At 37.0% G+C, this 72,089-nt stretch overlaps 1 protein-coding gene across 1 annotated transcript; it reads right to left on the bottom strand.

Annotated features, from left to right (window-relative positions):
- Positions 1-33,516: 33,516 nt before the first annotated feature.
- Positions 33,517-35,903, bottom strand: LOC145102403 (lysine histidine transporter-like 7). Its single transcript, XM_079039791.1, has 5 exons — positions 35,506-35,903; positions 35,079-35,212; positions 34,541-34,974; positions 34,239-34,370; positions 33,517-34,151 (listed from the first exon to the last, which is right to left on the bottom strand). The coding sequence occupies exons 1-5, from the start codon at positions 35,805-35,807 to the stop codon at positions 33,660-33,662; spliced, it is 1,494 nt and encodes a 497-aa protein (XP_078895917.1). The 5' UTR covers positions 35,808-35,903; the 3' UTR covers positions 33,517-33,659.
- Between the last annotated feature and the right edge of the window lie 36,186 nt (positions 35,904-72,089).

The following is a 72,089-nucleotide window of genomic DNA, read 5'->3' as shown; positions in this document are numbered from 1 at the left end:
TTAAATAGGGTGCAAACCCCTGAAACTTAGGGTTTCATCCAACAATGGTGACTCGCCGAGTCCGGAATATGGACTCGCCGAGTCACCAACTTAAACGTGTCCCGGGTCCCGTCTCTACTCGACGAGTCGGACCTATGACTCGCCGAGTCCAAGGCTAGAAATGGAAAATACTCAAATAAGATTTACGTACCAGGAACCAGGTGCTACACTAAAACCCTAAAGGGACAAGCCCATTGGCCCATAAATGGTGACAACTAATTATATTCCACCATGCACTATCTTCTAGAGCATTCTTCTATGTGATACAACCCATAAGCATCAGCAACATACATGATGGACCACCTTGTACCATAGTGGAGCATCATGATGTGCACGTGGCACATCATGAACACTAGTGGACCAACATCCATCATGGTGGCACAACATGGTGTAATCCTTGAGCAATACTAACTTTTGAGCATCCTTGAACGATCTTGAGCATCATAGAGGACTTCATAGAATACTTGGGTCATCAGGGATACTATGGAGGAACCAATCCGAGCCCATCTTGAACTATGATGGTGCAACATGTGCAAGGATAGTGCAACATGTTCCAAGTGTGGCGTAAGAATTTCTAGGTTGTAGCAACATCATCACCTTAGTGCAACAAGGACCATCTTGGCGCAAAAAGGACATGTTTGGCGCAACAAGGACATGCATGGCGCAACAAGGCTTCTTCATGGCGCAAAAGGGAGTCTTCATGGCGCAAGAAGGAATGCCTTGGCGCAATAACATACTTCCTGGACCAACACTTCATCAGATGGCGCAACAAGGTCCCCATGTTGGTCCATATCACTCCCAAGTACTCGAAACCGCTTCCAGGTGCTCCAAACCCCCTTTTGTATGATTCGTTCTTTTGACACTTGATCTGTTCCTTTTCTAGATGATCTGTTCCTTTGTCACATGCTCCATGAGCCCCAAGTTATCCATCGAGTTCCAAGTAATCCAAATGATCCATCAACGTGATCCAAATGCTCGAGTCACATTTAACAAATAATGTTATGTAGGTTTAGATTGGCTTTCCAGGAATGCAACTTTCATCTGAATTTCTAAGTTGTACTTGTTTTTTTATTCAATCATTTTAAATCCTTGGATGATGTTAGTTAATTATTTGCATAATTACGTAATTGTTTATTAAAATAAGTAGTAAGAAATTGTTTTGATGGATATTTCCATCTCATGTTTAAATCATAAAGTTTTTTTCTTCAAAATAGAAGTGTAAGCCTTTAACCCCCTTTGAATTTGGCAATTCTTAAATCATAATGATAATCAACTTTCATGAACAAGATGCTTATTTTACTCACTACTTTGACAAAGATTCTATATTAAGAGCTTCTCTAACCATCATATTATTTATGAAAAATCTAGGTGGCATAAGTTTTTGAGTTGCTATAGTCAAATTGGAATCAATTAAACCTATTGTACCATAAAATTATAATGATTAGTAAAAATCTAATGTGATATTGGAACTTTATGCTTTATAGATTTTATATTTTTGTATTTTAGTCATTTATTTTAAATTATTTTTTGTCGCACTTTAGCATTTTAACAAAAACTTTAACCTTTTATATTTTGTTTTTGTATAAATTGAATGCATAAGTTTATTTATTTGTTGGCATCGACAACAAATCAAAGTACCAAACTATCAATATATCAACATAAAGCAAAATTTCAAACAAACAATTATCAAGCTACTTAATGCAGTAATATCTAACTATTATCTATTATATATTATCTATTATAAAAATGTTGTTTTCCTATCATTATATTCATTTGAAACTCTCAACTTTTTAAAGTTTTTTTAATTAATACATTAAATCCATTATTTTTCGAATTTTAATATTAGGTTTATTTTATTATTCAATATAATACACTTTTTTGTTTATTTAGATATAATGTTAAATTTAAAACATAATTTTAATATAATTCATTTGTTAATTTGAAACCCCTGCTTTAGAATTTTTAATGAGATGCATCTAATTTGTTAATTCAAATATAGTGTTAGCTCAAGCCACAAATCAACATTCCTAATAAACTAAGAAAGGTATTGAAAACCTATTTTTTCTATGTAACTATGCACTCACTTGATAAGGTGGTGACTCGGTACTCAGACAGCGCTTCGTTTACTTTAAAATAATTTCCTTCGACGAAACCTAGTATTATTACCATTAGATTTTAGTCTAATATTTACCGTGACTAATTATTAGTCTTGCTATTATTATTATTATTATTATTATTATTATTATTATTATTATTATTATTATTATTATTATTATTATTATTATATAAGCGTTTAAACAATACTTTCCAACCACTATGTACGGACAGAGGCCAGACATAAAACACCAGAGGGCAGGACCATTTTGGCGTATAGCACTTCTGAAATCCAACAACCCTATGCGGCCCTTTAAACCAGATTCCCCCTACCGCGAGTAGTTAAAAAAATATTACAACGACACTTATATAAATCATAATAATAGCTCAAATATTTATTATAAATTTATAATAACAATACTAATTTAAATATAAACTATATTTAAAATAGGGTAAACATAACTTACTTACAAGGGGATTTTAGTTAGGAGTCGGGCTCTACAGGGGCAGAACTTCGTCGCTGAATCTTTCTAAGAAAGATTCATGCAGCGCTTCAGCGCTCACCTTACTATACTAAAACTACAGAAAGAGAAGTCGAATCACGAGGGACCGAAATGCTCGGGGGATAAGAAGAGAAAGACTCTTGAATCAAGAGAATTGTGCAAGAAATATGAGAGCCCAAGCCTCTTATTTATAGTAATTGAATTTACAAAACTACCATCCATAATTACTTAATGACCTTATAGTTATATAAACAACTAAACACCCCTTTTATAATGCTATTTTAAATAAATTTAATGATATTTGTACCAAACTAATGTCGAAAGAACTCAACATTAGTCTTATAATGACCGCATCGTCGATACCTTTCTAATGATATATACATATGTATATATATGTGTACGTATATATGATTTATACTTTATTTTAATACTTAAATATGCTATTATATTTTATAACTCGTTCATACGAACTCCGTTTTTGACGTTCTTTATATCCACGCATAGGCGGGAACGTACCCTACAACATTCGTCTGTTAAAATCTCATAACTTCTTCTAATAATATATTAACAATAGTTTAATTATCTATTCCCCGTACCAAGAAACCTTTTGGGTTGATTTGAAGGTTGATGAACACAATGGGATCATCGTTTTGAAAATCAAAACTTGAAAACATTGTTTAATTATTCAATTGGTTTTAGACATCATGTTTAACAATACTTCTATGATTGTTTTATGTTTTTCAGTAGAGATTATGGACTTATACCCTTTGTTTCTGCGTAGATATAAATGAAACCTAAATACTATGATTTTATTTATTAGTTGGATGTATAAGGTTTGATTATTTATTATATTAGATTAATCAATTTACGTTATGTATTAAAGTTTCGATTTTTATTGTCTACAATTAATTTTATTGTTGTTTAGAGGATCAATCTGACTATATGAACTTGCATCTTAATTAGTTTATGACGATAAACTATAGTCTAAATCCTACGGTTACGTGATATAATAGTTAAAGTAAATATGTAAGTGTATTACATAACCATACTATGTTTCAATTAATTGTCATCATCATTGATAATAAATCACAAAATCAATTCACTACGTATATATAATTAATTGATTATTTAGTTAGCTAATTGCATAATCATTATGTTAGTTCCATTATAATTATTAGTATTAGTTATCCGGACCCGTATTTGATGAAAATAACTAACGAGAATAGAGAAATTAAATAGTCTCCTATTTTTTGTTCCTACTATCCTCCTACCTATTTTTCGATGGTGACAAGTGTCATTAAATTTAATTGAGATTTTAAATTTATACAATTGTCATCATCTTAAATAGGTAGGAAAAAAGTAGGAATAAAAGGTAGGAGGATATTTAATTTCTCTGGAATAAAATATGTATGATATAAAATATGTATGGATTACATGTCCACTATAAGATGTGTTCATAGTTTGTTTATATTTAGTATGGTTACTCGTTATTCATTTATTACCATGGAGTTGACATTGTTATCTTGTACCTTATGTTGATGATATTATTCTCATGAGAAATTAAATATCCTCCAACCTTTTATTCCCACTTTTCTTCTTATCTATTTAAGATGATGACAATTGTATAAATTTAAAATTTCAATTAAATTTAATGACACTTGTCAGCATCTAAAACTAGGTAGGATGATAGTAGGAACAAAAAAATATGAGACTATTTAATTTCTCCTCTATATTCCAAGATATCATGACTTGTTTGACACCATACATAGACTTTTTTAGACAAACTTGGTCCAATGAAAGCTTTTCTCTTCGGAAGAAATATATAAACCAATTTGGACAATATTTCATTGGAAATAACTAACGAATTCCTAACCATTTTATTGTTTCACCAACTTTTTGAAAAAATGTTTCTAATTTAGGTTTTCCTAATGGTTGGTATTGTGTGACATCCCAATTTTCTTGGCAAAAAAGACCTATTTTGTTTATGCTTTATAAAAATCAGAGTACCTCTTTTAATAAAAATGTTGCGGAATTTATTCCCAGGAAAACACGATGAATACGTTATCAAAGCATTTCCAAAGAAACGTATTTTATTCATTTTAAAACATTTGGGATGTCATCGACAATACAGAAACATAAGCATAAACAGAACTTACATTTATTTACACTAGTGATTTATATCTCCTTAATCTCTCAGTGTAATGTCACTTCATATCGACACCTGTGATATAAATAAACTGAGTGGGTCAGGTTGGGAAACCTGGTGAGTACATAGGGTTTTCAACCCACAATAATATAATTATTATGTTTAAACAATCAAACAATCAACCCAGTTACCCATCCCCATTATCTTCTTTAGTCTTAAGGATCTACCCTAAGAATCAGCTATTCCTCGTTCACTCATTCCTAAGGATCATCCTAAGGAATCGGCACGAAGTCCATCGTTGCCACAGTTTACACAACAGGCACTAAGTCTGCATAGTCGCCAGGGGTTAGGCATAATGTCTGCATGATCGCCAAGGTTTACACAACGGGCACTAAGTCTACATAGTCGCTAGGGTTTAGGCATCAAGTCTACATGATCGCCAAGGTTTAGGCACCAAGTCTGCATGGTCGCCAAGGTTTAGAGTACACCGGGTGAACACATCATTCACAACACCTACAGGTTGCGAGCCTGCTAGTGTTCCACTAGACTGTCTAGAATAGTCTGTGGTTGTCATCCATACTTTGCTGAATGACATACCATCATTTGGGAAAAAGGCTTCTCACATCGTCCAGCTCTCATCCTCACCTCACGATCTATTTCACCTCTCAACTCATCATCCAACAAACACTCCATCTATTACATCTACCAATGTTTTACCCCAACATTATCGTAGATATAAAATACATATACAGTTTAAATTATTTAAAACATGTATAAAATCGTTCCTCCAGCATAGACATCAAATATTCAGATAATATGCACACATAGCACGTAATTTATATAAAATACTTCATATCTATATGTAAGATGAAAGTAACTGTGCACTCACTTGATAAGGTGGTGACTCGGTACTCAGACAGCGCTTCGTTTACTTTAAAATAATTTCCTTCGACGAAACCTAGTATTATTACCATTAGATTTTAGTCTAATATTTACCGTGACTAATTATTAGTCTTCTTGTTATTATTATTATTATTATTATTATTATTATTATTATTATTATTATTATTATTATTATTATTATTATTATTATTATTATTATTATTATTATATAAGCGTTTAAACAATATTTTCCAACCACTATGTACGGACAGGGGCCAAACATAAAACACCAGAGGGCATGACCATTTTGGCATATAGCACTTCTGAAATCCAACAACCCTATGCGGCCCTTTAAACCAGATTCCCCGTACCGCTAGTAGTTAAAAAGATATTATAACGACACTTATATAAATCATAATAATAGCTCAAATATTTTTATAAATTTATAATAACAATACTAATTTTAAATATAAACTATATTTAAAATAGGGTAAGCATAACTTACTTACAAGGGGATTTTAGTTAGGAGTCAGGCTCTGCAGGGGCAGAACTTCGTCGCTGAATCTTTCTAAGAAAGATTCATGCAGCAATTCAGCGCTCACCTTACTATACTAAAACTACAGAAAGAGAAGTCAAATCACGAGGGACCGAAATGCTCGGGGGATAAGAAGAGAAAGACTCTTGAATCAAGAGAATGGTACAAGAAATATGAGAGCCTAAGCCTCTTTTTTATAGTAATTGAATTTACAAAAACTACCCTCCATAATTACTTAATGACCTTATAGTTATATAAACAAATAAACACACATTTATAATGCTATTTTAAATAAATTTAATGATATTTGTACCAAACTAATGTCGAAAGAACTCAACATTAGTCTTATAATGACCACATCGTCGATACCTTTCTAATGATATATACATATGTATATATATATATATATGTGTACGTATATATGATTTATACTTTATTTTAATACCTAAATATGCTATTATATTTTATAACTCGTTCATACGAACTCCGTTTTTGACGTTCTTTATATCCACGCGTAGGCGGGAACGTACCCTACAACATTCGTTTAGACTCCGTCGGCTAATTTTGACTTTATTTTTAAAGTTATATTTTTAACAGGCCGGGACAAGATTGGTCCGTTAAAATCTCATAACTTCTTCATCCGATGTCCATTGTTGTTTGTCTTTTTATCGTTACGCTACTAATAACGAGATCTTCGATTCTCGTTTAGGTTGTGTCGGCTAAAAACCACTCGATCTAATACTTGAACTTCGGGCTGTACACCGCTAATCCGAAACTTCGAAAAATCATAACTTCGTCATACGAAGTTAGATTTGGGCGTTCTTTTTATGGACGCTCTCAGGTTAACATATTCTATGATTTTCATTTAGATTACTAAGGCTAAAAGTCGCTCTATCATAAATTCGCTATTTACATCTTCGCAGTGTCGTGTCGGTTCTGTCGCTAAACTTCGACGTGTCATAACTTCTTCGTTATAACTCGGATTTCGGTGCTCTGTATATGTACGGAACCCTTGAGACATATTCTACAACTTGGTAAAGATTATTTATTCTAAATAATCTTTTGTAAAAAGTCGTTTTCGACCCCTATTATCTCTAAATTTACACGCCCGGATCTACGGGCGTTACAATTATCTCCCCCTTAGGATGATTACGTCCCGGAATCATCAACGAAACAGGACTCACATGATAACTCCGTACGTTATCTCTTCATCCTAAGTAATAACGATAAGTTTGATGTTTCTTCGAATGAGTATCTAACTCTAAGACTTCCTGACTGCAGGCGGTGTCCGATCTTGGACCCACTCTCTATCTCATGTTAGACTTCCAATCATGATCTTTATATCACAATCTCGATCTTTATTGGAGACTCCTTTTTTAACAAACTTGAGATAAGTTTCTTCCTTCGATTATCATAATAGACTGATGGGTCATGTTCTAATGACCTCTCATCGTATGATGCATCGCTTGGAATCAGGTCTTTTAGAGTCAAATTCCAGAACATACTATACCTTCCTTCATGTTCTAATCATATCTTAAAAGGTAGCATTTCTAGCTACAAGCAACCATCGCGATACCTCTACCGATCACTTCAATTATCTTTTACTTCAATCCTATGGCTTAAGTCAGATGTTACATCGAACTTGGTTCTCTGAACCACGTAACATACTCATCGTAGTCGGACTCAATTTGATATGACCACTAGGGTCGGAATAACAACAATCTTCTTAGTCATTACCGAAACGATGGTAATGACATGCTTGAATAAAATGGAATCAATTATTGGCTTCTTGGTAACCTTGTGACTTTCCGCGATCCAAGTGTGAGTCCTATGCTTCCGGTAGTATATGCATCTACTACCTTTCACACCTACTCATACTCGTCCCAAGTATTGTCTCGTAGTCCCCAAGTGCTAAAATCACAAAACAATATAACACATACGAGTGTGTCCAAATAATCATAAAAATTTCTCTAGACTCTACTAGGACTTCTTCCATGCATATCTTCAATCATCAATTCTGCTTCAACTCGGTTGGTGATGGACATTCCAAATGATAGGAAAACATTAGGAATTACATCAATCGTTCTATCATCCTTCCAATCAAATGTACATTCAGATGTACCCTACTTCTATAGACGAACTGCTATTTTATCAGACGTATTCTAAACGCAAGATACCTCTCTTATGACATCTTCCGATAGGTATCATTCACTATCGTAAGCCATCTCATTTCCCCTATTTTCCCAGTCTATCATGGTTCGCATCAATTCCTGAACTTCTGCCATCGTGATAGGTTCGGGTGCAGGCGTAAGAACCGATGCATGACCTATTACATTCTTAGGCTCAGGTTGTCATCTTCCTATTGTTTTGTACACCCAAGCAGACGTTCGGTGTACCGAGACGAGAATTTAAGATAGGAAAGATCTTATTTACGATAGACGTATAAATCTCCTTATTACTCTGAAATGTTACATGCTAGTTCTAATATCGTAATCATACGCTTAGAATCCTGAACACATTAGGTTTCCAGATCCGGTCGGCAACAGACCATAAATCCGAACAAATAACAGCATATAATGCATTTTTACAGCTATAACATAAATCATTTAGCACATAAAACATTTTAGGCATTTTCCTAAAATAAACTAGTACTCGTGTCTAAATTATAGCAGACACTCATCTCACAATCATCACTTAGCATTCTAAGTTTAAGTCTAGAAATAAATCTTTATTTCTAGTTCGCTTAAACTAATGCTCTGATAACAACTGTGACATTGCCATTTTCTCGGCCAAAAAAGACCGATTTTGTTTATGCTTTATAAAAATTAGAGTACCTCTTTTAATAAAAATGTTGCGGAATTTATTCCCAGAAAAACACGATGAATACGTTCTCAAAGCATTTCCAAAGAAACGTATTTTATTCATTTTAAAACATTTGGGATGTCATCGTCAATACAGAAACATAAGCGTAAACAGAACTTACATTCATTTACACTAGTGATCTATATCTCCTTAATCTCTCAGTGTAATGTCACTTCATATCGACACCTGTGATATAAATAAACTGAGTGGGTCAGGTTGGGAAACCTGGTGAGTACATAGGGTTTTCAACCCACAATAATATAATTATTATGTTTAAACAATCAAACAATCAACCCAATTACCCATCCCCATTATCTTCTTTAGTCTTAAGGATCTACCCTAAGAATCATCTATTCCTCGTTCACTTATTCCTAAGGATCATCCTAAGGAATCGGCACGAAGTCCATCGTTGCCACAGTTTACACAAAAGGCACTAAGTCTGCATAGTCGCCAGGGGTTAGGCATCAAGTCTGCATGATCACCAAGGTTTACACAACGGGCACTAAGTCTACAAAGTCGCCAGGGTTTAGGCATCAAGTCTGCATGATCGCCAAGGTTTACACAACGGGCACTAAGTCTACATAGTCGCTAGGGTTTAGGCATCAAGTCTACATGATCGCCAAGGTTTAGGCACCAAGTCTGCATGGTCGCCAAGGTTTAGAGTACACCGGGTGAACACATCATTCACAACACCTACAGGTTGCGAGCTTGCTAGTGTTCCACTGGACTGTCTAGAATAGTCTGTGGTTGTCATCCATACTTTGTTGAATGACAGACCATCATTTGGGAAAAAGGCTTCTCACATCGTCCAGCTCTCATCCTCACCTCACGGTCTATTTCACCTCTCAACTCATCATCCAACTAACACTCCATCTATTACATCTACCAATGTTTTACCCCAACATTATCGTAGATATAAAATACATATACAGTTTAAATTATTTAAAACATGTATAAAATCGTTCCTCCAGCATAGACATCAAATATTCAGATAATATGCACACATAGCACGTAATTTATATAAAATACTTCATATCTATATGTAAGATGAAAGTAACTGTGCACTCACTTGATAAGGTGGTGACTCGGTACTCGGACAGCGCTTCGTTTACTTTAAAATAATTTCCTTCGACGAAACCTAGTATTATTACCATTAGATTTTAGTCTAATATTTACCGTGACTAATTATTAGTCTTGTTATTATTATTATTATTATTATTATTATTATTATTATTATATAAGCGTTTAAACAATACTTTCCAACCACTATGTACGGACAGAGGCCAGACATAAAACACCAGAGGGCAGGACCATTTTGGCGTATAACACTTCTGAAATCCAACAACCCTATGCGGCCCTTTAAACCAGATTCCCCCTACCGCGAGTAGTTAAAAAGATATTACAACGACACTTATATAAATCATAATAATAGCTCAAATATTTATTATAAATTTATAATAACAATACTAATTTAAATATAAACTATATTTAAAATAGGGTAAGCATAACTTACTTACAAGGGGATTTTAGTTAGGAGCCGGGCTCTGCAGGGGTAGAACTTCGTCGCTGAATCTTTCTAAGAAAGATTCATGCAGCGCTTCAGCGCTCACCTTACTATACTAAAACTACAGAAAGAGAAGTCGAATCACGAGGGACCGAAATGCTCGGGGGATAAAAAGAGAAAGACTCTTGAATCAAGAGAATTGTGCAAGAAATATGAGAGCCCAAGCCTCTTATTTATAGTAATTGAATTTACAAAACTACCATCCATAATTACTTAATGACTTTATAGTTATATAAACAACTAAACACCCCTTTATAATGCTATTTTAAATAAATTTAATGATATTTGTACCAAACTAATGTCGAAAGAACTCAACATTAGTCTTATAATGACCGCATCGTCAATACCTTTCTAATGATATATACATATGTATATATATGTGTACGTATATATGATTTATACTTTATTTTAATACCTAAATATGCTATTATATTTTATAACTCGTTCATACGAACTCCGTTTTTGACGTTCTTTATATCCACGCGTAGGCGGGAACGTACCCTACAACATTCGTCTGTTAAAATCTCATAACTTCTTCATCCGATGTCCATTTTTGTCTGTCTTTTTATCGTTACGCTACTAATAACAAGATCTTCGATTCTTGTTTAGGTTGTGTCGGCTAAAAACCGCTCGATCTAGTACTTGAACTTCGGGCTGTACACCGCTAAGCCGAAACATCAAAAAATCATAACTTCCTCATACGAAGTTAGATTTGGGCGTTCTTTTTATGGACGCTCTCAGGTTAACATATTCTATGACTTCCATTTATATTACTAAGGCTAAAAGTCGCTCTATCGTAAATTTGCTATTTACGTCTTCGCAGTGCCGTGCCGGTTCCGTCGCTAAACTTCGACGGGTCATAACTTCTTCGTTATAACTCGGATTCGGCGCTCTTTATATGTACGGAACCCTTGAGACATATCCTACAACTTGGTTAAGATTATTTATTCTAAATAATCTTTTGTAAAAAGTCGTTTTTGACTCCTATTATCTCTAAATTTACTAGCCCGGATCTACGGGCGTTACATATTGTGCCGGTAATCTGCTAGTTTTGCCAAAAATAAATTTGTCAGTCGGAAATAATTATTGTAAAGTTTTTGGCCTTTTGGTAGTGAGGATCCTAAAAAAAACACTAAATAAGTAATCGTTTTACTATAAGCTAGTTATGAAGTCACTTAACAATATATCAATATTTATTTATTCTTATATTTTTATTTAAATGGTAGGCTCATTTAAATATTGACTCTAAATAAGTAATTTTTTTATTGGGAGGGTTTGCTTATAATAAAATCCCGACTCATATGAACTTGGATATGACAGGTTTGGGTATTGGCTCTACGTTATCTCCTATTTCTAACAATGACATTGAGACCGTAAATCATCTTTTCTTTACTTGTGACATGGCTAGCTATTGATCTTTGGAGTCTTATGCTAGATGGTGGGACTTGGACATGTCGATTTTCCCTCTTTTTCTGGAATGGATTACTTGCTTATCATCTTTGAGTATGTCGGTTGTCGTTCGTAAGTTCTTTAATTGATGCGGTTGGTGCTGCTTTAATTTGGGTTTTTTGAAATTTTCGAAACAAGCTTCTTTTTGCACAAAAGAAGCCTAGGAAAACAAAATTTTAAGATTTCATTGTCTCTCATTCTTTCTTTTGGAATACAACTAGGAATCATAATTGGATTATCAATTGTGTAGGATAGTTTATAAAATATCAATATAGCTATTTCTTCCTTGTAAGTTCCTAGCTTTGTGTTAGTTTTTTGTTAAAACTATCACCGTTCTAAAAAAAGCGGTACACCCATTATACATATTGGTAAAGATGGCTTTAAAATGAAAAGGTCTGGGATTAAATTGACCAAAATATTAAAGTCCAAGAGTTATATTATAAATAAGTGAAAGAACCATTTTTTTCCATTAGCGAAAACTTCTAGTTTTGACCATGAGAATATAAAGTGTAGTGAGGTTTCACTGTTGAGCTTTTGTTTTCTTTATATCTCTCTCCATATATGCACACATAAAACATCAATGTTGTAAGTAATCGATATTTCTTTGGACATTCTTTTTAATTTTAGTAAAATTTCTATAACAATTATTTCTTAATTAATATTTTCTCTTATGAACAACAAAGTGGTATCAAAGCATCAGGGAAAGCAAATTTGTGATCAATATCATTACTTTTTGGGGGATTTTTTGGCTGTTGCTCAATGTGATTTATCATGGGTGAAAAAATAGTTTTTGTTAAAGAGTGTTTAAAATGATTTGATAAAAAAGCATAGTTTTAAGAATTCAAATTTCATAGTTGTGTGATTCTTTTCTTTGGAAGGTTTCTCTAGGAAATTTTGGTCAGACTTGGAGGATCCAACGTAGAATCTATCTCCGATTATCACACCTACGAATCAAACAGGTGACTGAAAAATACCCCAAGTAGCAGTAAACAAAAAATTAGCACAATCTGCATCTAGATCAACTCTGTGCGACACGTGGTTGGAGCTACGCGACACGTGGACGTCGATTCGGGTTTTTTTGGATCTCTGAGTGCACCTCCGAATTGTCTAGAGTTTCCAACTGATTCTGCCTCTCTTTAGTTTGTGTATTGGCCTCTCTTTTTATAGGGAAATGGCTTAAACCCTAACAGATAAATATCATCTCATATAACAATTATATTCCTCTTAGGTAATTAGATATTCAAGTCATTTATCTAGAACATTCCAGATTCACCATGTTTCATTTAGTTTAATAAACTATTAATTCGTTAACAAATGAGTCCCTATAATTTAATATCTTTCCAAAACTGGTATCTCTGTTCTTGCGTCTAACCCAAAAGCATACTATTATTTATAGTAATAATATTGACTCGTTATGGCTATTAGCACCATTCTCCTATAGATCCACGTACACTTGGAGACACCAATAGTTCAATTAAATACTTATTATCGATAAATATTGAGTGTGTAATCCAATCCTTAGGCTAGTGATTTCACATTCATTTGATCTTCATGATATCTATAGGAACATTAGACATGAATCATAAGTAAATCTCAGTTTTGAAGGTTATGTTGCTCGATAGAGACTTGTGATTACCTTATCGGACTTTCTATTGACCTGATCAACTTAGTCTTAACTCAACCAAAAATTTGATTGTCAACACCAATTAAATCATCGAGGGGCCTACAGATATCCACTTCTCATATTATAGCAGAATGAACAAATAAATTTTGACTACATATATTTATACTATTTTTCATTTAATAATTGAGAAGTCCCTTTATGGATGACAATTTTGAACAACATTAGGAAAAAACCAAGACATAACAGATTGTAGGACAAAACCTCATGCATCTCCATTTGAAGAATATGAAATACAACCATCTTAGAATTAATCATGATGGGATCCATGGAGTAATCTCTAAGTGTGGTTACTCCAATACTTAAAATGTCCATTTTCAAGTATTCATGAGTATTGGTCCCAAGCTATGATATATTCATCCCTACAGTCTATTGGGTTTTAATATAATTCATTTGTTAATATGAAACCCCTGCTTTAGCATTTTTAATGAGATGCATCTAATTTGTTAATTCAAATATAGTGTTAGCTCAAGCCACAAATCAACATTCCTAATAAACTAAGAAAGGTATTCAAAACCTATTTTTTCTATGTAGTTAGAATGCCTAAATATAATCAAAAATAACTTTTTTATAATAATAAGCTTTTTCAAATGAGATAGCTTTAAAATTATTGAAAAAATATTAAAAGTTAAAATTTAATGTTAAATTTAAAACTTACATCAAAAACTACTTTTAAAATTATCTAAAAATAATAAATGTTTATATATAATATTAAATATTAAACCTACATCAAAATGTCAAATTCATACAATCCTATAGATATGTTTACTGAAATGATATGATTATAAAAGATATGGATCTTAACAGATTAGTTATTAATAGTTAAAAATAATTTTAAATTAAGAAATAAATTTCTTTTTAATTTCATTCACAACCTTTATTTTCATTCACAACCTACAGGTAGTGGCTATTGAAATAATATGGTTCTAATATTTATATATGCTATCATTTATTTAAAATACTTAGGATGTTTTATAAAAAAATGTAAGGATTATTAATTCAAAGTTAGTAGCAAAATAATTATTCTAATAATATATTAACAATAGTTTAATTATCTATTTGCAACATGAATAAATTCATTTAGTTTATTCATATATTTTAGGTTATTATCTTAATATATTTAGATATAAATGTTATATTTAAAGATAAATGATACTTAATATGCTCGATATTGATAAATATAATTAAAATCGGAGATGAGAAGATAAAAAAAGAGATTGGAACAAGAATAAAGCTGATAAGGATCAAAAGAAAATTTTCCGTAAAATTTGGACTTAGCGACACATAGTATTAAAGTTGCAGTGCAACGAGGCATAAAAATTTGAGAAAAATTGGGAAACATCATAGTTAGCCATACAAAAATGCTAAAGTCATGACGAAACATTGCGGAAATCTATAAATACATAATTTTATGCCATAATTCGTTGTACAATCATATCCAATTCATATAAAAAAAAAACCTACAGATGGATATATTCATCCAAGAAACCTTTTGGGTTGATTTGAAGGTTGATGAACACAATGGGATCATCGTTTTGAAAATCAAAACTTGGAAACATTGTTTAGTTATTCAATTTGTTTTAGACATCATGTTTAATAATACTTCTATGATTGTTTTATGTTTTTCAGTAGAGATTATGGACTTATACCCTTTGTTTCTGCGTATATATAGATGAAACCTAAATACTATGATTTTATTTATTAGTTGGATGTATAAGGTTTGATTATTTATTATATTAGATTAATCAATTTACGTTATGTATTAAAGTTTCGATTTTTATTGTCTACAATTAATTTTAATGTTGTTTAGATGATCAATCTGACTATATGAACTTGCATCTTAATTAGTTTATGACGATAAACTATAGACCAAATCCTACAGTTACGTGATATAATAGTTAAAGTAAATATGTAAGTGTATTACATAACCATACTATGTTTCAATTAATTGTCATCATCATTGATAATAAATCACAAAATCAATTCACTACGCATATATAATTAATTGATTATTTAGTTAGCTAATTGCATAATCATTATGTTAGTTCCGTTATAATTATTAGTATTAGTTATCCGGACCCGTATTTGATGAAAATAACTAACGAGAATAGAGAAATTAAATAGTCTCCTACTTTTTGTTCCTACTATCCTCCTACCTATTTTTAGATGGTGACAAGTGTCATTAAATTTAATTGAGATTTTAAATTTATACAATTGTCATCATCTTAAATAGGTAGGAAAAAAAGTAGGAATAAAAGGTAGGAGGATATTTAATTTCTCTGGATTAAAATATGTATGATATAAAATATGTATGGATTACATGTCCACTATAAGATGCGTTCATACTTTGTTTATATTTAGTATGGTTACTCGTTATTCATTTATTACCATGGAGTTGACATTGTTATCTTATATCTTATGTTGATGATATTATTCTCATGAGAAATTAAATATCTTTCAACCTTTTATTCCTACTTTTCTTCCTACCTATTTAAGATGATGACAATTGTATAAATTTAAAATTTCAATTAAATTTAATGACACTTGTCACCATTTAAAACTAGGTAGGAGGATAGTAGGAACAAAAAAATTGGAGACTATTTAATTTCTCCTCTTTATTCCAAGATATCATGACTTGTTTGAGACCATAAATAGACTTTTGTAGACAAACATGGTCCAATGAAGGCTTTTCTCTTCGGAAGAAATATTTAAATCAATTTGGACAATATTTCATTGGAAATAACTAACGAATTCCTAACCATTTTATTGTTTCACCAACTTTTTGAAAAAATGTTTCTAATTTAGGTTTTTCTGATGGTTGGTATTGTGTCGGTAATCTGCTAGTTTTGCCAAAAATAAATTTGTCAGTCGGAAATAATTATTGTAAAGTTTTTGGCCTTTTGGTAGTGAGGATCCTAAAAAAACACTAAATAAGTAATCGTTTTACTATAAGCTAGTTATGAAGTCACTTAACAATATATCAATATTTATTTATTCTTATATTTTTATTTAAATGGTAGGCTCATTTAAATATTGACTCTAAATAAGTAATTTCTTTATTTGGATGGTTTGGTTATAATAAAATCCTGACTCATATGAACTTGGATATGAGAGGTTTGGATATTGGCTCTACTTTATCTCCTATTTGTAACAATGTCATTGAGACCGTAAATCATCTTTTCTTTACTTGTGACATTGCTAGCTATTCATCTTTGGAGTCTCATGCTAGATGGTTGGACTTGGACATGTCGATTTTCCCTCTTTTCTGGAATGGATGACTTGCTTATCATCTTTGAGTATGTCGGTTGCCGTTCGTAAGTTCTTTATTTGATGCGGTTGGTGCTGCTTTAATTTAGGTTTTTTGAAATTTTCGAAACAAGCTTCTTTTTACTCAAAAGAAGCCTTTGAAAACAAAATTTTAAGATTTCATTGTCTCTCATTCTTTCTTTTGGATTACAACTAGGAATCATAATTTGATTATTATTTGTGTAGGATAGTTTATAAAATATCAATATAGCTATTTCTTCCTTGTAACTTCCTAGCTTTGTGTTAGTTTTTTGTTAAAACTGTCACTGTTCTAAAAAAAGCGGTACACCCGTTATACATATTGGTAAAGGTGACTTAAAAATGAAAAGGTCTGGGGTTAAATTGACCAAAATATTAAAGTCCAAGGGTTATGTTATAAATAAGTGAAAGAACCATTTTTTCCATTAGCGAAAACTTCTAGTTTTGACCATGAGAATATAAAATGTAGTGAGGTTTCACTGTTTAGTTTTTGTTTTCTTTATATATATCTCTCTCTATATACACACATAAAACAACAATGCCATAAGTAATCGATATTTCTTTGGACATTCTTTTTAATTCTGGTCAAATTTCTATAACAATTATTTCTTAATTAATATTTTCACTTGTGAACAACAAAGTGGTATCAAAGCATCAGGGAAAGCGAATTTGTGATCGATATCATTACCTTTTGGGGGAGTTTTTGGCCGTTCTTCAATGTGATTTATCATGGGTGAAAAAATAGTTTTTGTTAAAGAGTGTTCAAAATGATTTGATAAAAAAGCATATTTTTAAGAATTCAAATTTCATAGTAGTGTGATTCTTTTCTTTGGAAGGGTTTTCAAGGAAGTTTTGGTCAGACTTGGAGGATCCAACGTAGAATCTATCTCCTATTATCACACCTAAGAATCAAACAGAAGACTGAAAAATACCCCAAGTAGCAGTAAACCAAAAATTAGCACGATCTGCTTTTGGATCGACTCTGTGCGACACGTGGGTGGAGCTACACGACGCGTGGACGTCGATTCGGGTTTTTTTTTGGATCTCTGAGTGCACCTCCGAATTCTCTAGAGTTTCCGACTGATTCTGCCTCTCTTTAGTTTGGGTATTGGCCTCCCTTTTTCTAGGGAAATGGTTACACCGTAACAGATAAATATTGTCTCATATAACAATTATATTCCTCTTAGGTAATTAGATATTCAAGTAATTTATGTAGAACATTCCAGATTCACCATGTTTCATTTAGTTAAACAAACTATTAATTAGTTAACAAATGAGTCCCTATAATTTAATATCTTTCCAAAACTGGTTATCTCTGTTCTTGCATCTAACCCAAAAGCATACTATTATTTATAGTAATATTATTGACTCGTTGTGGCTATTAGCACCATTCTCCTATAGATCCACGTACACTTGGAAACAATAATAGTTCGATTAAATACTTATTATCAATAAATGTTGAGTGTGTAATCGAATCCTTAGGCTAGTGATTTCACATTCATTTGATCTTCATGATATCTATAGGAACATTAGACATGAATCAAAAGTAAATCTCAGTTTTGAAGGTTATGTTGCTTGATAGAGACTTGTGATTACCTTATCGGACTTTCTAATGACCTGATCAACTTAGTCTCAACTCGACCAAACATTTGATTGTCAACACCAATTAAATCATCGAGGGGCCTACAGATATCTACTTCTCATATTATAGCAGAATGATCAAATAAATTTCGACTACATATATTTATAATATTTCTCCTTTAATAATTGAGAAGTCCCTTTATGGATGACAATTTTGAACAAAATTAGGAAAAAACCAAGACATAACAGATTGTAGGACAAAACCTCATGCACCTCCATTTGAAGAAGATGAGATACAACCATCTTAGAATTAATCATGATGGGATCCATGGAGTAATCATGATGGGATCCATGGAGTAATCTGTAAGTGTGGTTACTCCAATACTTAAAATCTCCATTTTCAAGTATTCATGAGTATTGGTCCCAAGCTATGATATGTTCATCCCTATAGTCTCTTGGGTTTTATTCAAAAATATGTTTCTAAAAACACTAGAAACAGTAACGAAAGCTTTAAATTTGTTAATAAACTTAAAATTAATTTAACTCACCATGGATCATTTTTTTTTTATCATGGAAATATTAAAAAACAAACATAGAAAGAAAAGAGTAAAACCTTTAAAAGTTTGGTTCCTCTTCGGAGGTTGGAAGTTGATGAAGAATGTAGAGTAGAACTCCGCCTTAGTTGAAACACCAACAATTTTCTAACTTGATATGATGTAGTCTTTAACTCTTGTAACGATAAGGGTCTCTTAAGCTTTAAGAAAAAAAACAAAGTTTTGACTTAACGAGAGTATGCAAGTATCACCGACTTTTATCTTTAACAATTTTAGAGAGAAAATGTAAAAAAGAAGAATGCTACTCATGTATTTTCTAATTAAAAAGTCACAAAGGCGAGCCTTTCAATCACTTTTCTTTTACCCATAAGTCCTTAACACTTTAAGCAACATGCCTCTAAATCCTATATCTTAATAGTACTTTCAAGACATGATTCTAAAGCATGTCCCCTTGAATATTATAATCAAAAGACAATATTCTCTTATATCATGACTAACTCATCATGTTTTTTTATAAAGAAAAAGAGAAGATTTTATAAAAAAATATCCAATTCTTTTAAAAGATATAAAGCCTTATCCTTTTAGCTAAAAGAAAAAACTCTTTCTAGTCAAAAAATATGTACATGTCTTAATAAATTATACCTTATGATATGTTATGATACTTAACATTAAAAATAATTATTTTCATAAAATAAATAATTTCCAATCAATTATAAGAGCTATAAATATTTATGAAGAATCAAATTCTTATAAATAATATATTTGTACTAAGTTGTTGTTACTGTGACCCTGCATGATCATATATTATTTAGCAAATATAGTTCTACAATGATTCTTAAGCATGTAGATCTTTCAGAATCTACGGATGCTCGATGAGTAGGACCGATTATGAAAATTTGAATAAATTAATATTTTGGAAGTGATTCTAAACATTCAAAAGGGAACACAAAATATATTAATGCAAATAATAGCAAAAAGTTATCAAGTCTCCACAAAACAATCAGCAAATTAGATAAAATACAATATGTTATTGATTACAGAACATCAAAATACAAACTAAGTTATCAAACCAATTAACTAGCAAATCTAATCCCTATAGATCTAGTATGAGCATCATGCTTAATCTGTGACAATGGCTTAGTCAGTGAAATAGCTGAGTTATCCTCTCATGCTACTCGACTCACAAATATATCTTTGTTCTCCATAAGCTTTCTGATATAATGGTATTGTCTAAGTATATGTCTCAAGCGCTTGTGATCTCGGGGTTCTTTACTAGGAGCGACTGCACCCTCGTTGTGGCAGAAGATTTCAATTGGGTCAGATATTCTAGGAACAACACTAAAATCATTGATAAACTTCTTCAACCACATTGCTTCTTTTACAGCTTCACTAGCTGCTATATACTCCAACTCTGTCATTGAGTTCACTACAGTCTTATCATTGAACTTCTACAAGTCACCGCTCCTCCATTGATTATGAATACAAAACCCGACTGAGTTCAAGAAACATCTCTATCAGTTTGGAAACTTGCATCTACATAACCCTTTACGTCCAGTTCTTCTTTACTATAGTAGATCAACAACATATCCTTAGCCCTCCTAAAATACTTCAGAATCTTCTTGACAAATTGGCTAAAAATCGACTCGTCATGATCAAGACGCAAGAGACGTCAAGTCTAATATATATCTTAGCATACATGATCGATCTTATAGGAGATGCATATTGGACTCAACTCTTTCTATCCAGTTCTTTATTAGTACTAGGACAACAAGTCTTACTCAATATCGTGTCATGCTGTAGAAATACAAATCCTTTCATAGATTCTTCCATCTTTGATGTCTTCTATATTTTATCTAAGTATGTACTTTGGCTAAGTGCAATTAATCTCCTAAATCTATCTTTATAGATCTTAATACCAAGTATGTGTGCAACATCTCCCATTTCCTTCATGGAGAAACACTTCCCAAGTCAATATTTTACACTTTGCAATGTTGGGATGTGATTTCCTATGAGTAACGAAGAGTGACATTTTAAAAGGTTGTTTAGTTACATTAATATTATTATACTTTTATGAAGTTAATGTCCTATCAGATCCGTTTTGCTAATGACCATCAACCAAACAAGGAAGCGGTGGGTGAGAGTGGGCACCCATTAAACTACCATTTTATAGGCAGTTTCCTTATACTTCCCATATAGTTCAGCTTCGTGAATAAGGCATACAAGAGATCCAACTGACTTCGTCTTATACATATAGTAATTAAGTTTTAGTATTATATATATATATATATATATATATATATATATATATATATATATATATATATAAGGTACAAGGTGTATTATATAAATTTTTCAAAAATACTAGGTTTAATTTTCAAAATTCGAAACTAATAAAATCATTTCAATTTAAATTAAACCAATATGGATTAAACAATTTATTTACCATTAACCAATTAATTAAATAAATTTTAATCCTCATCCAGTACCCTCTAATTTCGAAATTAGGGTTTAGGATTTACCAAATAATAATTATCCAATTTTAAGGCATTTAAAACTAATAATTATAAAAAACAATTAAATCCTACCAAAATCCTAGCAATTTCGAAAAATGAAGAAGGCGGCTAGGGTTTCTAAACCCTTTGCCCGAATCGAAAACCAATCAAATGGCTTTTTTATCTTATTCAACTTTGTGCAAGATCACAGAGAACAATTGTGCTGATACCACTGATAGGTTTTATAGATAACAAAAATCATATTTTTGGTGGAAAACATAAAGCTCTAAGTTCACATACACCCTAAAGGATCTATGTTCTCACTATGATTTGCAAACAACAATTTGAATTCAAGAACCCTAAAGTACAATGCTATTTTCGATTTAGGATAATGGCTATTAGAAAACATATCTTTTATTATTAGAGGCCTTTTGAAGAGAGAGAGAGAGAGAGAGAGAGAGAGAGAGAGAGGAAAGGAGGTAGAAGGTATGATTTTCAGCTCTTAGGATCTCTTGGAAGAAGTGAAATCCGAAAATCATAAGGCATATGTATTTATAGGGCTTAAGAAGGTGCATAAAAGATAGGTTTCCTTATTGATAACCCGAACCCTTTTCTTTCCCCCAAGCAACCCTAAGCTTCCTATAATCCCTAGAAAAACTCCATAAATCCCTTTAGAACCGCCCTTTCTCCTGGGTAGGTTCTAGAGTCAGTTAATGTTTAACTTTTGTACATTAACACTATTAGTCCTTCTACTTTTAATTAATCCAATTAATCCTAAAAATAATTCCATTTAATTTCTGATTATTTTATAATAAAACTATATAATTTCGAATTAATATATTTTCCTCAATAAATTTTAATTAATTATTTATTTTGATTTCTAATTAGATTATTAATCATATACTAAACTAACAAATTAGTCTCTCACTCCAAATAGCATTCCCGTCGCTTACTAGGTTTGAAGGCAGCCTAAAAGGAATTTGCTAACGATTCAAGCTTATAATAATTTAGTTAATGGTGTAGACACCTAATCCAACACTACCACCCTTCTCCCTATTCTCCTGCATGACCACTATATTCCTATCCTACCAAACTCACCGACAATCAAAGTGAGTTCCTATCAGTATCCACACTTCCAAAAACAGATCTTGACTGGATTCATATCCACCACACTCCAATAAGGCTTGATCTCTCTCAATAATAGTCCTTTCTCCTCATTGGTCTTACTAGTCAAAAAGAAAGATGGAACATGGAGATTATGTGTAGATTATCATGCCCTTATGTGACATCCCCATTTTCACGGCCAGAAAAGACCGATTTTGTTTATACTTTATAAAAATCATAGTGCCTCTTTTAATAAAAATGTTGCAGAATTTGTTCCCATAAAAATACGATAAATACATTATCAAAACATTTTCGAAGAAACGTATTTTATTCATTTTAAAACGTTTGGGATGTCATCGTCAATACAGGAACATAAGCATAAACGGAACTTACACTTATTTACACTAGTGATCTACATCTCTTTAATCTCTCAGTGTAATGTCACTTCATATCGACACCTATGATATAAATAAACTGAATGAGTCAGGTTGGGAAACCTGGTGAGTACATAGGGTTTTCAACCAACAATAATATAATTATTATGTTTAAACAATCAAACAATCAACCAAATTACCCATCCCCATTATCTTCCTTACTCCTAAGGATTTATCCTAAGAGTCATCTATCCTGGATTTGATAATTCCGAAGTCCCTTACTTACAGGGTTATAGGGCTGGCACTAAATCCATAGCTGCCAATGCTCGTCCGTAAAGCACTAATTCCATAGGTGCTATAGTTTATTCATCGGGTACTAAATCCACAGCTACCAGTGTTTATCTAATAGGTACTAAGTCCATAGCTACCAATTCCTAACAGGTACTAAGTCCATAGCTACCAGTGTTTAACTAATAGGTACTAAGTCCATAGCTACCAATTCCTAACAGGTACTAAATCCATAGCTACCAACGTCTAACAGGTATTAAGTCCATAGCTACCGGTGTTTGTCCCATAGGCACTAAGTCTATAGCCGCCAATGTATACTCACATCATCTTATATCTCTCATCATTCATCTACCCATGTCATACCTAACATATTCATAGATATAAAATACGTATACAGTTTAAAACATTTAAAACATGTATAAAAACGTTCATCCAGCATAGACAACAAGTATTCAGATAATATGCACACACAACACATAGTTTATATAAAATACTTCATATCTATGTGTAAAATGAAAGTAACTATGCACTCACTTGGAAAGGTGATGAGTCGGCACTCGGACAACACTTCGTTACTCTTAAAACAATTTTCCTTCAATGAAACCTAATGCCAATACCACTAGGGTTTAGTCTAACGATAACCGTGACAAATTAATAGTATAGATATTATTATTATTATATAAACGTTAAATAACACTCAATATAACTCATAATAATAGCCCAAATACTCATTATAAGTTCCTAATAACGTTACTATATTAAAACATAAGCTATACTAAAGATAGGGTAGGCATAGCTCACTTACAGTGGGTTTTCTCGAAAACCGAGCTTCACTGGAGCAGCGTTCCCGAGCCGAAAGGCTCTTTTCTCGGGGCTCTGGGAGCCTCAGGGATTCCTTCAGGTGCTAGGGGGTTTACCTAGGCTTTAGGGGGTGTTTGGGAGGCTAGAGAGAGAAAGTGAGTTTGGGAGGTGTGAAGAAGAGGTTAGACCCGAAACCTCTATTTATAGTGAAAATATCTGATGGACTCGCCGAGTAGGGGGACCTACTCGATGAGTTGGTGCATGTGGTGGCCTTCTGGTGGTGCCACGTGTCCAATTCTGGTGGTGCCACGCCACCCCCTATCGCGTATCAGCCTTCAAACTTAGAAAAATCATAACTCTTGCATACGAACTCCGTTTTCCACGTTCTTTTTTTCAATGCATAGGTAAAATCAAGATCTACAACTTTCATTTATACTCCGTCGGCTAATTTTCGACCGATCTCAAATTTAACAGTAGGAGGCGTTTAGACTATTAAATGACCGCGAAGAATTCGTAACTCCTTCATACGAACTCCGTTTTTGTCTACCTTTTTACCGTTGAGTTCCTATTAATGAGATCTTCAACTCTCATTTAGGTGGTGTAAACCAAAATCCGCTCGAACTAAAATTCGAGTTTCAGGCCGTACACCGCTAAGCCGAAACTTCGAAAAATCATAACTTCCTCATACGAAGTCAGATTTGGGTGTTCTTTTTATGGACGCTCTCAGGTTAAAATATTCTATGAATTTCATTTAGATTACTAAGGCTAAAAGTTGCTCTATCATAAATTCACTATTTACGCTTCCCGGTGCCGTGGCGGTTTTGCCGTAAAACTTCGACGAGCCATAACTTCTTCGTTATAACTCGGATTTCGGCGTTCTTTATATGTACGGAAACCTTGAGACATATTCTACAACTTGGTTAAGATTATTTATTATAAATAATCTTTTTACGAAAAGTCATTTTCGACACTTATTGTCTCTAAATTGACTAGCCCGGATCTACGGGCGTTACAATTATCTCCCCATTAGGATGATTGCGTCCCAGAATCATCAACGAAACAGGGCTCGTATAATGACTCAATATGTCATCTCTTCATCCTAGGTAATAATTATAACTTATATATTCCTTCAAGTCTATCTCTTAGACTTATTCACTGTAAGCAATACTTGATCGTGCACCTGCTCTCTACCTCACGTTCGACTCCAAATTATGACCTATCATCATGTGATGCACGTTTAGACTCAGGTCTCTTAGAGTTATATTCTAAAATAGACTATGCCTTCCTTCATGATATAATCACACTTCAACATGTAACATTTCTAGCTACCAACTTCTTTAACAATGAGCGCGATACTTCTATTGATCGCTTGGATTGTTTGGTTTATGTCGGACGCTACATCAAAGTTGGTTCTCTGAACCACGTAACCTACTCATCGTAGTCGGACTTAATGTGATATGACCACTAGGGTCGGGATAACAACAATTTTTCTTAATCATTACCGAAACAATTGTAACGCCATACTTGAATAAAACGAAATCACTTACTAGTTTCTTGGTAACCTTGTGACTTTCCTTGATCCAAGCGTGAGTCTTGTGCTTTCGGTAGTATATGCATCTATTACCTTTCACACCTACTCATACTCGTCCCAAGTATTGTCTCGTAGTTTTCCAAGTCACCATTCAAGAAAATCACATAACAGTTTAGCACACCAGATAACAAAACGAAGATTTTATTATTTATTAAAACTATTACATAGGTATTCAAGCTCACCCTAGACTATGCCTCTAAGAGGCTACATCATGTGGTTTTATCTCTTAGGCTACCTCGTAACTCGATCTTCGGGTATAGATTCCTTATCCATGGTTCCTCGCGTTGTTTTCCGCTTCGTCGAAGATCATGTGGAATGCCCTTGGCCTTGGTAGCGTTTCTGGTCTTGCTGCTTTATTTTTCCTCGGGCAGTCCTCTAGACATGTGCCCCTTGCCTCCACATCCATATCATACTTTATCATTATGTGTGCAATCCTTGGAATAGTGACCAGTCCTTCCACACTTGTAACAAGTCACTTCTTCGTTGCACTTCCTACAATGCTTCTTCTTGCATTTATGACACCATCTCGCTTCACCTCCATCTCCTCCTCCAAGCTTTGAGAATTTGCTTTCCTTGTGGACCTTGAAGATCCTTCAAACTTCCGCTTCTGTCTTGCCTTATCTTTTTCTAGACCATTTTCTCTTATCTGGGCCTCTACGTTCTTAGCTGCCCTAACAACTGTTTCCAAGGTAGTTGCCATTTTGACCATCGGGCCAAAGTCAATGGATAATCCGTTAGCAAACCTATCAATATTGGAGAATTCAGTAGGAACTAAGTAGGGAAATAGCTTCATCCTCTCGATGAATACGGTGGCGTACTCATCAACACTCATCTTCCCTTTCTTCAGGTTCTAAAACTCGTTGTTTAGGTCTATCAGATCTATCTCTGAGGAATACTGCATTTTCAACTGTTCTAAAAACTCTTCCCATGACATCCTTAGGGCTTCTCCTCGTGGCATCGTATCTTCCAGTAGCTTCCACTAGCTCAAGACTCCTGTTTTCAGTTGTCTTACAGCGAAGAAGGTCTTATGTTTCTCGCTACAGTCGCAGCTTTCACACACCATTTCCATCTCGGAGATCCAATCCATAATCTCAACAGGCTTTGGGCTTCCTGAGAGACTTGGTGGTTTCGCACCCAAGAAATTCTTGTACATTCGCCCATCCTTGTCGTTTCTCCTCTCCGGGCCATCCCTTTCTTCACCTTGAGTCCCTACTTGACTCACTTGGTGGTTGTAGTTCCCTTCATCCGATTGCTTGGGAATTAGCTCGGGTTGCTCAGTGGGCATAGTAGGTTCATCCCTATTCGACATCCGCCGCATTTCTTCCCTTTGTTCCGCTAGCATAGCTCGAATCATGGCTTGAACTCCAGCCATGGTGACTAGCTTAGGTGCAACTTCTTCTACAACAGGTATTTGCTGAACCATTGGGGTTTGGTTCCTATTCTCATTTGCATTCACGTTTCCGCTACGGGTCCTTGCCATCTTGATCTATACACCGAATAAGGTGAATCTAGACCTTTACTTAGGATTGACGTTTAAGTCATCCTTATCCCTCCGAAACGTTTATATGCTAGTTCTAATATCATATTCGTACGTTTAGAATCCTAAACACATAAGGTTTCCAGATCCGGTCGGCAACAGACCATAGATCCGATCAAACTATAGCATAACAAATCATTTAGCACATAAAAGCAATTTAGGCATCATTCCTAATATAAGCTAGTGCTCACACCTCACAATCATCGTTTAGCATTCTAAGTTTAAGTCTAGAAATAAATCCATATTCCTAGTTCGCTTAAACTAATGCTCTGATACCAACTGTGACATCCCCATTTTCACGGCTAGAAAAAGACCGATTTTGTTTATACTTTATAAAAATCAAAGTGCCTCTTTTAATAAAAATGTTGCGGAATTTGTTCCCAGAAAAATACGATAAATACATTATCAAAACAGTTTCGAAGAAACGTATTTTATTCATTTTAAAACGTTTGGGATGTCATCGTCAATACAGGAACATAAGTATAAACGGAACTTACACTTATTTACACTAGTGATCTACATATCTTTAATCTCTCAGTGTAATGTCACTTCATATCGACACCTGTGATATAAATAAACTGAGTGGGTCAGGTTGGGAAACCTGGTGAGTACATAGGGTTTTCAACCCACAATAATATAATTATTATGTTTAAACTATCAAACAATCAACCCAATTACCCATCCCCATTATCTTCTTTACTCTTAAGGATTTATCCTAAGAGTCATCTATCCTGCATTCGTTTATTCCGAAGTCCCTTACTTCCAGGGTTATAGGGCTGACACTAAATCCATAGCTGCTAATGCTCGTCCGTAAATCACTAATTCCATAGCTGCTATAGTTTATTCATCGGGTACTAAATCCATAGCTACCAGTGTTTATCTAATAGGTACTAAGTCCGTAGCTACCAAATTCCTAACATGTACTAAGTCCATAGCTACCAGTGTTGAACTAATAGGTACTAAGTCCATAGTTACCAATTCCTAACAGGTACTAAATCCATAGCTACCAGCGTCTAACAGGTATTACGTCCATAGCTACCGGTGTTTGTCCCATAGGCACTAAGTGTATAGCTGCCAATGTATACTCACATCATCTTATATCTCTCATCATTCATCTAACCATGTCATACCCAACATATTCGTTGATATAAAATACGTATACAGTTTAAAACATTTAAAACATGTATAAAAATGTTCATCCAGCATAGACAGCAAGTATTCAGATAATATGCACACATAGCATGTAGTTTATATAAAATACTTCATATCTATGTGTAAGATGAAAGTAACTATGCACTCACTTGGAAAGGTGGTGAGTCGTCACTCGGACAGCACTTCGTTACTCTTAAAACAATTTTCCTTCGATAAAACCAAATACCAATACCACTAGGGTTTAGTCTAACGATAACCGTGAAAAATTAATAGTCTATCTATTATTATTATTATTATATAAGCATTAAATAACACTCAATATAATTCATAATAATAGCCCAAATACTCATTATAAGTTCCTAATAACGTTACTATATTAAAACATAAGCTATACTAAAGATAGGGTAGGCATAGCTCACTTACAGCGGGTTTTCTCGAAAACCGGGCTTTGCTGGAGCAGCGTTCCCGAGCCTAAAGGCTCTTTTCTCGGGGATCCGGGAGCCTCGGGGCTTCCTTCAGGTGCTAGGGGGTTTACCTAGGCTTTAGGGGGGGGGGGGATTTGGGAAGCTAGAGAGAGAAACTAGAGAGAGAAAGTGAGTTTGGGAGGTGTGAAGAAGTGGTTAGACTCGGCACCTCTATTTATAGTGAAAATATCTGATGGACTTGCTGAGTAGGGAGACCTACGTGCCGAGTTGGTGCATGTGGTGGCCTTCTGGTGGTGCCACGTGTCCAATTCTGGTGGTGCCACGTCACCCCTTATCGCGTATCAGTCTTCAAAATTATAAAAATCATAACTCTCGCATACGAACTCCGTTTTCGACGTCCTTTTTTTCAATGCGTAGGTAAAATCAAGATCTACAACTTTCATTTAGACTCCGTTGGCTAATTCTCGACCGATCTCAAATTTAACAGTATGAGGCGTTTAGACTGTTAAATGACCGCGAAGAATTCGTAACTCCTTTATACGGACTCCGTTTTCGTCTATCTTTTTACCGTTGAGTTCCTATTAATGAGATCTTCAACTCTCATTTAGGTCGTGTAAGCCAAAAACCGCTCGAACTAAAATTCGAGTTTCGGGCCGTACACCTCTAAGTAGAAACTTCGAAAAATCATAACTTCCTCATACGACGTCAGATTTGGGTGTTCTTTTTATGGACGCTCTCAGGTTAACATATTCTACAACTTTCAGTTAGATTACTAAGTCTCAAATTCGCTCTATCATAAATTCACTATTTACGCTTCCCGGTGCCGTGCCGTTTTTGCCGTAAAACTTCGATGAGCCATAACTTCTTTGTTATAACTCGGATTTCGGCGTTCTTTATATGTACGGAACCCTTGAGACATATTCTACAACTTGGTTAAGACTATTTATTATAAATAATCTTTTTCCGAAAAGTCATTTTTGACACTTATTGTCTCTAAATTGACTAGCCCGGATCGACGGGCGTTACACCTTAACACCATTACAATTCGGGATCGAGTGCGAATACCGAAGGTGGATGAACTTTTGGATAAGCTTCACGATGGCCTAGTTTTCTCTGAACTCAACCTATGCTTAGGATACCAATAGATTTGAGTTCATGATGATGATATCCATAAAACATAGATTCGTATGGTGTGTGGCCATTAAGAGTTTCATGGCATGCCATTTGGCCTCTCCAACGCTCCATCGTCCATCCATGTAGCCATTAACCAAAAAAATTTGTACTGTATTACGTTGCTTTGTGCTAGTATTTTTTTGATGTCATCCTTATCTATAGCCGCTCTCGTGAACAACACCTTGAATACTTGCATTTTGTGTTTCAAACATTGGCTCATCACTAATATTATCTGAAACTGTCTAAATGCATCTTTGGTGTATACGAAATTCAATACCTTGGGCACATGATTTCTATGAGCGTTGTATCTACTAATCCAGAAAAATTAAATTCTAATGACTAGCCCAAACCCAAGACATTCACAAAAGTTCATGGATTTTTGGGCTTAACGGGCGACTACCGCCGGTTTGTGCAGAACTACTCACACATGACCTACCTACTCACGGATCATCTTCGTAGCCCATCACTCCCATAGACAGGAGAAGCTAACAAGGCCTTCACTAACCTCAAAGATGTCGTGTTACACCTCCCAATTCTCACCTTACCTAATTTCAGTGTCGTGTCCGATAGGCTCCGTTCTTTCACAAGCTAATAAACCGATTACATTCTTTAGCAAGAAACTCTATACTTACATGAAAACCGCTTCCACCTATATCCATAAGCTATATTCCATTACCGAAGTAGCCAAAAATTGGCACCAATATCTTGTTGGTTGTCGTTTTAGGGTTTTCGCAGATCAAAAAGCCTCCAACATCTTCTCACTGAAGTTATTCAAATCCCAGAATAACACAAATGGGCTGCCAAACTCTTGGGAAATGATTTCGATGTTTTCTATATACCAGGGAAAGAAAATAGTTTTGTAGATGCCCTATGCATATTGAAGATCCTTTTGTGCTAGCCATTTCCATCCCCACCTCTCTATGATTACAACTACATGATTACTACACTAAAACCATAGAAAGACAAGCCTGTATCACCAGGTTAACCACTACTCCTAGCATACTTCTCGGATACCAACTACACGATGGATTACATTACTTCAGAGAACGTTCATTTATACCGCCCATTAAATTCCCTCCAGCTCACACTATTACAATAATTTCACTCCTCTCCCTTGGGTAGACATTCGGGTATTTGAGCGACAATGCACATGATAAATGTTTCTTTCTGTTTCCAACATCTCAAATGGGATGTTACAAACTTCATCAAAGAGTGTTTGCTATGTCAACAAACTAAATATACTCTACTCAATAGCCATATGGTCCTCTTCAAGCTCTACCAATTCCAAACCAAGTGCGGGTAGCTATCTCCATGTACTTCATCACTCACCTTCCTCTCTCTAACGATAAAACTTTAGTATTGGTATTTGTTGATAGGTTATCCAAGTTATTGTATTTTATATCCTTTCCACCTCAATATACTTTTGCAACACTGGCTACCGTTTTCCTTCATCACATTTACAGGCTCCATGAGGTACCAAAAATTATAATCTCAGACCGTATCCACTATTCCTCAATCTAATCTGGAAGGAATTGTTTAGCAAACTCTAAAGCAAACTATTACACTTTAGTACATACCACCCCCAAACAGACGATCAAACATAGGTGGTCAACCATTGTTAGGAATCCTATCTACATTGGTTTGCTAGCGATGAACTGAAGAACCAGAACAAATACCTCTACTTAGAGGAATACTGGTACAATACTAACTATCACAACGCAATTGACATGACTGTTTTCAGGCCCTTTATAGTCAACCTTCGCTAGACTTTCCTCATTACATTGCTTGTACTTGCAAAGTGGCTTCCATTGACACAACCTTATCAGAGCATCAACGACTTCTTACCCAGCTCAAAACCACCTTACAACACATATGGAAAAGAATGACATATCAAACAAATAAACACCGCCAAGGCAAGGAGTTCCAAGTGGGCAATCTGGTTCACCTCTGACTATGAACCTATCGACAGTCATCTATAGCAAAACACACCTCTCACAAGCCGTGCAAACATTTTTCTAGGCCTTTCAAAATTCTGGAGCACATTAGACAGGTAGCATATCACCTACAACTCCCTCAAGGCTCTAATATTAACTCCGTTTCACATATCTCTATTATGAGCATGCTTGGGATACTCTACTCCTTCGCAACTACCACGTTTAGAGACCTTCATTGAGGATTTACCAGCTCTTGAACCCAAAACTATTCTAGCTCAAAGTATCCTCCACACACTCCACCGGCCGCAAGAATAACTTCTTCTCCATTCGAAGGGGTGTGACATCTTTAAAGCAACATTGGAAAATTTGGATGACTTTGATCTCTCCAATTTATCATCTAACCTTGAGGACAAGGTCGATGATAACAGAAGGGGTGTTGATATGGGTATAGTCCATACCCGGACCAAAAGAACCATAAGGAAACCTTACCGATGTGAAGACTAAACCACCCTTAATAATCAAGTCTTTTTGACTATCAGTTAGCTGCTGCATGTTAAGTTGAACTTTTCTTATTTCCATGTTTTTAGCTCCACTAGTGTTTCCATGAATAAGTCCATGCATGATTGTTTCACTTCCTAGAATTGAGGATGCCATTTGACAACCATTAGTCTTTAAATTGTAATTTGTTTTCGGGAATGAATTATTGAAAATTGCTCCAGTTGTGTTCTCTTCTCTATTAATTATGTGGTGATTGACCCTCTCAAAATATATAAGTCTTATCATTAAACCAACTAGAATTTTGATTTACAAATTTAGTAAAACTGCATACTTATCGCATTATGTCCATAAAAACATACATTTGTATGTGTAGAGAAAAAAAAAACGCATTCTCTGATAAAGTACACATCGTTTCCAATTATGTTTGACGATGTTGTTTAATGATTGTATTGAAACTAACTCTATTGTGTCTTAGATGCAGTAAGGGAATACGTGAAGATGAGTGCGTGAAGAAGATTAACAATTAACATTAATTTAAGTTTTCAGGGTATCAAAAAAATACATTTGAACTGAGAATATGTAAGACATACCATACGAATAACTTGGTTATAGTTAAATATTGTTCGATGAAATAAAACCATAATATAGATGATATGTTTAGTTTTTTTCTAATGTTTGTTTTGAGATATCTATATTTAGTTATATTTTAATGTCAGGTAAAGTTCTTTTTTCTTTTTTATTTTTATTTTTATTTTATTTTATTTTATTTTTTTTTGAAATATTATGTCATTAAAAAGTAATAATAAATCAAATGAGAAAGCTTTATAAAATACTTAAGATAGATAGATGATACATTAATTAATTTATAAAAATATCCTAAAATAGTTAACATTTGTAGAATGTTTGTGAGAAAGTGAATGAAAAATGACTTAAACTAGAGTATGAATAAACAACATAAGGGTTAAAGAGGAATTTAAAAATAAAAATCTAATGCTTTATTTCCTCTTTTAGAAATGTTGAGATGTCTAATATGTTATAACTAGTGTAAGCTTTGCTATAAGACCTTATTGTATTAGATAGATTGTGGTCCACCTTTGATTCGAGTTGGACCTTTGTTAATATGGGTGGAAAAAGTTGGCATCTAAACCTATACAAGCTAAGTTCCACACTGCACAAATGACTAACAACACACTCAATCCTACGCCTAAACAACCAAGCCCAAGGTTAAGCCACCACATTGCCGATTTTGTTGATGGTCTCTTTATCGCAACCCACATGAGACATGGGTATCCATACGTGACAGGGAGAGCAATACCTCCTATGAGTAGTCCTAGACTCGGCAGAAATGGGAACGCAACTGATATAAAGAAGGTCAAACCTCCAAAAAATATCCTAATTCCTATACGCGTTAACTTTGGGCATTTTTGGCTTTTACTACTTGCATATGCACGCTCCAAGTTGTCATATACAACCATCCCGTAGATTTGGAAAGCAGCCACACAACTTATGACAACTTGCACGTATAAGAGACCCACCACTGGTTTTAATGTATGGTGGTGAAGGGTGGTTGAAAGTGCTGTTAGTAGTCCACCATTGGCCGGAATAATCTGGATAATGTTTTAGTGTTAAGTACGTTATATTCAGGTTAAATTCAAAGATTGTTATTTATAAATAAATGGAATAATTTAATTAACCTTGTTTCCGGGGGCCCAATATCCAGCAGCTGTAAGAGGGAAGAAACACATTGCAATAATGATATATGAAGCTACCACTCCTTTCAACATGAACTTTGATGATGAGCGATTTGGGGTCGATGGCAGTGTACCCTATATGAAGATTAATAGGACCATAAAAAATAATTTTTTAAGGGATGTAGTAAAATAAATTTTTTTTATTTTTCATGATGTATCTATGATTACATCATGAAACACTACGAAACGATTATTATGGGTTGCAGTGCATATTAAGTAAATTGAAAGACACTGAAGAAATATACCTGTATCTCTAACACAACATTATGGCCTCTAAATGCTAGGAATATGATCCCAAGTGCATTCATGATATTTCTTATTCGAGCACTTTCTGATTCGGCAACTTTTGACTTGTCAAAAATAACACCGTCTACCCTTCCTTTAGCAACAACAACTAGCCATAAGATTGTACAATATCCAACAGCCATGATCGATCCAATGAATGAGACAAATGCTAAAGAATTCAAATTTGGGCAAAATAGTGACACAAGAATTGCCAAACATATAAAAACCAAGAACCATTCTGTTGTCGTCAAGGGATATTTGGAAGAGCAATCTTCACACAAGAGTTGATAGAAGAGTTTCATAGTTCCACCCCCTGTGATTATGAACATGACGCATGATCCTCCTGAAAGATACATGACTGGGAAAATGGCTAAAACTTTCCCTAATTTAACACCTACAAAAGTCATCCATGAATTGACATTAATGATGTTAGTTAACTAAAAAAAATCTAACTTTTTCTATTTTAGTTAATTTAAGAAAGGGATCTTAATCTCGTACCAAAGGCAGCCACTGAAAGTTGAAGGTATCGGCTGTAACGTGTACTCGAAGTAGATTCATGAAGATCCACCAACAATAAAATAGTGTAGAACTGCCATACAAAAGCCACAGACAAACACAAAATCCCCCAAAACCTGCAAAAAGAAGAAGAGTTAATTAAAGTAGGATTAATTAATGGTGAGCACTCACTGGATGGAACATGATATGGCTTTTGATAATTAGATGGCTCCAGTGCATGAAGGACTACATATGACAACTTGAACTTTTGTAAAGCTTTAATAAATTAAAAATGTTCTAGTGGGCTTAAGCTAAATTTAGCATAACTGTATAATTACTAAAAGTGGTAGTAACTAATAATAGATAAATAATTAAATAATGTCGGCTTAGAATTGATGGAGTATACAAGGGTACGATGATGCAGGATTACCGGCCCAGGTACATGAAGGCGAGAGGTAGGGAGAGTGTTTGAATTCCGATTCCAGAGGAAACCAAATGGAATGTTGCAGTCCATGAATTTCCTTTTCTTGATTCGGTGATTGGAAGCCAATCTTCGGGTGGTTGGTTGATTCCTTTCCGGTCTTCATTGGAATCAGGTTGCTCAGATTCTGGAGGAGTCGAATAGTACTCCACCATGCAGTGACATACGATATCATCGCCACTGTTTATATGAATCCTTTTCTCTAAAACAATCTCCCGTTCCTTATGTCTACCCACCATCTCAGTATCCATTTGTGTTTGATCACTTTACACCTACTTCACTTTAATCGTATTTGTATGTCGAGAGAAAGAGAGATATTTTTATGGGTGTTAATGAGGAACCAATGAAGGCAGAGGCCACTTTATAAATCTCATCCGCAAGGCTTGATGTGTGCGTTAGGAAGGAGAAAGAGGGGTCTTGTAGGGTCATATTAGACTAAAATGGTATGTATCACAATGACTCGAGTATCGTGACGTGAGTATGACTGACGCATAAGCTTACTATTCATAAAATATATAAAAACAATAGAACAAGTTTATGGAAAAATCTAAAAAGCACACAAGACACAACCCCACATATATCATGATTCCTTAACATTTTATGAAGGTTACCAATTTACGAAGAATATAATCTTTCAATTATAATAAAAGAACATGAAACATGTTACCATGGGTTGCCGTTGGGTATTCGACGAGTACATGGGTGTAGTTGCTATTAATAAATTTCTCCAGGAATTGTACGTATCAGGTTATATTATTAATGAATTTCATTACGAATTTGATAATACCGATTAGCGACACAACCAGTGGATTTGTGTGACTTAAAAGTCTAAAGTAAGTCAAGGACCAAAAATGACTACCCTATTGATCATTTTTTCCACTCTCCGTATCCTTCGATGCACTTTCATAGAGAAATGAAAGAGCCAAAATCATTGGCGATTCTTTAAGCAATCTCTATTTTCCACAAAAAACTTATATATATATATATATATATATATATATATATATATATATATATATATATATATATATATATATATATATATATATATATATAAAAGAATATTTTTTAATTTGAGAACAAATGCAAACTATTCTCCGCCACAAATTTTAAATATTAGAAAAATAAAAAATTCATTCTCTCTTTCTCTCTTTACGACTCTCCCTCTCTCTAATCATGAACATAAATGCAAACCACCGTCAACATCACCACCGCGTCGTTGTTGCAATCGCCAGAACCACCGTAATGCCGCAGAAACCACAATAGTGTCGTCGCAACCACCATAATGTTGCCGGAACCAACATAACATTGTCTGAACCATCGGACGACCGTCTGTTCACTCTCCATATATGCTTGTCCGCCATTTCATCGCGCCTCTGACTGTCGGAAACCACCACCTCGTCTCCCATCTTCCTCAATCATCACCGACGTCGGCAACAACGTTGTCACACCACAAACGACAACAATAAAGCTATTGCTTTTTTTTGCACTTATCATTTCCGACGAATATGGTTATCGATCTAGTCTAGCTTTCCCATCTCGCTTCTCGGCCAATAGATTTAGCTTACTAGATTTGAAGAAGAAGAATGATACCAGATCTCGTCTTACCAACTATCATCGCTTTCGAACCTTGTTTATTTTATGTCAATTCCGTGTAGTGTTTCGGGTCGTGTAAATTTTTTCACCTCTTGGTGTAATTTATGGATTATGGCTTATTAGCTAGACTAAAATAAATACGACGAATATTGAGAAAAAAATACCAATACTTATGAATCAATGAATCGAAATGATCAAGTTTGTTTAGAACCACATAAATCATATGTTGTTAAATATATATAATTACATAACATTAAATACATGACACAACTATCAAATCGAGATGGGCAAATAAATATTGTCCACACAAATCATATGTAATTAAATACAAAATAATCACATGCGATTAAGTACAAAAGAAAAACTATCAAAACGATAATAGGAAAATGAATTTTATTAACATAAATCATTTGTGATTAAATATTTATAATCACATATAATTAAATACACAAGAAAAAATTATTCAATAGAAAACATGAAAAATAAATCTTTTCCACATAAATCACATGTGATTCAATAAATATACTAACATTTGATTAAATACACGAGACAAATTATTGAATCGAAATAATAAAAATCAATATATTGCGTATGTAAACCATATGTGATTTAATACATATGATCGAAAACACAAGACAAATTACTGAGTCGAAAACTTGTGTATTTAATCACATATGATTATATATATATATATATATATATATATATATATATATATATATATATCAAATCACACATGATTTATATGTACATGATTTGTTTTTGGGTTATCAATTAAATATTCGTTATCGTGTATTTAATCACATGAGATTATATGTATTTAATCACAAATACTTGTTCTCGTTTTTGCGTTCTAGATTAAATACTTATTCTTTATCCACATTAATCATATGTGATTAAATAAATAAAAAACAATTATTCACTAGAAAACTCAAAAACGAATCTTGTTCATATAAATTATATGTGATTAGATGCATCATATATATAATCTCATGTGATAATATACACAAGAACAACTATTGAGTAAAAAACTCAAAAAAGAAAAAAAATCCTTTCAACATACATCATTTGTGATTAGACACATATAATCACATTTGATTAAATACATAGGACCAACGAATGAATCAACTATGCGAAACGAATGTTGTCCACAAAAATCATATGTGACTAAAACATATAATTACATGTGATTATATGTATCTAATCACATATGATTTATGTGGAGAAGATACATATTCGTTATTATCGTGTATTTAATTACATGAGATTATATGAATCTAATCATATATGATTTATTTACAGAAAAACAAATATTGTTCATATAAATCATGTGTGATTAGATACATATAATCACATGTGATTGTATATATATATATATATATATATATATATATATATATATATATATATATATATATATATATATATAATCATATAGACGAGAGAAACTATTGAATCAAGAACGTGAAAACAAATATTTTCCACATAAAACACATGTGATTCAATACATATGATCTCATGTGATTAAATCCATAAGACCAACAATTGAACCGAAAATACGAAGTTAAATATTGTCCATATATATATATATATATATATATATATATATATATATATATATATATATATATATATATATATATATATATATATATATATATATAGATAATCACATAGACGAGAGCAACTATTGAATCAAGAACGTGAAAACAAATATTTTCCACATAAATCACATGTGATTCAATACATATGATCTCATGTGATTAAATCCACGAGACCAACAATTGAACCGAAAATACGAAGTTAAATATTGTCCATATATATATATATATATATATATATATATATATATATATATATATATATATATATATGTGACAAATCACATATGCTTTTTGTGTACAAACTTCGTTTTGACTTCCTCGATTAAATAGTTGTTCTCATATATTTGATCACATGTTATTACATATATCTAATCATATATCATTTATATGGACAAAAACGAATCTTGTACATATAAATCATATGTGAATAAATACATATAATCATATAGATGGTGGAGGTTGGTGGTAGGCGAGTGGTGGTGGAGGCGGGTGATGGTGATTGGTGGTGGTAGTGGCGGGTGGTAGTTGGTCGTAATGTTGGGTGGTGGTGCATAGGTGTCGGTAGCTGGTGGGTGTTGGTAGTAGTGGCAGGTGGCGGTGGTAGTGGTGGTGAAGATAGATGGTAGTAGCGGGTGGTGGTGATGGGTGGGCGGTAACGAGTAGCGGCGGTGATGTTTGGTGGTGGTAAGTAACATCCGAGATTCCAGGTCTGTATTTTCTATTATGTATTTTAAGTAAAGGGGAGGAACTCGATGAGTTGACGCCTAGACTCGGTGAGTTGGATCGCGACTGATGACTCAGATTAATGAAGGGACTCGACGAGTCCGCGTTGAGGTCAGAAACCCTGAATCTTCGGGCATGTGCCCTATTTAAGGGACCTTATAGCTCTCATTTGCAGCTACCAGTCCACAGAGAGAGAGAGAGAGAGAGAGAGAGAGAGAGATACAAAGAGAGAGAGAGAGAGAGAGAGAGAGAGAGAGAGAGAGAAAGAGAGAGAGAGAATCCATAGAGAGCTTGACCAAGTTGTGTGAGAAAGAGAGCTATTTTGATCATTTTTAGTATGCCTTTGCAAAGTAGAAGGTGCTTCTAGCAAGAGAAAGTCAAGGGGGTTGCTATTCTACGGTTTTCAAGATTGTGTCTTCACTGTTGAGGTAATAAAACGACCCCTTCTTTTGTTTTGTATGAGATCATTAAATCTTGGGTTTTCTCTACCCCTTTATTGGCTTGAATTGATGCATATGTTGTCCCTTTGAGTATTAGACTTTGGATCTGGACCTTTAGAGGTCCAAAGAGCATTATCTATCCTTCTTTATGGTGTTCCGTGGAGGAAATGAACCTAGGTTGGCATTATAGAAGCCATTTCACCAAAAGAAGCCTTGGGTGCGTTGCATGAGTGTCAAGAGTTGACCTTTACGTGATTATTGGGCATGGGGAGGTTAGATCTCTAGGTTAGAGAAGCAGATCTGTCCTCAGAAGGTCATTTGAGCGTTGCTATGAAGAAAACTCGCTGATTCCATCAGGGAACTCAACAAGTCGAGTCGGGTTGCCTCGTGATTCGTTTCTAGTGCTAAGCCGTCGAGTGGAAGGTTTACTCGACGAGTCGAGTGAGGCATTATGAGGAGATAGAGGATACACATGGACTCGCCGAGTCACACGAGTGCACTCGGCGAGTCTGGTCAAATTTTAACCGTTGACTTTCGTTGACTTTTAGGGTTTTGGTCAACGTTTGGACTTTTGGGTCTGAGAGGGGTAAAATGGTCTTTTAGCCTTCTATAGGATTGTAAAAAGAGCAACCTAGCCTTTGGGAACCATTATTTTTTGAGGAAATTGTTTATGTGTTTAGGCAGAGGCTAGATTAGTATTTCGAGTGCGAGATTATTCGATTTACTTGAGGTGAGTCTTCTCACTATACATTACCTAGAGTGGTATCTATGTGTAGACCATTGGGTCTTGTGTGCTATGTGTATTTATGAGATTATGTGCATTGTGATATATGTATACTATGTGTTGTATAGACCTGACCGGAGGGTCCACCGATACAGACCGGACCGAAGGATCCAACGATATAGAACGGACCGAAGGGTCTAACGAGCTATGACCAGACCAAAGGGTCCAACGAGTTACGGGACTGGATGGTACCGCTGAGACACATCGACCGGAGGGTCGTACTGTAGCCTCGAGTGGCGTATGTGTTGTATGTGGTATTTTGGGGAACTCACTAAGCATTTATGCTTACCGTGTTGTGTGTTATGTGTTTCAGCTACATGTGAGGATCACGGGAAGGCACCAGCATGACCGTACACACACAGATGGAGTTTTATTTACATTGAGATCTTGGGATTTGTTTATCGAGATGATGTTGATACATGGATTTTGATATTACATATGAATTTTATTATATTTTGAAATGGAATTTTTTTTTTTGAAAATTTACATTGTTAAAAGTTGGTATCAGAGCCTTTGTTTGAGGGATTCAGATGCACCTTCAGGAGTATCTGAACTCAAACTGAGGAATTGAGAAAATTTTCACAATAAAACAATCTTTCTAAAAGAGTAAAAGGTTTTGAAACGAGCAGAAAAGAGCAGTGCATACGATCACCCAGCGCCCGAACGGTGATTTCCCAAAATACCCTTAAATTATGTGTTATGAGATATGATATGATATGTTATGCATGCTAGAGTAGGCTATGTTTTCATATTAGGACTAGAGTGGCCTGATTTGTGATACCTTAGCATTAGGAGATTACTGCTACTATGAGATGCTTGAGAGTGAGTAGGGAACAGTGAGGAGCTTGTGAGAGGTCTGCTGGAGAGTAGCCTATGCATAATGAGATTAGAGTAATTGTGATCTGGGATCTTAGGAGGAAGACTTGGGTGAACAATGATGAAGTGTGGATGGTAGTATATGGCCCATACTACTCAAGACACCAGATCAGTGCGCAGTCCAAGTAAGAATCCTTAGGGTACTAAGGAGCAAGTAGGGTTGAGTTATCGAGTGCGAGTACACTCCAGAGAGTATCTAATATTTTTATGTTGTATTTGAGAGACATCATGGTTGGGACACGCCACAGACCAGAGACGAGCGACGTGAGCGACGAGGAGCTTCGTTAGATGATCCAAGATGAGGTGGCAACGACTATCCATGCAGAGATACCGGAGATGTATGGGTCTATCAAGACCACCTTGATTGAGACGTTTGACGAGAGATACGCAATGGTTACTTAGGTTGCAACTGATGCAGCTACTGCGGCTGTGGCAGCTGATAGACCTTAGGGAGGTGACTCGTTGCTGTACCGGGGGTTCAGCAACACGATGCCACCAGAGTTTGATGGGACACAAGATCCAATTGCTGCGATGAGATGGATTTCTGATATCTAGGGATGCTTCTACAACTGCTCATGTCTGGAGCATCTGAGGGTTCGGTTTGCACTAAACCAGCTTCGCTTGGTGGCGAAGGACTGGTGGAAGTTTGTGACGGCGGACTTCACTATTGTAGAGCTTACCACAGTGACCTAGGAGAGGTTCACCGCGATGTTTTCGGATGAGTATGATCCCCCTATGGAGAGGGAATGTCTAGCCTAGGAATTCTTGTCCCTTAAGTATGGAACTGAATCGGTGACAGTGATTACGAGGATGTTTCATGAGAGGGCGTTGATTACAAGCATGTGTCTACTGAGCAGGCACGTATGAGCCGGTACTTGAGCATTCTGAGGAGGGATATTTGTGAGTTCATGGAGAACTCGTCATACCGGACATTTGCTGAGCTCCAGGAAAATGCCTTGAAGAGGGAGATTGAGTTGGAGACTCAGGCCATGGAGGAGGTCGAGTCTCAGAGGAGGGACAGGCGACCGACGCAGGCTTAGCCGGCAGCCAAGCGGGCAAAGCTCGCTGATTCGAGATCTGGGGGTCCGAAGGGCTGCACTTGTGGGAAGTGAGGCAAGAGCCATGAGGGGGTGTGCAGAGCTGGGGTATGTTACAAGTGTGGGAAAGAGGGCATTTTGCGAGGGATTTTCCCAAGGGATTCTCGGTTTGCTTTCATTGCAACCAGACCTGCCATCGGAAGGCCGAGTGCCCATAGCTGCTGGAGGGATCAACGTAGGGATCTGCACCTGCTGCCAGAGCTACTGAGACCCAGACGGTGAAGGCCGAGGCATCAAAGGCTCGCGGGAGAGCCTTCCAGTTCACGACAGAGTAGGTCCGTGCAGCGCCCGATGTTGTGGTTGGTATGTATTCTTTCATCTATTTTTTTTGAGTTTGAGATATTGTGCTTATATTATGATATGCGTATGTACTTTTCTTGTGAGTTATGTACCTACTTTGGTGTTATTTGGCTCGGGTGCGAGTCGATCTTTTGTGTCGTTAGCCTTTAGTCAGCACATTAGTATCTGTCGAGAGGCATTGAGCCACTGATGTGATCCGAGGATGTGTACTCGAGATCTTCGGTGTTGAGTTCCTAAATAATCTGGTCTCGATTGCGATGGGGGATGTCTATGTCATCGTTGGCATGAACTGGTTGAGCAGCTTTGGAGCGATTATCGATTACGAGCGACAGCTGGTGAGCATACAAGACCCTAATGGGGGACTTTTTACGGTGTACGGCGAGGGTACACGTTCTTGGTCAGCGTTCTGTTCCGCTTTAAGAGCGAGGAAGAGTCTACAGCAGGGCTATAGTGGGTTTGTGGCCTATATGATGGACACATAAGTGGCCGCGGAGAGGCCGAGTTCGGTTGATGATGTACCGATGGTGCGAGAGTTCCCGGGCGTTTTCCCCAAGGAGTTGTCGGGTGTGCCTCCCAAGAGGCAGGTGGAGCTTCGTATCAATTTAGTCCCCGGAGCGCCTCCTATTGCCAATGTGCCTTATCGCCTTGCGCCGCCAGAGATGTAGGAGTTATCCTCGCAGCTTCAGGAGCTACTGGGAAAGGGGTTTATTCGACCGAGTAGCTCACCGTGGGGAGCGCCGATCCTTTTTGTCAAGAAAAAGGATGGTTGACACCGGATGTGAATTGATTACCGGGAGTTGAACAAGTTGACGGTCAAGAACCGTTACCACTTACCGAGGATCGATGATCTGTTCGATCAGTTGTAGGGAGCGTCTTGGTTCTCCAAGATTGATTTGAGGTCTGGATATCATAAGATGAGAGTGCGTTTTGAGGATATCCAGAAGACAGCGTTCAGGACTCATCATGGGCAATATGAGTTCGTGGTGATGCCCTTTGGGCTCATCAATGCATCAGCGGCGTTCATGGATCTCATGAACAGGGTGTCCAGGTCGATGTTGCATCGTTCGGTGATTGTGTTCATTGATGACATATTGGTGTATTTGAGATCCAAAGAGCAGCATGAGGAGCATTTGAGGGAGATCCTCGGAGTTCTGAGATCGGAGAGGCTTTATGCTAAATTCTCTAAGTGTGATTTTTGGTTATGAGAGGTCTAGTTATTGGGGCATCTCGTCAACCAGAATGGGATACTGGTCGACCCGGACAAGATTGAGGTTGTGATGAGTTGGGAGGTGTCGAGATCCCCCACTGAGATCAGGAGTTTTCTGTGGTTGGCCGACTATTATCGGAGATTTATCAAAGATTTCTCCAAGGTTTCCGTTCCTCTCACCAAGTTGACCCGGAAAGGGTGTGGCTTTTAGATGGGGTCTTGAGCAGAAGGCGTCATTTGAGACACTTCGCCAGAGATTATGCGAAGCCCTGGTGTTAGCCCTTCCGGATGGGATGGCGGTTTTTTTGGTGTATTGTGACGCATCGATATCAGGGTTGGGTGTGGTGCTGATGCAGAGAGGACATGTGATAGCATACGCATCGAGGCAGCTGAAACCTCATGAGACGAGGTATCCTACCCACGATCTGGAGTTGGGCGCAGTGGTGTTTGCCATCAAGATCTGGCGTCACTATTTGTATGGGGTTCATGTACCATATACACGGACCACAAGAGCTTGAAGTATTTAATGGATCAGCCCAACCTGAATATGCGCCAGAGGAGATGGTTGGATGTGGTAAATGGTTATGATTGTGAGATCCTTTACCATTCGGGCAAGGCTAACGTTGCAGCCAATGCCCTGAGCCGTAGGTCGGAGAGTGCCCCGATACGAGACGTTTGTATGAGGTTGACGGTGATGACTCCGATGTTGGACATCATTCGGGAGGCCCAGGCATAGGTCGTGAGACTGGAGAACCGCAAGAGAGAGCGGGTGATCGGGCAGGTATCAGAGTTAGTTACCGATAGCCGAGGGCTTATGACCTTTCTGGGTCGGATTTGGGTGCCGTTTGCAGGCGAGGCACATACCATTCTGATGGAGGAGGCGCACAGGTTGAGGTTCTCGATCCATCCCGGGGCCACTAAGATGTATTTGGACATGAAGAGAGTCTATTGGTGGCCCTGTATGAAGAGGGATGTTGTGTGGTTCGTGTTGGGTTTTGAGCATTCTAAGACACCTAAGTGTACATGCAACCCTAAATACCTTGGATCTATGTTTTCTCTATTATACATGCAAATATGAATATTCCAAGGTATTACCCTATCTAGCATACAATCCTTGATACTTAGGTAATATAACAAGTTAGAATACATACCTTTTAATGAAGCTTGATATCTCTAACTTTAAGAGCTTAGCCCTGATAGTGTGGAAGCCTCAAGTGGAATCACAAATCACCAAAACACCTTGGAAGACTTTAGAGAATATGGATACTTGGCTCATACTTATGAAATTGGTTATTGCCCTCTTTAGTGTATCCATACTAGCCCCTAGCCCCATTTCATGAACCATAAGACCCTATATATAGTGTGGAGGATTAGGGTTAAACCCTAATACCCATGACCTTTCATTTCCTAGGATCCATGGGTTAAAGCTCCATGGACTATCCAGGAAGACTTAGCCCAACCTAAATGAACTTGGCCCACTACACATATATATATATATATCTAAGAGTGCAAATTTAATTAGTTCCTTTTGATCACTTAATTAATTATAAATTAATTCTTGATTAATACTAATTAAATAATATGATTATATATTAATATATCAGAACTTATAATATATTAATATAAATCATAAATATATTATTCTCAAAAGACTATCCATATAAATTGTGTCTGTGAAGTGCAACCCAAATGGACCATGTCGGGTCGGGTCAAGCACATACTAAATATAGTTATGGATTTAGACATTAATCCAAAAGCCTCCCACTTGGATAAGTCTAAAACTATTATTGAGTATGACTTCAAAACCTAACTGGCAATCGTAGCTCTTAAAGCCGCTGTCGAACTCTGACCTTGTAAATGACTTGTCCATTAGATAAGGGATCATATATTCCTCCATTCTAAATATCATATGGACTGAGACATGGATTATAATCATTCTCTCTGTCCATTTGTTGTTTCCCAATTTCCGATTCATGACGACTGACTGATTGAACAAATCAAATCAGTTCTAGCTTGGCCAAGAACTCACATGTGTCATCATTAAATCATCGAGTGGCTCACATATATCACTTTTATCCCGAAGGTAAATGGAATGGATAAACTTCGACTCATATGGCTTGTTCTTCTACTTGTCGAATCATACACAAAGGCACGTTTTATAACATCGAGTTACCAATGCGTTTTCGTGCAATCAATATACTATCAACTCATAGTAACAACTCATATCTCTAGGTTTGAAGAATATAAGATATTATCGTCTCATGATCACTCGTGATAAAATCCATGAAGTGATTCAAATGAGTGCGGGTTGAATCCAATACTCAGAACTTATGAGCATTCGTGAGTGTTGTAGCACTATTTTGTCCACCAAATTAGACCTCTAGAAACCAACCCATGCCAGTCTTGATTCATATCCACTTCCAACATATGACCGACTGTGGATGGTTTGAATAACTTAATCATTCAGGAAGAGCGACTTAGTTATTGTGGAAGTCAAAACATGCAAAGTGAAACACAAGAATAAATGAATCAAATATGGTATCAAACCCTGTGAATATAAATAAACACTTTTATTTACCACCATACTGATTACTCATTATTCATTGTTTCGGATTTATCAACTTTATACTTGAATTAAAAACACTAATTGTCCCATGCTCCAAGCATGTACATTATGTTTTCTTAAACAATAGCTTTGCCATACTCCAAGTATAAACTCTATGTTTGTCTATGATCCTTACTTTGTGAACTAGATTGATTGAACATAATTTCAATGATTCTCTTTTCACACTCCCAAATCCTTATCGAAAAATTTAAGAATTCCAAATTCCTATCATTTATCGAAATATGTTTATATTTTAAACTTATATGCATTGACCCTGTTGTAATGAATGTGTACAAAGTCACAAAACTTGTCAATAGTCATTATCGGGCAATCCAATGAAGATAAACTTCATGGAAATTAAGTCTCATACTCAAAGTACATAGCTTTGAACATGCTTCTTGCATTAAGTTTTTCTAATCTTACATAGATAACTTCCACCTATGAAGACAACTCCATATTCCTATTTTAACTACTACTTCTGAACAAGTGTTGCCACTTTTTAAACTATGTCAATATGGTCCTCTAGAATAATGTTATACTTCCAACTGTCCCTGAGCAACCAATCTTTGGTAAACCTTAGATTGTCCTCGACAATTGCTTAATCACTTTAGTCATATCCAATTCTAGATATTTTCCTCTTAATGCCCCCGGGCATTTGGAAAATTTAGAAAGGATAAATATTATAGTACATGCAATCGATCCTGTACCCAAAGCAAATGGGACACGATTCATGATGTCTCACATAAAGACATTATTCTAGACCAATCTTTTGCTACAATATTTTTATTTGCCATGTTCACAAGATTTGACTATGAAGAGAGATGTCATAATCATAATCGAATTTTGAGAACTAAATATATAGAATTTCCTTAAGTTGAATCAATCCAAGATGAAATTCATATATATATATATATATATATATATATATATATATATATATATATATATATATATATATATATATATATTCTTGACTAAAGGTGATTAACATATCAATCTAAGCTTTTTAGTGTAACGCCCCATTTTTCGTACGTAATTCAAATTAAGTATTTTCATTTCTGAAGGGGTACTCGACGAGTCTGTGGTCCGACTCATCGAGTAGAGAGGGGACGATCACGCGTTTTGAGCTAGCTACTCGACGAGTCCATACTTTGGACGCGGCGAGTCAGCCTGTTTGGATGAAGTCCTAATTTTAAGGGTTTGCACCCTATTTAAACACACTTATATGCCCCCAACCTCGCCTCTATCACTCTTAGAACATTTCCCCTGTAAACCTTATCCCCATTGTAGAGTTTGAGTGTGCTTGTGATAGCTTGGAAGCTTTGAGAAGGAAACAAGGGCCATAGAAGAAAAGGAAGATCCAGGAGTTAGCTTGCATCTATTTTTCATTCAGGTAATGAAGTTATGACCTTGTTGATGGGTTTTAGCCATAAGAACATCATATGTGCTCATGCAAACCCTAATACTTAGATCTAGGTTTCTCTATTGTACATGCAATGTATCCAAGACTTACAATCTTAGATCTAACATATTATAAACTGAAATTAGGGTTTAGAGAATTACCTTTGATTGTTATGTATCAATAACAATCCCAAATCATCCTTGTAATGACTTTAGAAAGCTTAGAGTCACAATTGTCACTCCTCTAATGGCTCACAAACACCAGGAGCAAGAGGATGAAGAATAAGGAGAGAGGAGGCTGCCCAAAACGTCCAGAAACCCTAGTGGAACTGTTAGCCACGTTTTTGCGGCTTAAGGGTACTATATATACATGTTGGCTATAGGGTTTTCAACTAGGAAACCCTAATCTGACTAATTAAGCCCGAAGCAGCCCATGGACTCTTTTAGAATATCCCTTGGACGATTTCTAATGGGTTTCGCCATAGAATTCGTCCAGCCTATTATTCCAAGGTGATCCATAGCCCAAATGCAATTATCTTATAATTACAGTTTGAGTCCCTTAAGTTTAATTAATCTTTTTTAGGCACAAAATTAATTATCAATTAATTCTTAACTAATATTAATTAAACAATATATTATTATCATAATATATTATTATGATAATATATTAATAAATATTAATAAATCATAATATATTAATAAATCAAAATTAATCTTACCTCTCCATAATTCATCCTATCAAGTTGCTTTGGTGAAAGCAACCTAAAAGGATCATGCACCATCGGGTCAAGTACATACCAAAATAGTTATCGACTTAGACACTAATCCAACAGTCTCCCACTTGGATAAGTCTAATAACTATTATGCATATGACTTCAGATCCTGATCTACAATCGTAGCTTTCAAAAGCCGTTGTCAACTCTGATCTTATCAGAAGCGTCCTTTAGATAAGGGATCATATATTCCTCCATTCTAGATATCGTATAGACTGAGACATGGATTTAAATCATTCTCTTTGTCCTAGCTTGGCCAAGCACTTAGGTGTCATCACTAAATCATCGAGGGGTCCACATATATCACTTTCATCCTACTTTGGATAAAAGGAACGGATAAAATTTGATTCAATTCTTGCTTGCACTCACTCACCGAATCACACACAACAATATGTTTTATGACACCAAGTTACTGGTGCGTTTACATATTATGAATGTGTAACCGACTCACAAGATACAACTCACACATCTCGGTTTCAAGAATATAAGATATTATCGTCTCACCAATCACTCATGATAAAATCCATGAAGTGATTCAAGTGAGCATGGGTTTAATCCAATGCTCAAAGTCATATTTATAAGCACTCATGAACGTTGCAGCAAACATTTGCTTATGTCTAATACACGTTAGACAATCCACACACCAATTCACGACAGTCTTCATTCATACCTACTTCCAACATATGAACGACTGTGGTCCGTTCGAATAATTTGATTGTTCCGAACCAATTTAATTATTCAGGAAGTCAAAACATGCAAAGTGAAACACAAGAATAATACTAATCCCATATGACCCCAAACTCTAGGTATAAATAAAACATTTTACTTAATCACCATATTGATTACTCATTATTTGTTGTTTCGGGTAATCAACTTCTTACTTGAATTATTACAACACTTGTCCCATGCTCTCAGCATGCACACAATGTTTACCTACGGTCCTTACTTTGTGAAATAGATTCAAATGAACACATTTCCAATCATACACATTTCACAACTCCCAATCATTATCGTAAGTATAAGAATATCAAATTCTGGTTACTTATGCTAGATTCTAACATTTTATGCAATGATTCTTTTGTAAAGTCATAGCTCAAAATCATTAAGACTTGGCCAATCTCTATCAGAAACAATTCTACATATATGATGCCTCTCACTCAAACTACATTCCTTTGAACATCCTTCTTGCATAAAAGTTTCTAATCTAGATATAGATTCTCAATATCCAACTCCCAATATGGAAACATTTCCATATTTTCCATATGACAATTCATTCTTAATAGAATCTTATCTATTCATAATAATGTCGATATGGTCTATCCAATACCATACTTCCAACTACTCACAAACGACCAATCCTCAGCTAACTTTGGATCGTCCTTTGATAGTTGTTTAATTATCTTAGTCAAAACCGATTCATGTCCTTTTTCCCTCTAAATGCGTTCGACATTCGGAAAATTTTAGAATGGTCAAATATTGTTGCACTTGCAATCGATCCTTTACCCGAAGCGTAAAGGAGACGATGCATAATGTCTTACATAAAGATCTGATACTTTATTAGTCTTTTGCCATAATATTTTATGTGTCACATTCTTACAATTCGAACTATGAAGAGGGATGTCATAATCATAATCGAAATTTGAGAACGTTCCACTATGTATTCTTGACTAAATTTATTAACATTCCACAACCTAAGCCTTTAGATTTGAAATGAAGCATAATATTCTCTCCCTTAATTATAGCAAAACAAATATTCAACCCTTACGACTTTGCAAAGTATAACTCTTGTTTTCTATAATTAATATTGCTAACTTGCAATACTTGCCTTAATAATCATACGAGCACAACATTTATGCTCCCACTATCATGATGATTGTTATCATATAAGCATAACACTTATGCTCCCACTAGCTTTGACATGTATTTAGAAAATAGCTTAACTTTCAGAAAACAATACCTATTGAATATCTTAAGTTCATATTTCTAATACCTAATGCTTTGATAATCCTTTATCTATGTTTCTCAAACATATACACCTTTGCCTTAGATAGCTCATATGCGTGTCTAAACAATTCAGACTAATTGCCAAATCTCACAATTCGAATCATGGAAAGGGATACCGTAACCATAATCGAATTCGATAATACAATTTCACAATCACTATCTTCTTAAAATCTCTCTTAGTGAAAGCATTTCCTCACAATCATCTTCATGAAGGAGGGAATCTTATGACACTTAGATTTTAATGGTGTATGTGTTCCTATCCATGTGAATTTGTCAAAACCAAAGTTTGCGACAAATCCAAATTCATATGGACTGAACATTCTCAATCTTGATCTCTTGCCTTATGGTAACACGGCTGTCCACCATGTCTTCCAAGTAGTTATGCAGCTCACCCTTTCCTATCAATGTACTTTTCATTGATCAAGTTTCTTGCCTTTTATGTGTTCAAATGAGAACTCATAGAACTTACATGCATAATTAACTCAATTGGAACGACACAGAAAGAGATAGTGTCAACACGATAGGTTGTAAACCTCAAGTCGTGTGCTAGTGATGATCGATAAGGTTTATTTTTAATTAGTTCTTGAAACTTTTCAACACCATTAAGACTCCTACTGGCTCCTTGACATATAAGATTCTCTTGTCAATAAACATTTCTCGACAAACAAATATTCAAGAGTTAGAGTAGCTTTTATCAAGACAAAACATTTCACAAAATTGGTCCTAGTTGGTCTTTGTCTTTCCCAAGACATCACAACTTTCCAATTTCAAATGTGCAGTAATAAGAAAACTTTTTTCAAATTCCACATTTGATGAATGTTATAAACCTTCTTAAGAGTTGTCACTCATTGTCACAATCTTAACTCTAAGACTTGTTTTGGAACGAAGTATGATTGACTTCTTGATTTAACCATTTTTTCAATTCTCGATTCTTCTTCTTAGACATACAATTGCACTAAGATTCACTTAGAGGATCAATTGAGATATGGATATTAATCATTAAGACCTATCATAAAACATAATAAAAAGTACTCTCCCTTCTTCTTAGAATAGAGAAACTTTTATCTTTCAGCTTACTTGATTCTTCTTATTCGTTCTGCTATTGATTTAAACTCTTTCAATCAATTCAGAATTACACTTAATCTTATAAGTATAATCATATTTGCTAAACCTTTAGTAAATCATGATGAATATCTTTGTTACTCTTGTGGTGGACTTGATCAACACACAACCTTGTGTACTCGATCTCCTAGTCCTTCACTTGACACTTTGTCAAAGAATTTGTCTAAATTTCCCAAATCTGAAAGTTTTCATTCATCATACAATCCTCGTTGCATGATTCCAAGTTTCTATTCACTTGAAACTTGGGCGATGAGAAACTCTCCCTATTTGGTAAATTCTCGACATTTCCACAAATAACATAATTAAGAATCAAATCCATTAATGTTAATAATAGAAACATTCAAACATCAATTTTTCATACATGCCATTACAAGGATAAATAAATAATATAAAATAAAAATTTATTTTATTGCGAAAATTTTTTGTCCTTACAATGCAATTCAATTGAAAAACTATGTTAATACATATATCTTAGCAATCTATTCTAACTCCAAGTAGTAGCTCAAAATCTAATCTTCAAAGAATGCGATCGAAACCATTTTTTCACGATTAGATTCCGCTCACTTCTTCCCTTAAGCTTCCTCTCTTTTCTATGATCCTACAAAACACCAAATGTAATCTTATCACATCATGTATTAAGAATCTAGAATAGGAACTTAAAAGAGTTAGTTAATGGATTTTACCTAAAGCAGAGCCATACGTTTTGACTCTCCCATCTCTTAGATCTCTTAGGTAAATAGGGCAGCTTCGTCTCCAAGGCCCCTTCTCTTGGCAATAAAAGCTAATTGACTCTTTTGGAACAGCACACATAACTACTTTTAACTTTGCCTTTCTCTTATGATCAAACTTTTCGATCATGGCATGCCTTTCGTTGCCATTGCCTATATCCACAGAGGTCTAGAAGGCAGATCCACCAATCAACTTTGCTTTTCCAGTGCGCCAAATCATTGCTGATTCAGCAACAATAAGCATATAAGTGAGATCGACGAGCGTTACGTCGTGGTTCATCATATAGTACTCTCTTACAAACTCCACTATATGAGTCAGGAAGTGTCTGAAGAACCCAGTCAACAGCCAGCTCCTCACAGACGATAGATCCCAACATTCTTAACCTATCAATGTGTGACTTCATCTCTAGGATGTGTGCACACATTGACTTTCCTTCTTCATGTTTACTTGCCAAAAGGGCTTTAATGAGTTTGAACTTTTCAATCTTTTGAGCTTCTGGGTTTGGGAGAATAATAGGAGGAGGTGGAGGAAGTGAAGCATGATCTCGTGTTCCTCGATCGAATCGTGGAATATTATCTTCATGTGAAAGGCTTGTTCCACGGGATTTAGGAAGACCATGGTCGTCATACTTTGACATCTACAAAACAGGAGAAAAATTCAAGTTAGTTGATTGATTGAGTCCTTAATAAATCACCCAAATGAGATATTAAGGCTAGGACCCAACACAATACTCTACAACCTAGAAAAGGGATGCCGTAATTTAGTTGTAGAATATTTGAAGGTAAGTGAATGACGATTCACTAATTTCTACAATGAAAAACGAGAAACAGATTAAGTTTTAAATCTATTGAAAATTCCTAGATCTTTTGAGATTCATTGAACATTTCAATGGCATGTTTAAATATCGATATGCCCCTCTAGTTTGTGACTGGGATATCGAGGATCACAAAGTGGGTGTGACTAACCATGCAAACTTACATGGTGCCCCCACATGTTACAGTCACCTATTCGACGTGCCGGTTAACCACACACGCTCCACCAAACTATGACAAACATTGAGTCACCCTTTGCTACCTTTGCTTAGAACCATTTAGTGTGTCGGTTAACCACATACGCTCCACTAACGTCTTCGCAAGGGCACAAAGTGTAATTTCATGGAATTGCATCAATTCTCTTTTGCCTAAAGTAACTAAGATTGGGAATTTGTAAATGCATTTAGTTACTTTTGTACTTCATTATACTTATAATAGAAGGTTTCTATCCTATCCTACCCGTTCGGCTAACGACCCTCCACTAGTCAAGAGTGCGGTAGGTAAGAGTGGATACCCATTCAATCGCCATTTTATAGGCAATTTCCTTAAACACCCCTTATAGACCAGCTTCGTGAATGAGGCCTACTAACGGTAAGACTGACTTTTACTCATACAAATATAATATTAGACTTTTATTGTTATATATAGTATAGGGTGTATTTTAAACTTTTAAAATACTAGGTGGTCAAATTTAATAAGTATACTTATAATTTAATTAACTTGTAAACCAAAACTTTATGAATTTATTAAATCTCTTTTAATTATACACTTTAATTAATTAATAAAACCATAAGGGTGTGATTTGAACTTTTCAAAACAATACTAGGGTTTTAGAATTTAAGATTTCTAAATTAAAATTTTAATCAACTTTTAAATTCAAAAACTTGAGGGCAAGTTTTGAAGCATTTCAAAACATTAGGGTTTTAACTATTTAAATTTCAAAACAGAACCTTTAAGTTTAAATTTAAACCATAAAACTTACATGGGCACAATTGAAACTTTTTCACAACACAAGGATCAAATAACAAATAATAGAAATTAAACAATTAATTTTGTCATTATCTATATTTGATCTAATTTCAATTTTTTGCAAGATAAGTTACCCAATTTATACAAATAAACAATCTTTAATCATATAAGGAAGTTATTATCTAATCAATTGGTAATTATCTTGTGTTTTGGCAAGGATAATCTTTTAGAAACATTAAAAATCGTATTTTATAAGTTTAAAACGAATATGGTAATTATCCTTAAGCGAAACAACAATAAAATCCGAAATTCCCTCTGTCTGACGCTCCGACTCGCCGAGTCACACATTGGAACTTGCCGAGTAAGGCAGACTCGCCGAGTCCATTTAGTGACTCGCCAAGTCAGTTCGAACAGAAGGCCAGAATTCGATTTTCAGTTAATAATTCAACATAGCATCACATACAACAGAAACCAATCAAGTCTCTGATACCACTGATGGGTTTTAGCCATAAGAACATCCTATGTGCCCATGCAAACCCTAATGCTTGGATCTAGGTTTGTCTATTGTACACGCAATGTATCCAAGACTTACAATCTTAGATCTAACATATTATAAACTGAAATCAGGGTTTAGAGAATTACCTTTGATTGTTATGTATCAATAACAATCCCAAATCTTCCTTGTAATGACTTTAGAAGGCTTAGAGTCACAATTGTCACTCCTCTAATGGCTCACAAACACCAAGAGCAAGAGGATGAAGAATAAGAAGAGAGGAGGCTGCCCAAAACATCCAGAAACCCTAGTGGAACTCTTAGCCACGTTTTTGGGGCTTAAGGGTACTATATATACATGTAGGCTATTAGGGTTTTCAACTAGGAAACCCTAATATGACTACTTAAGCCCTAAGCAGCCCATGAACTCTTTTAGAATATTCCATGGACGATTTCTAATGGGTTTCCCCATAGAATTCGTCCAACCTATTATCCCAAGCTGATCCATAGCCCAAATGCAATTATCTTATAATTACAGTTCCAGTCCCTTAAGTTTAATTAATCTCTTTTAGCCACGAAATTAGTTATCAAATAATTCTTGACTAATATTAATTAAACAATATGATTTCTTTTTTAATATATTATTCTCATAATATATTAATAAATCAAAATTAATCTTACCTCTCTATAATTCATCCTATCAAGTTGCTTTGGTGAAGGCAACCCAAAAGGACAATGCACCATTGGGTCAAGTACATACCAAAATAGTTATGGACTTAGACACTAATCCAACACTTGTGTAGTCGTCCATTACAACCTCCTTTATGCTTGTTATGCCTTCTTTTGAGCCTTTTGTGATTCAAAACTTGAGATATGGACTCTCCTTGGATGGAAACTTCAGATCTGGACCCTCATTGCATTCTAGAAGTGTAAAGTTTCAGTCATGTTTGTGATTGAGGTCCCTCATGAGCTTAGAACCCCATTAGGAGCTTAGTTTTGTCATTTGAAGCCTTTAAAGCCATGCATGCACGTAAAGTTTTCAACTTTACATGATAGGCATGCCCTAGAAGCTTGGATCTGTGATTTGGAGCCGCTGCATGGCTCAAATCAGGTATGTATGGAAAAGGGACTGAATGGACTCGACGAGTCGCAAGCTTGACTCGGCGAGTCATATGAAGATAGTCGTGGATTCGACGAGTTGGATGAGCAACTCGGCGAGTCCGATGAAGATTGCCTTAGACTCGACGAGTTGTTCATATAACTCTGCGAGTCGGATGAGTTTCCCCGAAAAAAGTAGTGCTTGAGTGAAATAGCTTCATTCCTTCTTAGCTACACGTTATGTTAGCAACTTTACGTGTTCGGATGGTTCCAGGGGATTAAATCTACAGGTTAGATACTCTGGAATGGTTTAGAATTCAACTGTATGGAATCTGCATGACAGGACTCGGCGAGTTGTTCTTCGGACTCGACGAGTCGAGTCGTGAGTCCCCGTTTTTCTTCGGCTTGTAAGTCTAGGGTGAGTCAAGGAGTGGGAGAGGGGCACGGTGAGTTAAAGTCAATGTTAGTAAAGAAGGGACTCGGCGAGTCTGCACCCTGACTCGGCGAATCCGGTCAACTGGAAGTTGACTTTGACCAGGGAGTTGACTTTGACCAAGGGTGAAATAGCCATCTTACCCTAAGGGTATTTGCAAGTAACTAATCTAGTGTTTTTGGGATTTGTAGCCGGACAGTTCCAGAGCAGCAGTCAGCCACTTCTAGAGTTAGCATCTCAGCAGCAACATTACGAGGTGAGTTTCCTTCAAGTAGGAACGGGTCTACGACCACAATGTCGACCCGTCTAGTTAGCAGTAGATCTGGACTACAATCCGATGCAGTAGTTTAGTGTGCTTGATGTCTTTGTGATCCAAGCATGTCTTTGTGCTATGTGTTCTGGACTTCAGTCCGATGCAGTATGCAGTATATGTGCTTATGCTAGTTGATATGTTATGCTCAGTTAGTTTCCGGACTTCAGACTTATGCAGGGGGCAAGGCCCCGGTTAGTCCGGACTTCGGTCCGATGCAAGGGGCAAGGCCTCGGTTAGTTCGGACTTCGGTCCGATGCAGGGGGCAAGGCCCCAGTTAGTCCGGATCTCGGTCTGATGTAGTGGGCAAGGCCTAATATGTGTTTATATGTTATTGTATGGTATGTGGTAGTTTGGGGGAGTTCACTAAGCTTTGTTCTTACAGTTTCAGTTTTGGTTTCAGGTACTTCCGCAAGCAAAGGGAAGAGCTAGGGATGATGGCATTGCACACACCATAATTTCCGCTTTTGTCCTGGGAGTTCATTTCAGATACTATGTTATGTTGATACAGTTCTTTTGTCATGACACATCTATTATAACTTTTTGGGATTTATGACGTACGATTTCATAACATATTATGATGGTTGATATCTTTAGTATTATTTAAACAAAAAATTTTGGGTCGTTACAAGTTGGTATCAAAGCCTTGGTTTGAGGGATTCGGGCACATTTATGGGTGTGACTAAACTCAAACTAAGGAAATAGTAAAAAGATTTTAGAAAGAAAAATGTTTTCAAAAGAATTTTTGAGAAAGAGACTTAAAAAGAAAAGAGTTTGAAATGAGAAAAGGGTGTGGTGCATGGGATCATTCGAGCTCAAGTAAGTACTCCCAAATTACCCGTACAAGTTTATATTATGATCATCTGTTTTAGTTTCAGTAGAACAACATGCTATAATAGGACTAAGGATCTAGGAAGATGCCTTATGTGCCTGCTTTATGTGTTTCAGCCTTATGAGAATTGCATGCTACTATTGAGTAGACAACAGTAGGATAGCCTATTTAGGTTATGCCTGACAGTACGAATTTAACATTGTATGCTACTACAGTTTCTAGTTATGAGAATAGAGTTGCTTGATTAGTTTCCTTTGTCTGAATGTTGCTTTCTTTGTGCTTTATGGGACTCCAAGCGATGGGAGTTAGCCATTAGGTGAATACGACACATCACAAGAGATCAGGGTTGAATAATCTCAGAGTGTTGGATTTGGCCCTACTGCGTAGCTCTTGTTTGAGTCCAACCGTTGTAGGAATGAGTCTTTTACTCGAATGATTATCTGAACGTCGTCACATGTGATGGTATTCAGGTGATGACTAATTGGCATTACAAGGAGGCCTTCAGCAACTGAGGACTGGTCTTTGTTGAGTCAGAGATTTCCCCTAGGGAAAGCCTAGGATGAGAGTAGAAGAGATCAGCAGCAGTAGTATTGACTTGGTGGAGTCGAGGCAGTTCTTGAGGAGGGTACGGATAGATATGGAAGGTAGTAGGGGCCCATACTACTGGAAGCAGAGGATCTGTAATTCAATCAAGGAAGGTCGAGTCCAGACCAGGAAACCTGTAGTAATAGCGATCCCTCGAGATATATCGGTGTTTCTGACATTTATCATGATGTGTTTTCAGAATGGTGGTTTTATGCCCTAGGCCAGTAGTCGGCAGCTTAGGTGTCGGGGAGGGATCAAGATCAGGCTCAGGGGCAGAGCAGTTGGATGAGCAGACTTGGGAGTTTTTCACATCAGAGGTTACTCGTATCATACTTGAGCAGACTCCTGTGATCTTCGGTTCAATCAAGGAAGGTATCTTGGAGTTGATGGATGAGAAGTTGAGCACATTTCGTGCTGAGATGGCGGGCACAATGGGGTCACGCACACTCACCTTCAGGGAGTTCCGGGCTTGTGGAGCTCCAGACTACCATAGGGCGCGGGACCCCATTGCCAGTACTAGGTGGTTGGCAGATGTTGCCAATGCGTTCCGAACTAGCAGATGTCCCGAGGGTGACAAGCTGAGATTGGCATCCTGTCTTCTGAAGGACAGGGCACGGGACTGGTGGGAGGAGGTTGGGCATGGTATCGGGATGACACAACACTTGATACTATGACTTGGGCCGATTTTACCACCAGGTTCAGAGCCAAGTTCGCACCGGTTATTGAGGTGCAATAGTTAGCCAGAGAGTTTCAGGACCTTACTCAGACTACAGAGACAGTGGTGGAGATTACCGCCAAGTTCAGGGAGGGGGCTCTTTTTATTCCTCAGTACGTAGCTGACGAGGAAATGAAGAAGGCCCATTATCATGAGATGATGCGGAGTGATATCCGCCAGTTTGTGAGCTGATCCAGCTGTAAGACGCTGGATGATATGATTGCGAGGGCTAGAGAGAGAGATTGATCTTGAGATGGAGAAGAAGAGGAACCCGGACGCGGCTTCGGGTACTGGGAGTTCGGGCAAGAAGCCCAAGGTTTCAGATCATAGGTCCAGAGGTCAGCAGAGCCACAGTCGGTGTGGCAAGTGTGGGAGATTGCACGATGGGGCGTGCAAGGCAGGGAGTTCCGGCTACTACAAGTGCGGTCGGACTGGGCATATGAGCAGAGATTGTATAGTTTCTACCACCGCCGCAACATCATATCTGATTTGCTTCCATTGCAATCATAGGGGACATAAAAAGTCCTAGTACCCGAACTTAGCAGCAGCAGGGAAGGTGTTGGCACCTACCCCTGCTACATTGAGGTTTACAGATGGTCGTCATGGCCGAGCTGAGGCGCCAGTGGTGAAGAGTAGAGCTTTTCAGATGACAGCAGAGGAGGCGCGAGCGACTCCTAATGTGGTGACGGGTATGTATTTTCCTTTTATCTCTGCATTTATTATTGATTGTTTCTAATGATATATGTTTGCATATAAGGTCGTTCTTAGTGAACGACATTTCAGCTACAATTTTATTTGATTCAGGGGCTACCTGATCGTTTGTCTCTCTTGCGCTTAGAAAGAGGTTTAGCAGAGCTCCAAGGGAGCTGGATTGTCCACTCGAGGTGGAGATAGCCGATAAGAGGACTGTCAGAGTCGCGAGGGTGCATAGGGCATGCTCGCTGCAGTTATTCTATGAGCAGTTTTCGGTGGACCTGGTCCCTGTTCCTTTGTGAGGGAAAAAGGTCATAGTAGGTATCGATTGGTTGAGCCCCAATGGTACGGTGATTGATTGCGAGTTGCAGCTAATGAGGGTTCACACTCCAAGCGGGGGAGAGTTAGTGATTCAGGGCGAGAGGCCACAGCACGGACATATTCCTTGTTCAACAGCGAGAGCAAGGCACTACTTCCAGCAGGGTTGCGCAGGGTATGTCGCATATATGATGGATACCCGTGATAAGGGTACGATGACAGTTGATGATGTAGCAGTGGTGCGAGAGTACCCTGACGTATTCCCACAGGAATTGCCTGGGATACCTCCGGAGAGACAGGTTGAGTTCAGGATTGACCTGGTTCCTGGTGCGGCTCTGATAGCCAAGGCACCGTATCGGTTGGCTCCTCCAGAGATGTAGGAGTTGTCTACGCAGCTACAGGAGCTGCTAGACAAGGGTTTCATCAGACCGAGTAGTCGCCATGGGGAGTCCCGATCTTGTTTGTGAAGAAGAAGGATGGGTCGCACCGTATGTGTGTAGACTACCCAGAGTTGAAAAAGGTAACGGTGAAGAACCGTTACCCACTCCCGATGATAGATGACTTTTTCGATCAGTTTCAAGGAGCATCTTGGTTTTCAAAGATTGATTTGCGCTCCAGTTATCATCAGATGAGGGTCAGGGGTGAGGATGTTCAGAAGACAGCTTTTAGGACCTGTTATGGTCATTATGAGTTTGTGGTGATGCCGTTTGGGTTTACCAACACTCCAGCCATGTTCATGGACCTCACGAACCGCGTGTGCAGGCCGATGTTGGATCGGTTTGTGATTGTATTCATCGATGACATCTTGGTTTATTCCAAGACTCTGGAGAAACACGAGGAGCACCTGAGGGAGGTGCTAGAAGTCTTGAAGAGGGAGAGACTTTTCGCAAAGTTCTCCAAGTGCAAGTTCTGGTTGCGCGAAGTGCAGTTCCTTGGGCACCTCGTCAACCAGAAGGGTATATTGGTCGATCCGGCCAAGATAGAGGCCTTGATGCAGTGGGAGGTTCCGAAGTCTCCATCAGAGATTTGGAGATTCCTAGGTTTGCCGGGTACTACAGGAGATTCATTTAGCATTTTTCGAAGATAGCAGTTCCACTCACCCGACTAACCAAGAAGTCAGTTGTGTTCCGTTAGGGGCCTGAGCAGCAGGCGGCTTTCGAGACTCTCTGACAGCGATTGTGCGAGGCACCGATTTTGACCCTGCCAGAGGGAGTGGATGAGTTTGTAGTCTACTGTGATGCCTCGATCACAGGTTTGGGAGCAGTGTTGATGCAGCGGGGGCATGTGATAGCTTACGCCTCCAGACAGTTTAAGCCTCACGAGGCTAACTATCCAACGCATGATTTGGAGTTGGGGGCAGTGGTGTTCGCTCTCAAGATTTGGAGACACTACCTCTGTGGGGTCCGCTGTACCATCTACACAGATCAGAAGAGTTTGAGGTACCTCATGGACCAGCCAAATCTTAATATGAGGTAGCGTCGGTGGTTAGATGTGGTGTGGGATTATGACTGTAAGATCCTTTATCACCCGTGGAAGGCCAACGTAGTGGCCGACGCCCTGAGCCGCAAGGCGGCAGCGGCCTCGATCAGGGATATATGTCTAAGGGTGACAGTGATTACTCCATTGTTGGAGCAGATCAGGGAGGCACAGGTCGAGGGCCTCAAAAAGGAGAGGCAGAAGTGTGAGATGATTGTGGGAGTAGCTTCCTTTGATTATGACAGCCGAGGATTGTTGACCCTTCATGGGAGGGTTTGGGTACCGTACTGGGGCGAAGTACGGCAGGTGCTGATGGACGAGGCTCATAAGTCTCGATTTTCCATCCACCCAGGGGCGACGAAGATGTATAGAGATCTTCGACCCGACTATTGGTGGCCCTGCATGAAGCGGGATGTCGCTTGGTATGTGAACAAATGTCTGACTTGCAGGAAGGTCAAGGCAGAGCACCAGAGACCCCACGGCAAGATGCAACCATTTGACATTCCCGTATGGAAATAGGAGGACATTACCATGGATTTTGTCACTAAGCTTCCCAGGACTGCACAGGGAGTGGATTCAATTTGGTTCATAGTGGATCGGCTGACCAAGAGCACACATTTTATACCGATTCAGGAGAGCATATCGGCTGAGTTACTAGCCGACATCTATGTGCGCGAGGTAGTAGCACGACACGGAGTGCCTGTTTTGGTAGTGTCAGATCGAGACGTCCGTTTTACTTCCAGATTTTGGAAGTGGTTTCATGACGAGATGGGGACTCGTCTTCATTTTAGCACTGCCTTCCATCCCCAGACGGACGGGCAGAGCAAGAGGACGATTCAGACTCTCGAGGACATGCTCCAAGCATATGATCTAGACTTTGGTGGCAGTTGGGATACATATCTTCCACTAGCGGAATTTTCGTATAACAACAGTTACCACGCTAGCATTGACCACCCTCCTTTCGAGATGCTCTACAGGAGGAAGTGCAGGACCCCAATTTGTTGGGGCGAGGTCGCTCAGCGAGTCATCAGGAGCACTAAGGTGATGCTCAAGACCACATAGTTGATCCAATAGGTTCGTAGCAGACTGCAGACTACGCAGAGTAGGCAGAAGAGTTACGCCGACAGGAGGCGTTCAGACTTGGAGTTTCAGGTGGGCGATATGGTCCTCCTGAAGGTATCACCCTCGAAGGGTGTTATCAGGTTTCGGAAGAGGGGCAAGTTGGGTCCCAGCTTCATTGGTCCTTTTAGGGTTTTGGCCCGGGTGGGTCGAGATGCCTATCAGTTGGATCTTCCGGCAGAGCTTAGCCAGATCCACAACACTTTCCATGTTTCTCGGTTGCGAAAGTGTTTGGTGGGCGAGTCAGCAGTTGTACCCTTGGAGGATATTCAGGTTGATAGCAGCCTGAATTATATCGAGACACCAGTTGCGATCTTAGATAGGAAGACGAAGACCTTGAGGAACAAGGTGGTTCAACTAGTGAAGGTGCAGTGGCAGCACCGAAAGGGTTCAGAGTAGACGTGGGAGTCCGAGGGGGAGATGAGGGAGCATTATCCAAAGTTATTTTCAGATGCAGCAGCAGCAGTAGACTTCGAGGACGAAGTCTAAGATAAGTGGGGGAGAGTTGTAACGCCCCATTTTCGGTATGTAATTCAAATTAAGTATTTTCATTTCTGAAGGGGTACTCGACGAGTCTATGGCCCAACTCGTCGACTAGAGACGGGACGATCACGTGTTTTGAGCTAGTTACTCGACGAGTCCATACTCTGGACTCGGCGAGTCAGCCTATTTGGATGAAGTCCTAATTTTAAGGGTTTGAACCCTATTTAAACACACTTATACGCCCCCAACCTCGCCTCTATCACTCTCAGAACAATTCGCGTGTAAACCTTAGCCCGATTGTTGAGTTTGAGTGTGCTTGTGATAGCTTGGAAGCTTTGAGAAGGAAAGAAGGTCCATAGAAGAGAAGGAAGATCCAGGAGTTAGCTTGCATCTATTTTTCATTCAGGTAATGAAGTTATGACCTTGTGTAGTCCTCCATTACAACCTCCTTTATGCTTGTTATGCCTTGTTTGGAGCCTTTTATGATCCAAAACTTGAGATATGGACTCTCCTTGGATGGAAACTTCAGATCTGGACCCTCATTGCATTCTAGAAGTGTAAAGTTTGAATCATGTTCGTTATTTAGTTCCCTCTTGAGCTTAGAACCTCATTAAGACCTTAGTTTTGTCATTTGAAGCCTTTAAAGCCATGCATGCACGTAAAGTTTGCAACTTTACATGATTGGCATGTCCTAGAAGCTTGGATCTGTGATTTGGAGCCGCTGCATGGCTCAAATCAGGTCTGTATGGAAAAGGGACTGAATGGACTCAACGAGTCGCAAGCTTGACTCGGCGAGTCATATGAAGATAGTCGTGGACTCGACGAGTTGAATGAGCTACTCGGCGAGTCCGATGAAGATTGCCTTAGACTTGACGAGTTGTTCATACAACTCGGTGAGTCAGATGAGTTTCCCCGAAAAAAGTAGTGTTTGAGTGAAATAGCTTCATTCCTTCTTAGCTACAAGTTAGATGCTCTAGAATGGTTTAGAATTCAACTGTATGGAATTTGCACGACAGGATTCGGCGAGTTGTTCTTTGGACTCAACGAGTCGAGTCGCGAGTCCCCGTTTTTTTCGGCTTGTGAGTCTAGGGTGAGTTAGTGAGCGGGAGAGGGACGCGGTGAGTTAAAGTTAGTGTTAGTAAAGAAGGCACTCAGTGAGTCTGCACCCTGACTTGGCGAGTCCGGTCAACTGGAAGTTGACTTTGACCAGGGAATTGACTTTGACCAAGGGTGAAATAGTCATCATACCCTGAGGGTATTTGCAAGTAACTGATCTAGTGTTTTTGGGATTTGTAGCCGAACAGTTCCGTAGCAGCAGTCAGCCACTTTTAGAGTTAGCATCTTAGTAGCCAGCATTATGAGGTGAGTTTCCTTCCAGTAGGAACGGGTCTACGGCCACAATGCCTACCTGTCTAGTTAGTAGTAGATCCGGACTCCGGTCCGATGCAGTAGTTTAGTGTGCTTGATATCTTTGTGATCCAAGCATGTGTTTGTGCTATGTGTTCTGGACTTCGGTCAGATGCAATATGCAGTATATGTGCTTATGCTAGTTGATATGTTTTGCTCAGTCATTTTCCGGACTTCGGTCCGATGCAGGGGGCAAAGCCCCGGTTAGTCCGGACTTCGGTCCGATGCAGTTAGCCGGACTTCGGTCCGATGTAGGGGGCAAGGCCCCGGTTAGTCCAGACTTCGGTCCGATGCAGTTAGCCAGACTTCGGTGCGATGCAGTGGGCAAGGTCCAAGTTAGTCCGGACTTCGGTCCGATGCAGTTAGCCGAACTCCGGTCCGATGTAGGGGACAAGGCCCCAGTTAGTCTGGATCCCGGTCCGATGCAGTGGGCAAGGCCCAATATGTGTTTATATGTTATTGTATGGTATGTGGTAGTTTGGGGGAGCTCACTAAGATTTATGCTTACAGTTTCAGTTTTGGTTTCAGGTACTTCGGCAATCAAAGGGAAGAGCTAGGATGATGGCATTGCACACACCACAATTTCAGCTTTTTTCCTTGGAGTTCATTTCAGATACTATGTTATGATGATACAGTTGTTTTGTCATGACACATCTATTATAACTTTTGGGGATTTATGACGTACGAATTCATGACATATTATGATGGTTGATATCTTTAGTATTATTTGAACAAAAAATTTTGGGTTGTATTATGGGTCGTTACATTTAGAATTGAAAATGAAGCCTTTTAGAATTGACATGAAGTATAATTTCATTGAAAATGAAGCCTTTTAGAATTGACATGAAGTATAATTTCCCTTCCCTTAATTATAGCAAAATAACTTTTTCAACCCCTGAAACTTCACGAATTGAGACCTTTTGTTTTCTATAATTAACATTGCTAACTTGCAATACTTATCATAATTATCATGCTCCCACTAACATGATGATTATTAGCATAACACTTATGCTCCCACTAGCTTTGACATGTATCCATAATTTACTGGACTTGTAGAAATCAATAATTTTTTGACTTTCTAACCACAGTTCAGATTTCTGCTACTAGATTACTTTGTTAACACTTTATCAATATCATACACCTTATCTTAGATAACTCACATGTGTGCCTAAACAATTTCAGAACTATGAAAAGGGATGTCGTAATCATATTATTAATTTTTTAGACCATTGCTATTTCTCATAAGTCCATTTTAGTGTGCTCCACTAACGACTTTGAGAATGCAAAGATTGCTATCTACATAATATCTACTTGGTGGAAGTGTTTCCTCGCCATTATTTTCATGAATCGGAGAGAAACCTTATGACCCTTAGATTTTATGGTGTGTGTGTTCTTATGCACGTGAATTTGTCAAAACCATAATCACAAGGCTAGGTTAGTGACAAATCCTAACTCATATGGATCGAACGTGTGTATTCTTAACTTCTTGCCACCTGGCAGCACAAGGGCCTTCCATTGCTTCCAAGTAGTTATGCAAACAATTGAGAACATGTAGAGCTCAAATGTTCTAGCCAACTTAACTGGAATGGGCACAGAAATGTCAACACAATAGGTTATAAACCTCTAGTTGTGTGCTAGTGATGAAATACAGGTTTTCTTCTTGATTAGTTCTTGAAACTCTATCAGGATCTTTTAGACTCCCACTGTCTTGTTGACCTATAATACTTTCTTGTCAAATATTCAAGAGATAGTGTGGATTCTAATCAAGACAGACACTTAACACAATTGGCCTTAGTTGGTCTTTGTTTTATCCAAAACATCACAACTTACCAATTTCAAATGTATAAGAGTAGAAAACTTTTACTCTTACATTTGACAAGTGTTTTAAACCTTCTTTAAGAGATGTCACTTAAGTTACAATCTTAGAGTATAACTCTAAGAATTGTTTTTGGAACGAAGTATGAATCATCTTCTTGATTTAACCACTTCAACAATTGATAACTCCTCTTCTTAACTATCAGAATGCACTTAGAGGATGAATCGTGATAAGGTCTCAAAATCATTAAGATGATCTTAAAACATGATACTAAAGTACTCTCCCATCTTTTCATATTTGAGAGACTTTTATCCTTCTACCTAAATTGATTCTTCTCTTTCGTTCTTCCATACATCGAAACTTTTCCAATGTTTCAGAATTATAATTTAAACTTGTAAATATAACCATATTTACTAAGCTTTCTTAAATCATGACGAATAGTCTTATCGATCTTTTCTGGTGAACTTTGGCTAGTGCACAAGAATGTGTACTTGATCCCTTAGTCCTTCTCTTGAGTCACATATACATGTGAACACAGAACTAGTCTTAATTTTCCGAAGTTGAAAATTATCATACATCACAGTAAGCACCTTGTATGATTCCAAGTTTCGATCCAATTGAAACTTGGTTGATGAGAATCTTTCCTTATTTGGTAAATTTAGAAACTACCACAAAGGAAAGAATCAAATTCATATTTCCAATATTGCTATAAACAAACAAACATCAAGTTTTCATGAATGCCATTGTAGGGAGATAAAAATAAAGTACAACAAACTTTTATTGATTTTAAAATGCGGAAAAAAAATTTTCGTTACAATGTAACTTGAAATGAAAACTGTGCTATTATATGTTTCCTAGAACTCTATCATAACTCCTAAGAAGTAGCTTAAGAATCTGATCTTCAACCAAACGATAGAAATTTATCTTCGCGGTCAGATTCAACATAATCTTTCTTTAAGTTTCCTTCACTTTTCCTTTGATTCTTAAAACATCAACATGTGACCCAGTCACATCATGTAATAAGAGTCTCAGAAAAGAAACTTAATGTAGTTAGATAGTGGACTTTACCTGAAGTAGAGTCAAACATATTGAGTTTACTAGCCTTATGATCTTTCAGGTAAATTTGGCAGCTTTACAACTAATACCCTTTCCTTTTGGCATTATAACATATGGACGCTTTGCTAATGGTACATGGGATTATCACAGAATTTGCCTTTCTCTTTACCATTTGGTCAACCGAGTTGACTATGGCCGATCCTTTTCCATTGGGAAGAGAATGCTTTTTTCTGGATTTCCAATGTCACCATTGTCAATGTCCATAAAGTTTTGGGAAGTCGATCTTCTAATCAAATTTGCTTTACTAGCCTTACAAATCATTGCTGATTCGGCAGCACCAAGCAAATAGATAAGATCATTAAGGGTCTTGTCATAGTCTGTTTCATAGGAGTCCCAAAGGAATTCACTATGTGACTAAGAAAGTGATTGAAACACCAAGTTTCTCAAGACTTTGACACCCAACTCTCCCGACTTGTCAATATATGACTTCCTCTCCAACATATTATCACACATAAACCTTGCTTGCCAATAGGGATTGAGTGACCTTGAACTTATGGGTTAGGGAGAATAATTGGAGTAGGTGCAGGAAGTGAAGTTCCAAGAGATATAGGAAGATCATAGATGTCTAAACTAGACATCTTTTGGGAGATATTCAAGATAGTTGATCTAAGGTCCTTAATATAATACCCAATATGAAATATTAAGACTAGGACCCAACGCAATATTTTATAACTTGGAAGAGGGATGCCGTAATCCAAGTTATAAAATATTTGAAGGTAGGTGAATGACGATTCACCAATTTCCACCATGAAAAATGAAATAAATTATTAGGTTGTTAATTGGATTTGAAACTCCTAGATCTGTTGAGATTCATTGAACTGTTCAATCGCATGTTTCAATCTCGAGTGTGCCCTTCAGGTTTTGTGACTAGGATGCATAGGATCACAAAACAAGGTGTGAAGTAACCATGCAAATGACTTGGTACCCTTAAGTGTTTACCCCTCAATCGATGTGTCGGTTAACCACGCACGCTCCATCGATACTATGATAAACATTAAGTTACCTTTTGCCTACCTGGTTAAATACGAGTTAGTGTGCTGTTTAACCACACACACTCCACTAACCGACTTAAACATAGTGCAAAGTGTAATTTCATGGATTAGCACCTTATTCACATTTTCCTAAGTAACTAAGATTGGGTATTTATAAAAGGTTTAGTTACTTAGTATTTATCATTAATACTTATAGTGAAGGGAGAATTTATAGTCTTTGTCCTACCAATTCGGCTAACGACCCTCCACCAGTCAAGGAAGTGGTGGGTGAGAGTGGACACCCATTAAACTGCCATTTTATAGGCAGTAACCTTATACCCCCTTTATAGACCGACTTCGTGAATGAGGCCTACTAACGGTAAGACTGACTTGCTCTGATACCACTGTTGGGTTTTGAGCATTCTAACACTCCTAAGTGTACATGCAACTCTAAATACATTGGATCTATGGTTTCTCTATTATACATGCAAATATGAATATTCCAAGGTATTACCCTATCTAGCATACAATCCTTGATACTTGGGTAATATAACAAGTTAAAATACATACCTTTTAATGAAGCTTGATATCTCTAACTTTAAGAGCTTAGCCCCAATAGTGTGGAAGCCTCAAGTGGAATCACAAATCACCAAAACACCTTGGAAGACTTTAGAGAATATGGATACTTGGCTCATACTTATGAAATCGGTTATTGCCCTCTTTAGTGTATCCACACTAGCCACTAGCCCCATTTCATGAACCATAAGACCCTTTATATAGTGTGGAGGATTAGGGTTAAACCCTAATACCCATGACCTTTCATTTCCTAGGATCCATAGGTTAAAGCTCCATGGACTATCCATGAAGAATTAGCCCAACCTAAATGAACTTGGCCCACTACACATATATATCTAAGATTCCATATTTAATTAGTTCCTTTTGATCACTTAATTAATTATAAATTAATTACTGATCAATACTAATTAAATAATATGATTATATATTAATATATTAGAACCTATAATATATTAATATAAATCATAAATATACTATTCTCAAAAGACTATCCATATAAATTGTGTCGGTGAAGTGCAACCCAAATGGACCATGCCGGGTCGGGTCAAGTACATACCAAATATAGTTATGGACTTAGACATTAATCCAACAGTTCGTTAAGAGGTGCTTGACATGTCGCAGGGTCAAGGTCGAGCACCAGCATCTGCATGGCAAGTTGCAGCCACTTGAGGTTCCCCAGTGGAAGTGGGAACAGATTTCTACGGACTTTATCACCAAATTGCCAAGGACCGCGAGGGGTGTCAATGTTGATGAGTTATAAAAACTCTTTGATCGATTAGATCTTCGTAACAGGTAAGTATAGAACGTAAAAACCAAGGAAATAAAACACAAATATGGATCACAATGAGTCGAATGATTAGATTACTCAATCCTCAGCAGAGCTCGTCTAAGAACTTCCGCTGTAGAGGACTTCTAGGGTTACAAAACAAGAACGATAAATATCCTGAAAATACTTCTCTAATCATTTCTAATCGTTACGTTCTAGGGTGCATGCAAGCATCTATTTATAATAAACCCTACAAAACTCACGGATGGACAGGCCCATACCGGAGATAAACATTGGACTAGCTAACAAGCCCAATAGACGCAACACAAAGCAGGACCCAACAATCTCCCCCTTTGCGTCAATTTGGAACGAGACTTCATTTCTTCTTGGTTGGACCAGCAGTGGGAACTTTCTTGGTTGTATCAAACAGACGCGAGATAAGCGCAAGGATAGTCTGTCTGAATCGAATGTACCATTGAATCATGTCATCAAAGTACTTTTTATCATCCGCTGTGTTCTGCTTGCACCGATGGATAATACCTAAGACATGCTCCATACATGCAGTGGTATAGAGATGTTTGTTTGCCAAAGTGAAAAGACATTTCTGGCCTTCGTCTCTGGTAAACATAACAAAGTTTCTCTTTGGGTCTATCTTTCCCATCTACATCATGTTTAGGTTACTTGCCGGGCCAACAGGAGATATGGTAGGCTTTTTCTTGAATACACTCACAATCTCCTGATCCATCTTTGCGACTTCCATTATATATCAGACAAGCATCCTCTTGAAGTGGTCTATGATCAGACCATATTCAGCTACGTTTGTAAGAAGGATGTTGTGCAAGATGATCCAGTCGTGTGGATTCAAGTTGGGAAGATCAGCAAGCGAGAGTGCATGTTCGGTCTTTGCAGATCCCCTTAGCACCTTAAACCGAACGTTGGTGAAGTTTCCTTCCCTGTACGGCTTCAGAACCCGAACATTGATAATCTTCTGAGCGCTCCATGTTTGGTACTGTGGTTGAGCGGCCTTCAGATAGAAATCAACTAAGTCCCTATCAATTTTTGGATGTGGAGGAGGGAACTCAACAATGTTGTCAAAGGAATGGAATACAAACGCCTTTCGGGTTAGTGACATGTCGAACTGAGAATCGACAGTGTTAGACCGATCTAAAGAGATCACCGGTTCTAGCCACAAGATGTTGGGTGTTTCGATGGCTTCTTTCAGTAGCTTCTCAAGAGTCCAAGGAGGAAAAAGAATTTTCCTGCTCTCGAGAAGGTCGTGAGCTTCTTTTTGTCTTCTTTCGGCTTCTTCAGCCTCTCTAGCTACACGAGCACTGATGTCTGCATCTTTATCTCGACCCTATCTCTTTAAAAGGTCGGCAATTGTATCCTTATCATCATCGCCGCTCTCCTCAGCAATTTTCTTGCCTTTGTCTTTCACGCCGGAACCTGAGGGTTGGCCTACTAGAGGAGGTTCGGTTGTGTGAGTTGCTGTTGAAGTAGGAGGTGGTTGAGACACTTTCTCTTTTTCTCCCCCTTGTTTTGGAATGCACACGAAATCAAGAAGCCCTTCAATTTTGCTCAGTAGGAAGAGGGGAGGAGAGAGCTTTTCCGCAAGGTCACGCCTCACAGAGTAATTAAGGATCGGGTCATGTGCTTCCAGGATGTTGGAAATGGATGCGTGGACATCCGAAACACACGAAAAAATAATCTCTCTTTCAGATCGAAGAGACTCATTCTCCTGTTGAGAGTTGGAAAGTTGAATACTCTTGACCTTAAGAGCGGTAGTCTTCCTTGCAAGAGCATCCATGAGGGTGTTCTCAGCAGCTAAGTCTTCTTGAAGCTTGGAGAGGCGCTCCTCAATGGTTGTTTTGAAAGCTGAGTTGTCAGAAATAGTTTGACGAAGTGAAGTGAACGACTTCAGCTCCGATGCAACTGTTGTAGCCAGCTGGTTGACAATTGGTTCCAGTGTTGTTTTGGTGGCTGCAGCAGTTTCCTGTAAAGAATGTAACAGGGTAGAAGCATCGGTAAATAGTTTATTGACTTTTTCGGTTGCTGCCTCACAGGCTTTGGTTGAGGCAGCAGTGGCTGCAGTGGCGGAGTCAAGAGAAACTTGATGAGCTTTGGAAAAGCATCAACAATTTTCTGAATGGCAGCTTCAGAGATGGATGATTGGGATGTAGAAGATGTAGCGATGAGTGAATCGATTTTGTCGTGAAGCTCCTTGAGATGCTTTTTGGTAACGGGAGCATCGTCATCGTCATCACTCTGAACTTGAAACAGACTAT

This window comes from Lactuca serriola, chromosome 4 (genome assembly GCF_051521515.1).
Source record: "Lactuca serriola cultivar US96UC23 chromosome 4, Lser_US96UC23_V15, whole genome shotgun sequence".
Taxonomy (NCBI): Eukaryota; Viridiplantae; Streptophyta; class Magnoliopsida; order Asterales; family Asteraceae; genus Lactuca; species Lactuca serriola.
This window is presented reverse-complemented; position numbering and strand designations above follow the sequence as displayed.

Coding starts and splice junctions, on each gene's coding strand:
- LOC145102403 (XM_079039791.1), bottom strand. CDS start 35,807: ATGGATACTGAGATGGTGGGTAGACATAAGGAACGGGAGATTGTTTTA. Junction 35,213..35,505: donor GCCTTCATGTACCTGGGCCG/GTAATCCTGCAT, acceptor TTCTTTTTGCAG/GTTTTGGGGGATTTTGTGTT. Junction 34,152..34,238: donor ATTGGGCCCCCGGAAACAAG/GTTAATTAAATT, acceptor AACATTATCCAG/ATTATTCCGGCCAATGGTGG.